The 71,909-nt window shown below is 41.7% G+C and overlaps 6 protein-coding genes across 6 annotated transcripts; 5 read left to right on the top strand and 1 right to left on the bottom strand.

Moving 5' to 3' along the window:
- The first annotated feature begins 1,315 nt into the window (after positions 1–1,315).
- On the top strand, positions 1,316–4,855 carry LOC137268515 (uncharacterized). Its single transcript, XM_067803082.1, has 2 exons — positions 1,316–1,384; positions 2,948–4,855. Exons 1-2 carry the CDS (start codon positions 1,344–1,346, stop codon positions 3,921–3,923), a joined length of 1,017 nt encoding a protein of 338 aa, XP_067659183.1. The 5' UTR covers positions 1,316–1,343; the 3' UTR covers positions 3,924–4,855.
- A 1,122-nt stretch (positions 4,856–5,977) lies between these two features.
- On the top strand, positions 5,978–7,579 carry LOC137267826 (uncharacterized). Its single transcript, XM_067802259.1, has 2 exons — positions 5,978–6,018; positions 6,607–7,579. The coding sequence occupies exons 1-2, from the start codon at positions 5,978–5,980 to the stop codon at positions 7,577–7,579; spliced, it is 1,014 nt and encodes a 337-aa protein (XP_067658360.1).
- A 5,831-nt stretch (positions 7,580–13,410) lies between these two features.
- LOC137267825 (collagen alpha-5(VI) chain-like) lies at positions 13,411–24,049 on the top strand. Its single transcript, XM_067802258.1, has 14 exons — positions 13,411–13,420; positions 14,404–14,463; positions 15,882–15,970; positions 16,537–16,608; positions 17,079–17,259; positions 17,396–17,481; positions 18,411–18,482; positions 18,763–18,865; positions 19,190–19,426; positions 19,702–20,277; positions 20,699–20,764; positions 21,150–21,478; positions 22,151–22,385; positions 23,982–24,049. The coding sequence occupies exons 1-14, from the start codon at positions 13,411–13,413 to the stop codon at positions 24,047–24,049; spliced, it is 2,184 nt and encodes a 727-aa protein (XP_067658359.1).
- A 909-nt stretch (positions 24,050–24,958) lies between these two features.
- LOC137267549 (vitrin-like) lies at positions 24,959–39,808 on the top strand. Its single transcript, XM_067802026.1, has 14 exons — positions 24,959–25,123; positions 26,439–26,492; positions 26,974–27,062; positions 27,505–27,576; positions 28,070–28,250; positions 29,424–29,509; positions 33,207–33,278; positions 33,703–33,796; positions 34,085–34,504; positions 34,897–35,472; positions 35,714–35,779; positions 36,042–36,370; positions 38,806–39,040; positions 39,603–39,808. The coding sequence occupies exons 1-14, from the start codon at positions 25,102–25,104 to the stop codon at positions 39,707–39,709; spliced, it is 2,403 nt and encodes an 800-aa protein (XP_067658127.1). The 5' UTR covers positions 24,959–25,101; the 3' UTR covers positions 39,710–39,808.
- A 3,649-nt stretch (positions 39,809–43,457) lies between these two features.
- LOC137268024 (von Willebrand factor A domain-containing protein 2-like) lies at positions 43,458–63,549 on the top strand. The gene is made up of 19 exons (XM_067802518.1): positions 43,458–43,578; positions 45,137–45,175; positions 46,043–46,125; positions 46,344–46,415; positions 47,449–47,599; positions 48,085–48,170; positions 49,110–49,181; positions 50,387–50,489; positions 51,549–51,770; positions 52,761–53,336; positions 53,645–53,704; positions 54,608–54,936; positions 57,129–57,363; positions 57,860–58,087; positions 58,465–59,040; positions 59,283–59,342; positions 60,862–61,190; positions 61,980–62,214; positions 63,382–63,549. The coding sequence occupies exons 1-19, from the start codon at positions 43,539–43,541 to the stop codon at positions 63,435–63,437; spliced, it is 3,552 nt and encodes a 1,183-aa protein (XP_067658619.1). The 5' UTR covers positions 43,458–43,538; the 3' UTR covers positions 63,438–63,549.
- LOC137268023 (uncharacterized) lies at positions 63,550–65,720 on the bottom strand. The gene is made up of 2 exons (XM_067802517.1): positions 65,642–65,720; positions 63,550–64,858 (listed from the first exon to the last, which is right to left on the bottom strand). The coding sequence occupies exons 1-2, from the start codon at positions 65,674–65,676 to the stop codon at positions 63,892–63,894; spliced, it is 1,002 nt and encodes a 333-aa protein (XP_067658618.1). The 5' UTR covers positions 65,677–65,720; the 3' UTR covers positions 63,550–63,891.
- Positions 65,721–71,909: the final 6,189 nt, after the last annotated feature.

Genomic DNA, 71,909 nt, shown 5'->3' with positions numbered 1-71,909 from the left:
CAAAAAGAAAAGGTAATTCATCCTCTGGGATGTTATCGTTACTCATTTTACATATTGCTGAGGTATAATTATGACATTACAACAAAGGGGTAAGTGATGAAGTCTAAGTAAACATAAATATCGTCTATATTCTTTAAAATATACATTTGAAACAAACATAACACTCTACATCTAATAATGATGTAATGTACTTGCAGTTATCTAAATGCGATAATCCAATAATTCTACTCCATATGCTTTGTCCCTTTACATCAATAAGCTTCTGTGTGGAAATGAAATTGTTATCATCATAATTAAACCACACAAATCCAACCCCGTTGTTGTTTAACAAACGATTTACCCATGATGCGCACGTACGATTTACCCATGATGCGCACGTACGATTTACCCATGATGCGCACGTGCGATTTACCCATGGTGCGCTCGTATATTTACCAGCTGAGTCGAGAGTTTTCATGAAGATACAGCATTGTTTAGGATACCTGTGTCCTGACATAAGAAGTAATTTACTCCAGTAACGCACACATGTAACATAATAACCAGCACTTACACAATACACAACTTACACAATATCTTCCACAACCTGCCAATATAGCATTGCTAGAAACATGCTTACCCACGCCAAGAACATATTTACAGAAATTAGTATGAAATTTGTAAATTATCAAATCTCCGGTGACGACAAGCATGGGCTTCTGGGGACTTTGTCTAACCTAATAACCAGTTTTGATGAAGGACGACTAACGGGGTCGGGTTGCCGTTTCACTAATTTGACTGATACTTGTTTTCTTCTCCAAACAGTAACACTCATGACGTCATTCACTGGATTGTTTGGTCCAAACCTGATTATTTACAGCCTGCCCCCCATGGTTGGCTTATCAGTTGCAGAGTGAGGTGTCAAGGGCTTTTGAAGGGTGCAACCGTCAAATCTCTTCTGTCACTTAGTAGAATGGGGGTGAGGTAGAATAAGGCGCCTCTTATATACAATCCCACATAACGCAACACAAATCAGGTATATGCTTCTTAATAATTTGTGCGACTCATGATCCTCAAGGTGAACTGTAGAGATTATTATGCTGTTCATGCATGACTTCAAGTTCCTGGTCATGAATATAGTCATTATTGAACATGAATCATAAAAAAACCAATCGCTCGAACACAACAAATGGCTATCGTTATCACTATCACTGGTCTTTCCCGAGATGTCCTCCGCTTGTGCAACAACCATCCTCGATAAACAGAGAACAGTCGAGAAGTTTCTCTATATAGTTTCTCTCTATAAAGCTCATTGACTCAGCCAACAGACGACACTTTGGGTTCTCGTGCGAGCAGACGACACACGCATGGCGAAAAGTGAGGTACCTGGAAGTCCGTCTTTTGACAAGTGAGTAAATATTCCAGGATGCCTGTGTTTGTGTATGGGGAGAGGGGTGGGGGGCATTCTGCCACAAAACTTATCATCATCCCCGAAGCAATATAGACGGTGTCTTAATATCAATTTTTATGAAGTCACGCAATACTTACCAAAACATATGCAATTTTATGGGTTCAAGCCAATTTGGGTAGGTAAATGAAATAAGTCCAGAACAGCTAAAAAATCTTATGTAATTTAAAGAAAATCATGAGAGTCGCAATGATATGTGATCTTATTCCTTAACGATTCTTTGGCTACTTCATTAGGTGGTCTCTGTGTACCATTTCGCAATATTGAAATCATATCTGTGTCTATAGTCCAAGGGAGATAACAAGATACAGTAAGATGTAAGCGTGTAGCGGTGGGATTGCCAAGCCAGTCTTTACAGTGTGAGATGGCCTAACTGGAGACCCCGGTTTTCGATTTCCCACACTGATATAAAATCTCCTCTTTTCAGCCGGAATGCTGATAAAATCGGCATAAAATAATACTCGGTCATTCCCTCACTCGCCCCTCCGCAATAATAGACACAAAAGTAAAAGAAAATACCGTAACATTATGTAAGAAGGTATTGAGACATCCAGTGACCAAGGTAATGTGATGGAGAAGGTACATTGATACACAGTAACCTAGGACACGTTATGAACACAGGTCACGTGGTCTTTGCTCATGTTCCCAACTTAGGACATTGAGACGATCCCAGAAAGGACAAGGTGTAGGGTGACAATGAAGCCTATAGCAAGATACTCATCCTACGTAAGTTGGTAGCTGAATAGAACGGGATATAACAATGACCGACTGGACAAGTGAGTGAGTGAGTCAACATCGTTCGACCCCACATGACCAGTTTTGCATCACCTCCAGTGTTTGCAATACAGTGGAAGTTGTCCGGCATCTGTCCAGCACTGTCCGGCAACTTGTCAGCACTGGCTTAAAATCCCTTAGAGTCCCGTCCGTGACTTGTACATTTATCATCAGCGTTACAGTCCGGCACCTTGTCGAAACTGGATTATTTCTTCAGTCCGGATAAATGCCAGTTTAGACAGCTTCCAGTGTACTTTAATTTTGACAGTTGACCATCAGGAAAGGGCTTAAAATACACCCTTGTCTAACCCCTAGTTCACTAATGAAGGGTTCAGATAATTCATGCTTATTTCGTACACACATTTTAACGTTATTTTATATTATACGTACTCTTCAGCATTTTTATTCATTTAAGGGCTTGATGCCTCCTGCAGACTTTAAACTGTACAGGCCCTGTATGGAATCTGCAGGCCTGTTTTGTTAATAATGTAACTGTCGGCGCGTTACAATATCAGCCGGCTCTGGGCCTTCGAGAAGGCGATTATTTCGAACGTCTCGGCACGTCTCGGCACGTCACGGTAAGACAAGCAGGACAAGACTGATCAAGTGAGACAAACTGACCTCGTTTGCTAGAGCACAATTCGTCATTTGTAGATACCTCAATATATACGGCTGATGACCCTTGTATTTGTCTTTTTGAACATAACAATTGTATATTTGTCTTATCAGGGACTATATAATGAAAGACCTTGAAGAGAAAGGGTATGCTGTAATACCGGATGTATGCAGTGCGCAGGACTGTGACGAGTACATATCCCAGTACCGTGATTGGCTGTCCCAGTTTGAGGAAGATGATTGGCCGTCTAACATGCATTCAGTCATTCAGGGATATGACATTGGTCATTTCGAGAACACCTGGAAATGCCGATTTAAAGCCAAGCCAGTGTTTGCTAAAGTTTGGGAGACAGAGAAGCTCCTCACAAGCTTTGACGGAGTTGCCATATCCTTCCCGCCAGAAGATGAAAAGTTCGGAATTTATGACACTGGGAAAGCATGGTTGCACGTTGACCAGCCAGCAGAGAGAGTTGGTCTCCATGGTTACCAAGGCGCCCTGTACTTGGAGGAGGCGACAGAAACTGACTTCTGCCTTCGGGTCTTGTCGGGATCACATAAATATTTCAACGAATTCTTTGATGAATTTGAGACCGCTGCAAGGAAAAGCAACAGGATCGATTATTACAGATTAAATGACGACGACAAATCTTGGTTCAGGAGAAAAGGCTGCGTTACCACAAAGGTACCTGTTCCGAAAGGAGGGATGGTCCTTTGGGATTCTCGGACAGTGCATGATAACTGTAGACCAGAGAAAGGCCGCTCCAATTCCGACAGGTGGCGCTTTGTAGTGTTCGTCTGCATGACTCCTGCCAAGTGGGCTCGGGCTGAAGACATTCCCTCAAAGCTCAGAGCTTACAATCATAGGATGATGACGTCACACTGGCCATCCCAAGGAATCAACATCTTTGACAAGTGTGATCCCTTTAATCATCGCGAAATCAAGTCTCCGATAGGAGAGCGTCTTCCGGAGGTTGCAATGACAAAGGAGGCCAAGCTGTTGTCTGGAGTGGTGGAATACGACTTTGACGACGGCGAGCCCAACGGGCCTTCCTGGGAACCGATATGGAATGAGAATACCAACTACTATTAGTCGCGACCAAGGCATGGTAGGAATATTTGGTTGCAAAGGCTATTGAACAAAACATGACAACCATTGCTGGAAAACTGGTCATGGACTTGCTCACCATTTTCAGAAAGGGACGAAATAGGCCTGGTTTATATCGGTCTGCTGTGTATAGACTTGATGTGATATATTGTATTTGATAAGTCATTTACATGCAGGTGTGCATGATATAGATCTTATGTGTATAGCACACTATCGTGGAGGCCTTTTGTGTATAGGCTGCTGTCAGGGAGACCTTACGTGTATAGGTTGTCATGTCATGTGTTGTGTGTGTATATTGCGCCATATGGACCTGTATTATATAGGCATGTTATGTATAGGAATACCTTATATAGTCCTCATGTGTATTGTGTATATTATATGACCATATGTCTGTGGGCTTTGCTATTTGTGTTTATATGTATATACCGTGTCATATAGGTCTATTGTGTGTGTTCTATTGTGAAATAGGCCAAATGCGTGTAGGAATGTGCAATAAATGCTTTATGTATGTAAGCATGTTATATGGGCCTAATGTGTGTATGACGAGTAATCTGGGCCTCATGCGTATGTGATATATAATACAGGTTTCTTGGCCTGTAGGCCTGTGTTCAAGAGCCTAATACAATGTGTATGGTCCGTGTTTTAGGATTATCGTTTATTCACCATACTCTGCACACATTTCATTGAGATAGTTATCACCTGACCGATAATTGTTGTTATCAAGATTCTGATTGATTGACATGTCTCACTTCAAATTTCAGTGTTCCTGTTACTTGTTCTCCTGTCTTAAAATTTCAAATCCAAAGCTTCAGTTGTGTGTATTCTCCACTTTCTCGTCGAATTCTACTCAATTATCACACAAAATGTTTAACACATTTTGACTGGAACTATTTTTATGATGAAAATACACTGAAAAACATAACAGCAGTTTGTTTTCTGTTCACTAGCTTGGAGTGATACACTCCAACGCCACAAAAACCTCGCTTTGCAGTGATACTGGTAGATTTATGGTTTTGTTTGATTTACGAATAATGTTGGAATAAAAATAACACCCTCATGTTTTTTACATCAAATATATCATAAACATATCAGAGCAGGAAAGCTGAAGAAAGACAATACATGATCTTCATAGTCCTCAGGGTCTTCATGTACATGGTCTTCAGCAACCGTTACTTCTGATAATGGATAGCAGATCAACATCAGATATCAAAAGCATGAACTTCGATACGCAGCTGGGATACGATGGCATGTGTCAACCAAGACCCGATCCCGTTTGTCACCTGTCCACCCTTGAAGATCGGGGTTCGAACTGATCTTCAGCAATCCATGCTTGTCGTTAAGGGTGACTGACATTTTAGGGGACCAGGGCCTATTTGGTCCATATCCCATCTTTTACAGACAGCTAGGATATTGCTGAGTGCGGCGTGAAACTAAACTCACTCATTCACGCTTATCCCCTGTCAGTACATGCATTGGCTGCTGAAGATCTATTTTACCCTAATCTTCACGAGTTCTAGATCTGGTAAGGGGCGACTAATGGGTCGGGTTGCCGTCTTACAAATTTTATTGGTAATTCTTATCTTCTCCACCAAACAGGGTTTTGACAGTTACAATTGTCAAGGCACTTCTATCTCTTCGTGGACTGGGGTGCAGGTGAAATTAGGCGCCCCTTATATTCTTTTCCGCATAACGCACACCAGATATGGTAAATACTCCATAACAATATTCGCAACAAATGATGGTTGTTTAGCTGGACATTTGATACTTAAGGTGTACTGAAGTGAGTGTTTTATTCTCCCAAGTAGTGGACTTGTAGTTCCTGGTCATGAAGTCATTCTTGAGCATGGATAAAAAAAAACAATCGCTCGAACACAACAAATTGGAACAGCCAATGGCTTTCGTTATCTTTATCACTGGTTTTCCCCGAGATGTCTTCCGCTTGTGCAATTATTCTCCAGGGGACAGTCTAGACTGTTGTCTCTTTATAGAGCCGATCAACGGCACTCTGCGTTCTTGTGCGAGCAGACGACACATCCATCATGGCGCAAAATGAGGAACCTAGAAGTCCGTCTTTTGACATGTGAGTGAATATTCCATTACGCCTGCCTTTGTTTGCTTTATTTATAGATGACAGCTAACTAGCTGGGTAGCTAATGTGAGTGTATGTTACAGGCAGTTTGTTAAATGATTGAAATTTGTACTTTGTACTTTTTATTAAATGCCTGATGTGCAGTAATTAAGGCACCCAGTACGGCATGTCACGCGATATAGAATGTGCAATGACACCCAGGACAGCATGTCATGTGATGTAGAAGTTGCAATGACACCCAGGACAGCATGTCATGTGATGTAGAAGTTGCAATGACACCCAGGACAGCATGTCATGTGATGGAGAAGTTGCAATGACACCCAGGACAGCATGTCATGTGATGTAGAAGTTGCAATGACACCCAGGACAGCATGTCATGTGATGTAGAATGACCCTCGGTACACCATCTCACGCGATGCAGAAGGTACAGTTAACCACTGTATCCAAGGTTACGTGATGTGAAGAACAGTGTTATCCAGTCATACGGGGAAAAATGGTCTCATTTGCACATTCCTCATTACATACAGTTGACCGATCTAGTATTTCTTGAGTTGAACGTAACACCTATATTGTTTTCAGGGACTCAATAATGAGAGAACTTGAGGAGAAAGGGTATGCTGTGATACCGGATGTGTGCAGTGCGCAGGACTGTGACGAGTACATATCCCAGTACCGTGATTGGGTGTCCCAGTTTAAGGAAGATGATTGGCCGTCTAACTTGTATTCAGTTATTCAAGGATATGACATTGGTCATTTCGAGAACACCTGGAAATGCCGATTTAAAGCCAAGCCAGTGTTTGCTAAAGTTTGGAAGACAGAGAAGCTCCTCACAAGCTTTGACGGAGTTGCCATATCCACTCCACCAGAAGATGAAAAGTTCGGAATTTATGACACTGGGAAAGCATGGTTGCATGTTGACCAGCCGGCAGAGAGAGTTGGTCTCCATGGTTACCAAGGCGCCCTGTACTTGGAGGAGGCGACAGAAACCGACTTCTGCTTTCGGGTTTTGTCGGGATCGCATAAACATACCCAAAGATTTTTTGATGAATTTGAGGCCGCTGCAAGGAAGAGTAGAATCGGTCACTATGAATTAAATGACGACGACAAATCTTGGTTCAGGAGGAAAGGCTGCGTTACCACAAAAGTACCTGTTCCGAAAGGAGGGATGGTCCTTTGGGATTCTCGGACCGTGCATGATAATTGTAAACCAGAGAAAGGCCGCTCCAATTCCGACAGGTGGCGCTTTGTAGTGTTCGTCTGCATGACTCCTGCTAGGTGGGCTCGGCCCCAAGATATCTCTGACAAGAGGAAAGTTTACAATCATCGACTGATGACTGGGCATTGGCCATCCCAAGGTATCAACATCTTTGACAAGTGTGATCCTTTTTATCATAGCGAAATCAAGTCTCCGATAGGAGAGCGTCTTCCGGAGGTTGCAATGACAAAGGAGGCCAAGCTGTTGTCTGGAGTGGTGGAGTACGACTTTGACGACGGCGAACCCAACGGGCCTTCCTGGGAACCGATATGGAATGAAAATACCAGCTCCTATTAGCCGATACCTCAGAATAAAACATCTCTATTTTAAAGACTGTTGAGCAAAAACATGACAAAAATTACAGGTAAATTGTTCTCGGTGGACACGCTGGAAACGGAAAAGAGAAGAAATAGGATTGTGAAATATAGGTCTTAAGTGTATATGACATGTCATATAGACCCTATATTTTCAGGACGTGTTATATAAACCTAATAAGCACATTGCATGTCTCGGTTGTACGTCGAAATGGCGTGTAAAATGGGGCATCTGTCATGTAGACCTTATGTGGGTATTGCGTGGCATATAGGCCTTAAGTATATAGGGCGTGGCATATAGGCCTTAAGTGTGTAGGACCTGTCAAACAGACCTGGTGTATATAAGCATGCCACATACCCCTAATATGTATATGATATGTAGTATGGGGTTTCTCTGTACATGTATAAGGCGATGGTTATCACATGCATGGCATAATTGTTATCAGGATTATCCTTAAATGAACATAATGAATATATATATTATATATATATATATTACACTACATCTTTGTGGCTGAATGTGTACAGACTGTACAGAAATGCCAAATAAACTCTTGTGAAATCATGCTTTTTAAATTAGCGTATTTCGTCGTGACGCATTGCGTTGTGAGGGCGTATCCTGACGATTTGACGTATTGTGGTGCCTTGTCCCTCGTGACGTGTCATAACGTCAGGATGACGTAACATGTTTTGGGCACTGATCTGCAAAAAGTTCGTAAAATCGTAACGACCTTCGTAAACCAGCGATAACGTTCAGTGTTACAACAGAACGTAACGTTACGAACGATTTGTGGATCGGGACCCAGAAGTATTATGTCCTTGTCACATTGTATGTCATATTGATGTCACATGTCGTTTTGACGTGCGTTGTTGCTTCTTCTGGACTAGACAACATACTATGCAGTAGGTTAACATGGGGAAACTGTTGAGACACATTATACACGCAGCGAATCCATTTTCGATGTCGAGTGTGAGAAGAGGTGAAAAGTACCATATATTGGGTATGTCAGACTGAACTGACGTCACCACACTGGCGGACACTCTACCCATTATATTAATACTGAGAGGAGGTTGTTCAACGCTGCAGTTATATTCTATCTAAATGACGACGGTCTGTAAATAATCGAATCTACGCCAGGCAATCCAGTGATCAAAAACACGAGCAGCGATCTCCCCAACTGGGATACGATGACACGTGCCAACCAAGGCACGTGTCTAACACACAATCCCGTTAGTCGCCTCTTACGACAAGCATGGATTCCTGTAGACCAATTCTAAGCCAGGATCTTCGCAGTAGGGGTTCTCCAACAGGGCCATGTTGTCAAAACGTCGCTCTCGCCGCTCTAACGACACATAATAATGTGCAAATCTGATTGCTCGAGTGAGTGAGTGGGTTTTACGCCGCTTTTAGCAATATTTCAGCAATACCACGGGCGGGGGAAGCCAGAAATGGGCTTCACACATTGTGGCCATGTGGGGACTCGAAGCCGGGTTTTCGGCGTAATGCCTGATTGCTCGAAATCATACCTGAAGCTTGATCAAAGCATTGGGCGATGGAACAGACTTTCCCTCTTGGGGAATATACCCCCGAAAGAGCCCCAGGCACTAGAAGATAAACATTCCATACCGGAACATGAGTCTCATTAACCTGTTGAGACAATGACCTACTGTACAATTTGAATAATATACTCAGTCCATATGAAAACGCACCACTCACGAAATCTGGAATAGCTCCACGGATTGATATGTGAAGTATATACTTATGGTGCATTTGAGATACTGAATGATTTAAGAAGACATGTAAACGTCATTAAATTTCATTCACGATAATGTTAATGCGCGAGAGAGACTTAACTGGTGTAGGGGTGAAACAGGAAAGTCAATAACGGGTGTGACCGCCATTTGCATTGACACATGTGGTGCATCATCGTCGCATGGAGTTGATCAGTCTCTGGATAGTGTTCTGAGGGATAGCATTCCACTCCGGAACAAGGGCAACCTAAATTCTCGGATGTTGTCCACCTGGCGTCGACGTGAAAGACGTCGTCCAATTTCATCCCATAAGTGCTCGATAGGAGAGAGGTCGGGTGACAGAGCTGGCCACTGAAGCACGGGGATGTTCTGCTGTGCAAGGTACTGCATGGACACCCTTGCAGTGTGTGCCCCAGGGTTGTCCTGTTGGAACGTGTGGACATCGTGGTGTTGGTTAAAGAACGGCACGACATGGTTCTGCAGCACCTTGTCCCGGTAGTAGACGGCGTTCACCCTTTCTCTGCAGATATGGAGAGGGGTTCTGTGATGGTAGCTTATCCATCCCACACCATAACGCTTCCACCACCCCAACGGTCCGTCTGAACGACACAATCGGCGTTATAATGTTCACCATGTCCGCCAAACACGTATACGGCCATCTGCGTTCCTTTAGTGAAACCGTGCCATTGTCGTAGTCGCCAATTCTGGTGCCTGTTTGCCCAATGTAGACGCTGGTTTCGGTGACGATCCGTCAATATGGGGCCGAAATAAGGACGTCGTGCACGTAGACCTGCAGCTCGCAGACGGTTCCGTACGGTGTTGGGGTGAATGAATCTACGTCGTCTTTGGACTTGAGCCGCCGTTCTTGTCGCTGGTTGTGTTCCGTCTCGGACATGATCCCGTGCGATCTGACGGTCCTGACGTGCCGTTGTCACACGTTTCATCAGAGCCTCGTTCTGAGACTTCCATGATTTTCAGGTTTCCGTTTGTTAGAGCTCGCTGTGCAACAGAGCACACTGTCCGACGTGTTTGAAAGAATTGGAAGGCGCGTAGTGTTGCAATATACAAGTGCTTAGACGTATCAAATCATACTGATTCTTTTCATGTATCCAGTTAAATGAATTAGTCTAAAAATTCTGGACCGGTTATCGCACTACGTTACGCAATAGGACAGACCCCAGTAAATAGGAAACGAGACTGTGCTGTAATCAATGTTTTGACTTGTATAAGCATCTGCCCCTCCTTGCATAACAGGACATGGTATAGCCGTCCTCGATTTCAGCCCAGACTCACTTGAGAATTATGGTCACGTGATAAGATATGGCACTCTATTTTCAGAACTACTTTGAGTATCCAGGCTCACGAAACACGAGATCAGATAAAATTTTATTGAAAGATTTTGACCTTTCCTGAGAAAACCGCACCTGCAGCCTCGTTTCCATTCACTCATTGGGATGCACAAGAGTGAGTGAGTGAGTTTGGTTATACGCCGCTTTTAGCAATATTCTCGCAATATCACAGCGGGAGACAGAAACGGGCTTCACACATTGTACACATGTCAGTCCTCGACTTTATCCCAAACCCCTTGATGCACAAGAAGGCATAAATGACCTTGACAACTCTGAAGTCAAGCTTGTACAGATAGTATTCATTTACGGTGGCCCCAGTACAGAGTAATAGAGTCTTTCCTGATGAAAAATACCTTTTCAAGGCGGGATATACTAAATGTAAAGAAATAGACTGTGATACCAGCCACTTATTCTGCTATTGTAAACATATGGATGAACAGTGTCGCAGAAACTTGAATATCTTTCAATAAAGAGCATGCTATTTCAGGATCTTCTGCTAAAGACAATGTCCCTTAAATGCTGGTGATAAAAGACCTCATGTTAAATTCATATTTCAAACATAGACAGTAGAGTCTTGAGGTTGTCCAGCAAGGGCTGACAAACTACTATAATATTACTACATCAATGGCATATTCAACTTGTGATTTCAATGAATTTATTAGGTTTTAGTCCAGTTGTCACCGATTATTTGTTGACATCTCTTGTGAATGATGTAATATATTAATTTCCTATGCCAAAATACACTTGTCGTATTCACTGATTAAGTCAAGTGTAGGCTTATCATTGATGTGCAAGGTCTGTGTATGATGTATGATGTGAGATATGCTCTACAGAAAAAGGTGGACTGATAAAGAAAGAAGGTATTTGCTTTAACGTAATGAGTCCGAGTTGCCGAGAGTCTCGTTCCGTGATTTCACGAATTTTAACGAACACTGAGGCAAACATATCCTGCTGATTTTCAAACATTCACAAGTGTTTCCAGTTCAGTGTAAGATAACATATTTGAAGTTACTCTTGTTATTCGCCTGTAAAAGATAAATGAGAGCGTGGATGGTAAGTATTTATTAAAAAGCACCACGGGCATGGAATGTGGGGCAAACATACGATCAAACCCTGGTATACATGCACAGGTCATTCACCTTCTTTACTCAATATCTCAAGTTACATGTTTACATGCTATAAAGGTGAGTGAGCGTGGCTTTACGCCGCTTTAAGCAATATTCCACCATATCGCAGCAGGTGACACCAGAAATAGCTTGACACATTGTACCCATGTAGGGAATCAAACCCCGGGCGTTACGAGCGGACGCTTAACCACTAGGCTACCCCACCACCACACATGCTGTGAAAGCATCAAGTACATTTACATACGTTTTATAATAGCAGTGTATGCATTGTAGTTTTCTTAACTGATTAAAAACACATAAGTTCTCAGAATTAAATTCTCTTGGCGTGGGATGACGTAAACACGCGACGACAGGTTATTGGTCCTGTTGGAATATCGGTGTTAGTTAAACATTCACCACAATAAATGAGTTGGTTTTACCCCGCTTTTAGCAATATTCCAACAATATCACGGCGGGGACATCGATTGTACCCTTATGGGGAATCGAACCCGGGCCTTCGGTGTAACGAATGGACCACCCCACTGACCCCAGTAACCACGTGGACACAGGTGAAGTGAAGGACCACTCGACTTTCTGTATGTCCGTTTGTCATGTACTGAGATAAATGAACGTCTGTCATGTCTATCATATTCGTGCTTATTCTGACAAAACAACCCAGATAATATCTATTCTTGTGTATTTATCAGATAAAAAGACAGCTTCACTTGCAGGTGACTGAAAACGTTTATACTTAGTTTGACGAGGTCTAAATATAATAGATTGTTCTTTGACAAAATATTGATAGCAATATCTACTGAAGCGTTCAAAGAATTTATTGAATTATTCTTTTGATTTTTTAAATGTCAAATGTCAAAAATGAAATTCTGTCCAAAACGGTAGGTTGGCTGGGTGTAAGGAGATGTGCAACTTTCTCATGTACTTAATTATAGTCCGCTCAGTAATAGTAAACCAACAAATGCTGTAGTTCGCAGGAAAGAGAAGTAACAAAACAAAATGAAACTGTTTCATATTTTCATTTTTAAAACAAAATCAGTGTAACAAACACACCCACAAGATAGTGACAAGACTGAAATATTTCCTGTAATGGACATGTCCATTTCACAAATGAGGTACAATCAAACATGCTTTCGAGTCTAAAAAGAGACTTTTTCTCAAATGTGTTTGTTCAAACAAACTTTCAAGATCTTGGTAAAACGTTCCAAAAGTATCCCGGTATACATGGTTGGGGCATTTAATTATACAACGTACCAGTGAGAAAATGATATCTGATGTTATTCTCTGTTTGAACGTACATTTGCATATTCCATGATATTACCTGGCCCTCCCGATTCTAACTTTAAACTCCTAAAGAAGCAAGTATTGACTTTCCAGGTTTAGTATTACTGCCTTTGGAGACATTTCATATTATCATAGGAAGGTTTTATAGCTTATATTTACATACAGTGAGTGAGTTTAGTTTTCCACCGCTTTTAGCAACATTCTAGCAATACCATTTGTGGATTTGAACCCGAGTCTTCGACGAGACGGGCTAACGCTATAACCACTAGGCTACAGACGCGGTGTATAGTTACATTTAACTTTCGATGATGACTCCAGGTAAATTTCCGTCAAATAAATATTTTGTATATTCCGAATTGGAATGAAACATTTAAGATGACATATTCTTCAGAATGTGCAAATCTTCCCTGTTAGCGTTTATAAATCTTCATTCTCACGTTCCTGGTCCAAAATGCCATTCATCTTTATAAGGACGTTTGATTTCTTATCAAACCTAATTTCCAGTCGATCCAAGCACCGTGTAGGTCAGGCCAGCTGTTTAACAGGGCCACATTCTTCTCTCTAAGGTAGCCATTTCAGAGACTGGTTCCCTGCATCACTCTGGAAATATGCTCCTCAAGGTTGTTGTTTGTAAGTATCTGTTTTTGTTGTTGTTATTTTGTTGTTGTTTTGGTGTGTTTAAAAAACAACAACAGAATATTCAATTGTTGTTGATCTTAATATAGAACAGGAGAGTAAGCGGGTGTTATGAGGAAGACAGGTGTTATGCTTGTTATGAGGTGCGTTTTTGCCTGTCTTTCATATGCGTCCCCAGCGACCCGGGTTAGATACCAAGCATGGATGCAAGCCAATTTCTGATGTCCCCCGCCATGAACATTGCTGAAACATTGCAAAAAAAACTATATTTACATACTCATAGAATATGTGTTATATTCCGATCTTTATACTGTGACTGGAAAAGTTATATTTGCAGTGTTGGATTTAGCCGATATTTCTTGAGGACTTAAAAAGGGTTTTGTAGTTTCTATTTCAAACTTTTTGTTAATATGATTTCTCTTGGTTTTATCTCATTTGGGTTTTTTAGTTTCAGATACATGCGTTTTCTCATTTTATAATGTGTTTTTACATAGTGTTGTTAAGAGAAATTCAAATTGGACTACAGTCGTGACATATTAGAAGAAATGTGTTTTTATTAAAATCCCTGTCCACTGAATGGAAATACAGGGCGATTTTACAGATAAAACAATCTTTAATGATACACTAATATATTTCACAGCATTTTAAAACATTAACTTTTGTAGCTCTGGTATGTCTCTCCAGCTGGGTCCAGCATGGCATCGCTGACCTTACCAACACCACAGGTGAGGTCTTTACTCTATTGTTCATCTTCACAGTCATCTTTACAGTCATCTTTGAAAATACTGATTAAGATGGTTATTAGGCGACTAACGGGATCAGGTGGCCAGACACACCGCTGATTTTGGATGACACCTGTTCATCGTATCCCAATTCGCTGAACTATGCTCAGGATGTGAATCAATCAAATCCCTGTTTCAAGCACGATTTTCCAGCACAGTTAGAACATTATAAATAAACGCAACCAAAGAAATATTTAAGGACGTCAAAGCAAAGTTATTGTTATAAGTTTATACTGGCTGTTGTACAATATGTTTTATTCCTCTATGCATGTGAATACATGTTGTCTTTAGAAAATGCTCCAATGTTGCATATGTTCTATTTGGTATCACACTTTCTGAGTAAAGTGCAGATTCTAGTACTGGTTGGTTTAGAGTGTGGGTTCGAATCCTGGAAGGTACTCAACCCTACAAAAGCACCACAATATGTAATCTACTGCTTGACAAGTATTTGGTGAGTCACGACCTGACAAATAACTCCAATTTGCATATACATGTATGTATACGCCCTCCAGAACATTCCATTTGAAACAAGAGGGAAACAGGCTGTCGTCTAAATATTGAAAAGTTCAAATGCCTCGTGCGAAACGTGTCGTGGTGGTGTTTTGTTGAACTAATCGCTCTACGAGAGGCATGATAAACAGTAGCGGTAATGATTTCACTCCACGATCAGCATGTATTGCACGTGCTTAATCGCCAATCTGCCTGTAGCAACCAAGTGTATTCGTCCAGACTACTTGCCCCGCCTACTGTCACAAAGGCGTTCACTGCGCTGGTTCATTTAATACTTCTACTCATCTAATAAGCAGTATGCTATGATAATTTTATGGCTGAGGTATTATCGTCTAGGACAGCCATGTCATCAAGTGCTAAAACTATTATTATGTTTTACAGATTAGAATTGAAATGCAGCAGAGAGGGTTTGGGTGATCCTGGCACAATCAGACTGGTAAAGCTCATCATCAGCTCACAGACCTCGCCCCCTGTGCACGCAGCCCAGACAGTGAATGGGACTTCTCCCAGGAAACACTGCCTAGTCGAATCCACCAAGAACTTTCGGGAGAATATGGAGGTTCCCAAACACTGCAGCCTTCTGCATTACCCAGATTGTCAGAAGGGCTGTGCTCTCGGTGGAGAACCCGGCCACTCTCCTGATCTATTATTATTATTATTATCTCCGAATTTTCTTATGAAAACAGCTAAGGATATGAAAAGAAGTATTCTAATACACAGGTTTTATAATGAAACACGCATGTACATGCCTACAAACAACCTAGAACATAATAACTTGGAAATCTGAACAATTTTTTTTAACTTTGACAAGTTTAAAATTTCATAAATTGTAATTTTTTCACTCCTCACAGTATCACTGCCTCAGGCTCACTGTTTAAAGTGTGAACGTGTTGCAAGTCCTGACGATTGTGTAACAAGTGTGCTGTGTTCGCCGGGCGAGGTAAGAATAACCCAGCTTGATGATGTCAAACTGATGTACAAATACACATCCACAACAGATGACAAAGTCACTGTGACACACCATGTCAGTAACACACCCGCACTGAAGTATAAACTCTTTTTCACACATTCAGACGTACTATCTCCATAACATATTTTGCATGCTGAATTATGACTCTATAATGTACCTGTTTGGGTTTTTTATTTCATTTAAAACTAAATAATGGAGGTGTACTTTCTGATCGACTCATACTCTTCCTACGGTTGTTTTGTCATTCATGTATGGTGCATGGATATCTATCTATCTATCTAGCTAGCTAGCTATCTATCTATCTATCTATCTATCCGTCTGTCTGTCTGTCTGTCTCTTTGTCTTCCTGCCTGCCTGCCTGTCTACCTGTCTGTCAACATCGTTTTGAGCATCAAAAAGTGTTGACAACTTATCTGTTTGTGACAGTGTGACATAATGACAATAACTATGCACCTGTAAAGCCACATAGCCCAGATTTATAATTGTTTAGCTACAGTGTATTCATGTGATGATAGTTAGTCTTGTTTTGTCCCCAGATATGCATGTCCGAGGAGTATGTCACGTCGGACGGTTTTGTGTTCTTCGACCTCGGCTGTAAACTAGCGTCGGTAAATATATATTTAATTTTAAACCATATATTTAAGATAGTTTGGTACCCAACGACAAGACCAAGGTGCCTGGAACAACTCAAGGAGGCAAGTCTGAACAGCGAATTGTGGGTCACTATGAAAGTATAACCAGAAACTTGAAAGCACGAACAATGATGACGCAATCGATTATGTCATAAATTGAATTCACAAGAGAACACCTAGTAGAAAGATTCCTTTGATATTCCTTCCCCAATATGCCATAGGGTTCCTCCAAATTGGAACCATCACATCATCATTCTCGAAGGACTACTGTCTTGTCTTGCGGGATGGTAGGGTAACCTAGTAGTTAAATCGCCCGTTCGTCACGCTGAAACTACGGGTTCGACTCCCCACATGGGTACAATGTATGAAGCCCATTTCTGGTGTCTCCTGTCGTGATATTGCTGGAATATTGATACAATCGGCGTGAAACCTCACTCACTCTTCAGATCTGTTCCATGGCCGGGTTCACGGTTAGTGCTGCGGAGATAGACCAACGACGCACAGGACAGTCACAGACAACTGGTCAGCCCCTAATTGGGAGGAGGAGACGACAGAGCATGGCTGTCCACGCCTGTGAGGAGTGCTGTGAAGACGACTTCTGCAACAACTACCTCTGTGGTGGTCATGGTGAGTAAACCGCGACCTTGCGGTATTGTCGAAGTTAACGCACACCAACAAGCAAACAGTTGCCATGAGACAAAAGACCCTTTTCACACCCCAGACCGATAAACATTACTGATATTTGACACTTTCCTTTTGACAGAAACACAACTACTGAAGTGTGCTGCCTGTGTTGACATGATGAACATGACAAACTGTGACAAAATAGCAGTATGTCAGCCCCACGAGGTAAATTGCTTGATAATGTGTTTAACACAGGTTTACTGAAGTTATCAGCGACTGGGTATTCAAGAATTGTGGTCAAGATTGCACTGTGTATAATGACTCTCGTACCATAAGGTGACATGAAGTCGTCGAAGTCCATGACATCACTTTGAAGAGAAGCGAAGGCTACTGACAACTAGTTTCACCTGGAATCTCCAGATCACAGGCGATCACTACCGACTTACGACATCACTAATTATAACCCTACATCTCATGATTCATGATTTAAACATAGGCTTTGGCCATTTGGGAATCATTAAAGGCAAGGTAAACATATCATCTGCCGTTTTAGTCTCGTTTTAGTTTGCGAATAAAGCGATTTAGAGAGAATGATTCATCAACACCATGGGTTAGTGCGAAATATGTACAGTGTTTATGCCGGGAATAATGTCTGTATTGTCAAAAAGAAACTAACTGGAACTTTCCTTTTGGAAGACACACTCTTACCTTTGGAAGACACTCTCTAATATGAAGTAGCCATATCTGGACCTGTTGTAATCGGCTCATTGTTGCAACAGTCTCCTGCATTCACAGTCTCAGGTATATCTTACTGTTGACCCGTGAAGGGCCGGGGTAGAATAGGCCTTCAGCAACCCATGCTTGCCATAATAGGTGACTATGCTTGTCGTAAGAGGTGACAAACAGGATCAGGTGGTCAGGCTCACTGACTTGGTTGACACGTCATCGGTTCCCAATCGTGCAGCTCGATGCTCATGCTGTAGATCACTGGATTGCCTGGCCCAGACGCGATTATTTACAGACCGCCGTCATATAGCTGCAGTAGTGCGGCGTAAAACTAAACTTACTTACTTACTTACTTACTTACTTACTCACTCACTTACTCACTTACTGCACATGGATGTTTTTCTGTTTCACCTGTGATTACTCTACAGGTGTGCTACATCGAAGAAAAGATCACTGACACATTTGAGCTTCTCTACACTGGCGGTTGTGAAAGACAGAAGGTCTGTTTAATTCTTACTCTGATCATCATGTGCTGTACCTAACGATGGATGCAGGGTGTTGAACGGAATGGAATAGTTGTACTGTTCAGTCAGAATTCCATCTGCATCTATTACGTATGTCGTATGAGCTGGTTAAAGAACTATTGGATTATCGGCTGAGCAGAGCGGAGTTGTCAGTAAAGCACGAGCACCTGTCATTAGACACTAAGAGACTAAGCAATCAATAATTTAGAAGACAGATGGCTGGTTACAAGTAAGTCAGAATGTGCTTCCTCTACAGCAATGTGAGGCCTTCAAGAACAAACAACACACCGACACCACCCTGTTTGACCCTTGCTTCAACTGCTGCAACTCCAGCTTCTGTAATGTCATTTGCCCTTCAGGTAAACATAAACACATCTCCTTTCATTGACCACTGTAAGTCTGAATCAATCCATAGTAACCAGAAATGGGGGAGTTTTTCTTATTCTAGGCATAGCAGAGGGTCCAAGGGTTGTGCTGCCAATGTAAAGACCATCGTGAAGAAGAAATTCTCTGTCGATTTACGTCAACATATGGTAACATCATATCATAGAACAGTTGTGAAAAATTCCAGATCTCCACAAGTCAGCGCGAAATAAACGTATATGTGTGGGCATCTGTAACTGTATAAAAAGAAAATATTTCATAATGATATCTGTACTTTGCCACCTCAATCATACTCACAGATCTTCATGCAACTTTACCTCCCACGACTCTTCCAACCTTTACTTCAACAACCACAACTTCACCTACGACACCGACAACTACTCGGGCCACCACGCCAACAACACCGACTCCAAGCACACACCCTGTTATCACAAGCACAGAGACCTCGATGATCCCGTCAACAGTGTGCCCAACATTCCCTCCTCTATCCAATGTGAAGCCGCCTCAAGTTCTTCACAATGCCCTCATCAATGTTGGTCAGTAGCCACAGCAGACTGACAAATAATGTCAACTGTCAGTGACTTATTCTCCGACCCCGACATCGTTTGTACTGACACATTCCCATGTTCCGCACTGGAGAACCCAATCTGTCTTGGCAGCCCAAGAATCCTTTCTCAAGTCTAATTAAGCATGCTATCATGCCATTTTCTAGATCTGAATGGTTGCAGTTTTCATGGAATGAATGAATGAATGAATATGTGATCTCTATAAATTTGTTGAAGAAAAGTTTACTCATTCTGTTTCATTCCAGGTTGTGGTGGAAAGGATGACATTGTATTCCTAGTGGACGATTCAACACATGTCCTCAGCGCTCAAGAACGTGTCTTTCAGCTCTTCACAAAAGCATTTGCTGACTCTCTACAAGTTGGTCCACAGAAGGCCCGAGTTGGTTATGTAGCTTACAACAGTGTAGTTCAAGAACTGCTCCACCTGGACAAAGGGTCTGATCCTGATACTGTTGACAGGACTCTTCTAAATCAAGCCAATTCAGGAACTGTAACTCAAGACAAAGCACTTTTGGGAGCTGCAATGGATCATGTTCTAGGAGATATGTATTCTGGAAAGTATAGCCGTAGCGGCGCCAAGAAACACCTGGTCATCTTGACCGGAAATGCTATAGATGACCTCAATCAGGCAGTGGCTGCTGCTGACAAAGCTAAACGCCGAGGAATTGAAGTCATTGTGGTTGTTGTAGGAGACACCAAGAACATTCAACAGCAGTTGCAAAAGATTCCTACGAGTGTTTTCAAACAGCATTTCCTGAATGTAAATGATTTCGATGGTCTTCGTCCAGAGATCGAAAGTTTGATCTTGAGCCACTGCAGAGGTGAGACCGAGGGGCTAGTTTTGCACGGAGCCACCGTTACTAACGTTAACCTGCACCCCCGACGTCTGAGGGCCACCTGTTTGTATAAGGTGCTATTTAACTGAGTTACTCCACGTGAGCTTCATTCTTATTGGACAGTTATAGTCTTCTAAGGGTTAGCCGAATGTGACCTCCACCGGTCAGATTGCTGTCAGATATATGATAATTATTCGAATGACTACTTGATTAGTTTACTGGACACTGTCATTGCCTTTGCCATCACCATGTGGCATCTAAGGGTGTCATTTCCTTCGAGACATCATTGCTCGGGACAACAAGCTTACACAGACACCCTCATGGTATATCCTTATAGACAGAAGTTTAGTCATCACACTCGTGACATCGTCTGACATTGTGAATAAGAACATTGATATTTTTGTAGGGAATAAGCCAATGCCAACCATAGCCTCCGATCCCTGTGCTGGACCGAAACTCTTGAACTATTTGGGTAAGTTGGACGGTTACAGGTATTGAAACATGTTCCTAAACAATGTCCATATAGTAATCAGGGAGAAACACAGTAATCTTAAACTAATTCCTACCTGATCTTTCATAATATATAGCGTCAGTCTAACGACACACTCAGCAATATTCCAGCTATATGGTGGCGGTTTGTAAATAAACGAGTCTGGACCAGACAGCCCAGTGATCAACAACATGAGCATCGATCTACGCAATTGGGATGACATGTGTCAACCAAGTCACCGAGCCTGATCATCCGATCCCGTCAGTCGCATCTTACGACAAGCATTGGTATTGAGATTCAAGGCTTAGCAGGATCAATCAAAGTGGTGTGTTAGCATGTAATCAAATAATAAATGGTTCCTTTCCAGGTTGTGGGGCTCGGGAGGACATCACGTTTATCTTGGACAGATCTGGAAGTATCCACCATACCGACTGGGTGAAGATGAATCAATTCGTTCAGAAGCTTGTGGGGAAGTTTGACGTGTCCCCGAATACATCAAGAATTGGCATGATGACATTCAACAATCAGCTGGATGAACTGATTCATTTCAAGGATTTCTCTGACAAGACAAGTCTGCTGAATGAGATCAACTCCAAACTTTCCAGTTTGTATACGACCGATGACACCATGACACATCTGGCTCTAGAAAAGGCTCTCCAGTGGTATCAACATAGCAGCAGATCGGACGCCATCAAGGTTGGAACTGCTGAGATCCCTATGACATTTGTCATTTGTTTGCCTTTAAAGCTTGCCTTAAGATTAGACTTGTTTACGTCTTAATATTCTCAGGACGGTGGGGTCGAGCAATAGTTTAAGCGTAGCCTCGTCATGCCGCGAACCGGGTTCGGTTCCCCAGATGGGTACAATATGTGAAGCCCATTTCTGGTATCCTCAGCAAAACCAGGCTCAGACACTTAGTATCCTAATATATACTTTGGAACCGGTCGGTCAGTTCATTATTGAATCATAGTTACGTCCCTTAGGGGCGCCTGAAACCTATGATTTAGATCGAATTATTGACACTACAACAATTGACAAAGCCTATTTGTTCGTCATTGTATCATATCACACGTCATATAGGTCTGTTCATGCAGTGAAATAGCATCTGAATATTAAAACTAAACGTTTTTAAAAGACGGGCTGCTGTCAAGTCATGTATAACAGTTGTTCCGAATCTCCGATCCGCAGATAGGGTCAACCAGTGCATGCAACTCTGCACAGTGAGTTGCCAACTAAGACCAGTATGTTTGTATAGGGCATATAGGCTTTGTCTAGATGTATTTAAACATCATATGGTTCGGTTTGTGACCTTCTATTGCACTTTCCTCATACATCTTGACTCAAATGACTGTGCTCTACATAACCAAGGTCGTTGTCATCTTCACTGACGGTGGGTCCGACTCAAAGTTCGAGACGTTGGCCTCAGCCTTGGAACTACAGAGGAATAATGTGACCATTTTCGTCGTTGGAATTGGACATGAAGTCGACCTGCAGGAACAGATGATCCTGGCGTCGGACCCAGATGGTGAACACATGTTGAACGTGCAGAACTTTGATGGTCTACTACTCTATATGGAATATCTGGCAGCTGTACGATGTCGTGGTAAGAACTGAAGGATCAGTGGTCTCATTGTCCTCTTGATACACATAAGCTTTGGCTTTGCTTGGAATATTTGTCACCTATACGACATCGTTGTAACAACTAGGGGTTCAATGGTGTCGCTCCTTTCTTATGGACCTTACGCTGTCGTATTTTCTGTGCATTGTACTGAACAATGGTATTATTCCCTTCTTAATAACCTATGACGGCATTTTGTTTTGGAACGTTTGTCACCTATACCAAGTAATGCTAATATTTGAAGCGTGACTGAACGTGAAAATTGGCTGATTCGTTTATATAGCTGACAAATCAGTTCTTTCATGCTTGAACTGATATTCATGTCAACAACTCAAAGTAATGATGTTATTTCTTCGACTTTGTCTAGTCAATTTCATATTGTTTCCAACATGGGTTTTCTGTTTCAATGGCCATATTTGAAGGTAACAAATGCTAAAATAATTTTTTTGTTTGGTCATTTGATTTATCATGACCGACTTCTTAATAGGTGCGTTTCAAGTTCATGTATACTAAGTTCCAAGAGAAATGACCTTTTCAAAGAAGATATGTCTGCACACACAACTTGCCACTGATAACAGACCCGCAAAGTGAACAATGGTGTCACGTGGTTTCCAATTGTCTGGAGACTTGGCATTAGCGATAGGACACGATACAGTTGTCTTTACGGTAATGTCCCTGCGCTCTGCACATTGAGACAGCACATTGCTGTGGGGCGGGGTAGTTGTCTTGCCACTCATATTGTCTTCAAATCATTTTAAATTGTGCACAATGGTCTTTTTGCCTAATCTGGACACGGTGGTGGGGTGGTGCATTTCGTATTTATGGAACTGAGACATGTTTCGTCGTGATGCTGTTCTTGGGTAACCTTCATTAGCCCCCACATCATGAAACCACGTGTATTTCTTCACATAGTCAAACGCTGTGGCTAGTTTCATGGAAGTTGGCGATCACTATCCAATGCTAGAATCGGACAAAAATAAAGCATTGAACGATTCCAGACCTGCTATTCCATGATGTTATGCAAATGAATGAGTTATTTGAAACTTAAGATATAGTGAACAGCCAAGAAACGCAGTTCTGGCTTTTTGTCAAGTTTGTAAATGTTTGAGGCTATTTATTGTGTTTCTCGGGGATACTGGTATCAAGGGCAATCGGATAACCAATTGGTTAAAGAGTGAGGGCGGGAGTTTGGTTTTACGCCGTATTTAGTAATATTCAAGCAATATCACTACCGGAAATGGGCTTCACACATTGTAACCATGTGGGAGATCAAACCAGGATCTTAGATGTGACAAGCGAACGCTTAACCACTAGGCCACCCAGCACCCTAGTGACTAAAGGGTGACACCAAAGTCTGTTCGTTATCCTACATGGGTACAATGTGTGATGACAATGTTTGCTCACCATCCTTTTGTTGGAATAGCAGCACAAAGACGAAATCTATACTCACTTCCCCGCTCATGTGTTATCTTACCTAGTTCCCTGTTTTTCAGACAGCTACGATACAGGCGTGATATTACTTCAGCACAAACAAACACTGTCTCACAGAAATCCTTTCTAAAACATATACTCCTGTTTCAGATCTTGCCAACAATAATACGACAACGACAACACCATCTTCTTCAACTCGCCGTCAAAACACAGGTTGATTCTGCGCTTAGTAGTTACTGAATATATCATTGAAATAAACAGGATTGAGAAAGTTTCCATTTCCGTTTCCGTTTCCATTTCTCATTTGTATATACTGGCACTTCTTCTGAGTCGGAAAGGAAAAAAGCAGCACGTGGAACAAACGTTTCAAATGTGCAACTCACATATAGGAAGGAGAACTTGTGGATGCCGGTTTGGAGGCTGTCACCATAACAGAGAAAGGGTTCTGGTTTTCAATCAGTGGCTCAGATTACATTATTTACAGGCTTTCTCTATCATGACAAATGTATGGACAATCGCATCTTCGCTTGGCCCACGAAATAAATTGAATTATTGGCCATAAGTATTTTCATTATTATACATCCCCGCTTCTTCGGAGAAGTTGTCCGCCGTTATCTCACAACATGTTAAAGCACCGCCATATGTGATGTTAAAACGTATCGTTATCATGTAGGTTATATGAGAAGTGTATCGCAGTTACCTTTCAGTGGATATTGTGCCTCTTCACTGAGGAGCACGACGCAGTCTGGGTTAAGTGCGCAAAGCTGGAATTTAAATCCACGATCATGGCCTCAATGAGCTCCCTATGGTGAAATACAGCTCTTCAGAGCGACCTTGGGGGGCACACTGGGACACGATCTGAATGATGAAGTGTAATGAAGAACAGTATTCATAATATGGCAGAACATGCCTGTTCTTTTAGCAAAAACCCGATTTCATCACCTTTCTGTTATCCATTTCGCCACTACTTTTCGGAGTTTTCTTTTGCCCTACACATTCCGTTTTGGCATATAAATTCGTTTTGTGCAAATATTGGTTCATAGGAATAATCCCTTTTCAAAAAGACAAAACACTGCGATGTTAATCTGAAGTAGGTAGACCAGTTTAAATACCTTGGTTTTGTCCTTAAGTTAAATTTACATTCTTATCAACGGCCCACTTCCAGTCGATGCCAGTTCCAGCGTAGGTCATCATACTAGTTGAAGACGGACTCTTTAACACTGCAAGGTTACCAACCCCAGGACTGTTGACTGTCATATCAGCCTGGAAAATGTTGGTCAAATTAGTTTTCTGTAAGTATACTTTAATCGACTCTCAATTAAAATATTCCCGAACGCTCTGATAATTTTACGAATGCTGTCATGTAACCATATGTTCCATTTGATAATAATCAGAGTCATAACAGTAGCATGTATTATCGAAAATTAGGGTATATTCCATTTTTGGGTGATATTATTAGGGATTTAAGTTTACTATATATGGACTTAGAAAATGATATTCCTTCACAACTTCTTACGAAGTTTCGTGCAGGATTTTTAGATGATGTGCATATGAACGTGGGCAGGGAAAATTTGAAATTTACAGTCCGCAGTGTCGGTGTTTCGCTGTACATGTCAGTGATTGAAACAGACTGAAAGTTCTTACGCAGTTTTATAATCAAGTAAATGTTTTTGAGATAAGATGTCTGTCGCACCAGGAACAGTTACCTGCAAATGTTGGAACGAGACAGAACGGTGTGCCACAAGCTCCGAACATTTTACAACCAGCAATTAGCATATTCCAATCACGAATAACGTTGATAACGTTGATAACAGACCTGGGTATGGTCGACAAAAGGGGGCAATTTGGCCGCAAGGTGTTTCATCAGAAAGAATGGTTGGGATGGGCTTGATGGAGCTACAGGTGTTAGAGTGAGTGAGTGGACAGACGATTCGTAATCGACAATACAGATGGAACATGCATTTTGACTTTCACGTGTTATCCAACGATTGGCGTCATATTACTTCAAACGACGACGTCAGTGGCACCATTGCTGGTCGTTAGGCAAACCTTATGCTCTCAGAAGGATCAAAGTTTACTTCATTGCAAGGCGTAATGGTGTAGCTTAGTGGGAATTAACGTTTTCATGCCATAACGTTAGACAGGATGATCGTGTTGTGGATAACAACACAAGGGCACTCGGCACCGTGGTCAGTCAGTGAACTGTCTGTAGTCATCTGACATTCAAAGGCCCCCCTCCGCGATATTGCTGGAATATCGCTGAAAGCGGCGTAAACCTATACTCACACATTAGTTCTCTCACTGACTGACATTCAATTACAAAAGCTGACCTTAGATGTCCCAGTTACGATGTTAAACTACTTATCTCATCAAAGAGATAAATATTAATAATTCATTAAATATTAATAAATGCACAAGAAACTGTGATATAATTGTTTTATACTCTCTGGGGCTTTAGATGTTATTCTTGCTTAAAAAAACGTTAAAATCAGTTTTTTTTAAGTGTAACGTTTATGAATGTAATGTTCTTTTACACGCTTTATTTACAGGTTAATAACTATTTTAACGTGTGTTCACTGATCTCTTTCTTTCTTCTCTCATCAATAGTTTATCTCTTCAACTGTGTCTATCAGGGGCTCAGCGAAGCTGCAAACACAACAGGTAGGTCAATATATGGTTCATGAGCAGTAGAACTAGGATTAGCATTGGTTACGTCTGTACTGTGTTTAAAAATTTGGTCGATCTGCATGTATGTCAATAAATGCTTCATTACCAGGCAAAAAACCCAATTTTTCTGATCATTCGATTATGGACCGATGTATGGAGTAGTCGGCATATACAAACTTGGTTGGCTAACCTAGAGGTGAAAAACGTCAAGTCGAAGGACCCAGTTTCGATTCCTCACGTGGGTGCAAAATGAAGCCCATTTCTGATGTCCTAAGCCTTTATATTGCTGTGGTATTTCTAAAAGTGATGTAAACCTAAACTCACTCACTCATAATCACATACATGAGGATTAATAACAACAGGCTAGCACAAAAGAACAGGCTTTAATTCATATTGGCACAGTCGGACATATATAAGGCCCTGCTTGCAGCCACGTTACCCACTGTACTAGGATCCTTTCTATATACTCCCACAGTACCCCCAGGACAAGTTCACTGCCTACAGTGCGAGAGGGTGGCGAAGCCAGATGATTGCATCACAAGCGTGACATGTCCTCCAGGCGAGGTAATAATGAACTATTCCTAACAAAACTGAGACTGATACACCAGAATACTATTAACAATTAATTCACTGAATAATGTTTGTTATAAATAATAATGCTGAAGATAAGAGACAGAGCGACGTAAAGTTTCCAGTGAAAGCTTGGACTCAATTAAATGACAGTCAAAATAACTAACACAGGCTCTTACTAGCTACATAATGGTTTGTACAGATGCGTCCATCAGTTCCTCCAGTTTGGGCTCGAACTGTCATTCAGTGCTGCTACCAAGCTCTAAGCGCGGCCGTATAGGTCCGTATATCCGCTTGTCAGGTACCCGTTTTAAACAGCTAGGTGGACTGAGTGCAGTGTGTTACACAGCATGTCTAGAATACCACGCGGTTGAATTCGATTCACTGTCTCACGATAATATTATTTCCAACCCATGGATCGCCGTGTCTCCTTCAGATATGCATGTCCGAGCAGTACATCACAACGAACGGTCTGGTCTTCTATGACTTGGGATGTAAGCTGGCCTCTGTGAGTGTTTAGGCCATGTCAACGTTACACGCTACGCATTATATGGTTAAATGAAATAGATCGCTTCGAAAAGACGTTACACTTGTATAACACCGTCTGAAATTGAACTGCCACTTTAAGAACTGTTCTCTAAAAGGAGTGGTAGTAGTTTATAGAAATGCAAAGTATACTGGACAAAATTGGTTAGGGATATATATGTAAATTTTGAAATTATGAATAATGATTTATTTATTCTTTTACACACTGATGAAATATCAATCATGAAAATACCAACATCATTAATGTATTTTGCCTATATACTTAAACTCCATAAGTGGGACATGGCACGCCCACCTTTTTTATTATAGTGCCATCTCTATCTGATCTAATATGTGGGGAAAAGAACAACGTGTAAGAACGTACGAGATCCGTATCCGTAATCAGTACTGGAAGAGCTCTGATGTATATCTCCTTTGTATGGTGTGGGGACTACTTTCTGGGCTTGCTTCTTAAGGTGTGTTCAGCAGGCGGGTTCACGATTAGTGCTGCGGACATAGAACAACGACGTGCAGGACAGTCACAGACCACTGGTCAAGCCCCAACTGGGAGGAGGAGACGACAAAGTATCGCGGTGCACGTCTGTGAGGAGTGTTGTGAAGACGACTTCTGCAACAACTACCTCTGTGGTGGTCATGGTGAGTAAACGTACATTTGTAGGAACACCATAAACCAAAACTAGAACACTCACCAATATCAGTTTTATGTGATCTCTTCCACGTGGGTTTTGAAAGTGAGACAGCTGTATGTGGTGAACATTGCACCAACGTCATTACACGATTGATTGTGTCGAGCGACAACGTTACGACATTCTGTCTTCATGTACGACGCTCCACCACTTCTGGTCGCAATGGGTATTGTTGACGCCAGCTTCTACATCTCTCACCTTATTTACTATTCTGTTCGCATCTACCACCACTTTACTGCAATGGTTGCAGTACGGTATTGTTGACGCCAGCTAGTCACTGCTACATGATCCAAACTTGAAAAAGGAGGGTTAGTTGATGGAGATTGAACTACTGCCCTTAACCACCATGGAGCTATATTGAAAACTAGTTAAAGTTCAAGATCAGAATTTATTCTATGTGCCAGTTCTTTATCTACTTTATAATGTCCGGTATTACTTCATTCGACTGTTCGGTCTCGTAACAAACAAAAACACCATCAGAAAATGGGTATCCGGTGGGATAAGTTATATGACTATTAACCTTCTATCGCCTGGTGTTACCAGGGGTACTAATGTTGTATGCTGTATAATGTCCATCATGTTGTATGTATATAGAGTATGTCCCTATTGTATGTCGCTTAGGGCATGGAGTTCAACGGTATATACTAGTAAGTGTCCATATTATTATCATTGCCTAAACCATTACATCTTTCACTGCATATCTTTGAAGTTATTCAATGATTTACCTTGGCTGATGTGTGTCTGTGGGTCGTGGGTGTGGGTGTGGGTGTGGGTAGGGGCGTGGGTGTGGGTGTGGGTGTGGGTGTGGGTGTGGGTGTGGGTGTGGGTGTGGGTGGGTCGTGGGTGTGGGTGGGTCGTGGGTGTGTGTGTGGGGGGGAGGGGTTGATGATGTGGGTGTGAGGTCTGGGTGTTGATATGGGGTGTCGGTGTGGGGTTGGTGTTGGGGTGAGTTGGCATCAATGGGACAGGCTATGCTGATATTTTCGCAAGGAAACTCCTGGTGTCATCACGGTTCGAGAGAGCTACATGAACACGTGATAATGCTCACGTCGTAATTGTTCAATGAACTTTTAAAATATTATCATTGCCATAATAGAAGTGATTTTGTCGCTTTATTTGATAGAAAGCCAACTTCTGAAGTGCGCTGGATGTGATGACATGAGGGACATGTCGGAGTGTGCCCAGATACAAATATGTCAGCCCCATGAAGTAAGTAACACGTTTTACAATATTATATTAACGTTAATGTGGTAAAAGCTTTGCTATTCACGTTGAACACATCAGTGTCACCAGTCGAGATTTTGCTTGTAGACTGCTGAGACATACTTACCCATTCTTGACGTCATCGACCAAGTCTTACAGCTGTTATGGAAGTTAATGTCAATAAACACCTTTTGGGTATGAACCCTTGAATATTATAATGATAAAACTCTTCTAAACTCTGCAGGCTTCTAGATAGTTACAATCACAAACTATCACTGACAAAAACTTGAACTATACGAAAAAGTTGTTTTTATGTGTCACCCATTGTCACATAACCTAGAGGTGGGGTGGATTCAGGGGGGTTTAAGATGACTTAAGACCGCACTGAAGATTTTTCTTGCGTTGGCGAAGCGGGAAGAGAGGAGAAAGAGGTCAGGGGGGTCAAACATCCCTTAACCAACTACTCATCAGTTCATTGCAGACACACATGAACTGGGTCAGCTATGTTGTTTAATGCCAATTAGTAATACATCCCAGTGGAACAAATGCAAAATCACCTGCTGACATCGTTATAAATGAAACCCCGTCATTAAAACTGCTCAATTCGATGTTTAATTACCTTAAATCGACCTTTTTGTCAACAGTGCACAATTCTCAGCCGCAAACGAAATTTCAACCAATCAGAGCGACGCGTCTCCGTGACGTAATAGTGGGTATAGAAATGAGGGTCTGTGCATTATTCATCTACATTTCAGGGGTTAAACTATTTCGTTTGCGGGTTTGTACAAACCTGAAATCGCGAAAGCTGTTGAGAAAAATGAAAGCTATATGTTCTCACAATCTACTATCATTTAGTTTTGTCTCCTGCTTTGCCTAATTTTCGAGTTACAACCCTTGTTTTCATAGACGATTCTGTCAAAATCACTTGGTGTCGCTGGGTTGTAATCCGTGTTAGGTGGTATAAACCTACACGTTATTTGTTATCATTCACTTGATGCTCAGTTAATAAATTTATAACAGGTATAATTAGTGGTAACGCCACATAGATTACCCGACAAAGGCCCCCATTTGGCATTTCTTTTGTCTGGATCGATCAAAGGATTAACCGATGACACGCTGATTGATTAATTAGTTTTATGGGGATTTAAATGGGGGATTTGCCAAGAGGTAGTGTTTATGTATGTACATTTACTAATCTGTACTGAATACACTCTGTCGTGTCTGTGTCTATGTGAAATAACACCCTTCTTTCAAAGGATTAACCGCCAATACATTGATTGATTGCTCATTATTGGCTAACTAAATAACTTTTTAAAAAGAATGACGCACATTATGCAATTAGTTGCCAGGTGTGCTATCTTGGGTAACCAATAAAACTATACAGCAATGCGAAAAACCTGAAACGATACATCACATTTTCGTATATTAGACTGTTAAAAGACTCATCACTTGGGAAATCTTCAGATGAATTATATATCACTTGTTTTTGTGGATACTGATGGATACATTCCTCGAACAAGGTAATAGCCTGACATTGCTCCTATAACTTTAATTTTAATATTTGTATTTTTGTTTTTAATAGGTTGTCGTAGCTTTCAACAGAATCATTGTTTGCGTCGTTAAGTGTAATGATGCAGTCGACATACACTAGGGCGTGCGTGCGAATTATGATTCATATAGGAAAACTATGAAATGTCTACATATTACATTCCTGTTATCCATTCGCAGATCACTTCTTTTTATTAAGTTCCAAAAGGCATACAAGCATGATTATAAAGTAATTAGGATTGTGAGACCAAGTATAAAGACGTATATTGACAGGTGTCTACATACTGGTGAGTGAACGTTACAAACCAAGTAAATTTAACCAGTGAAGAAATTTATCTCGCAGCATTTTCACTTCGACCCCAACCTCGCTTAGGTTATGTTACAGGTTGTGTCATGCAGACTCCTTTTGGTAATGATTCAAATACATATTTATGTACTTTTGATTTTCTAACTTACCATACATAATCTCATTAATTCAAATGGATTTGACTTCACGATTTTCAAAAATGGCGGCGCCCTGTCTTGGTTTTCATCGACTTACAAATGGACAATTACTTTCTACTGGTAGTAAAATATGTATTTTATTGATAGACAATAGGATTTTGCATGACATTGCTTATAACATAACAATTGCACTCTTGGAAGTGAGGTGGAGGTCAATATAACATTGCTTGCAATATAAATGTCACTTCGACCCCCACCTTGCTACCTTGGAAGAAGTCCTTATGTTAACAGTTGTGTCATGCAAAATCCTTTGGGCCATGATTCAAATGCATATTTAACTACCAGTAAAAAGTAGTTTTGATTTTCTAACTTGATGAAAACAAATCATAATCTCAATAATTCTAACGGACTTTAGCCCGTGTCTTCACGATTTTCGAAAAATGGCGGCGCCCTGTCTGAGGATGAATGCAATTTAAGTTTGTTTCACCGACTTACAAAATCAAAATTACTTTCTACTGGTAGTAAAATATGTATTCTATTGATGGACATTAGGATTGTACATGATATTACTTATAACATAACAATTTCACTCTTGGAATCGGTCAATATAAGGGGTCAATATAATATTACTTACGATAATATTGTCACTTCGACCACAACCTCGTTTCCGAGGAAGAAAGCGTTATATACATGCTAAATCCTTTTGGTCAGCAATGTGTAGTAAGCAGTCTTAATTTTATAAACTCAATGAAACTTAAACTCTATTTTCTATCCTGGAAGCTTGGTAGGGGGCGAACCATCCGATTTAGTATATACCACATGCTTCCACAAAGCTCTCTTCGCACACACTAACAACCAATTTAAGCACAAACTACGGGGTCCGGTGGAAATCTGTGCATAGTGACACCATCATCCGACCCCAAGGAACAATTGACGGCAACACAACAATTCGGCATGTCTTTGGTGACGTCGAGAAATCAGCAAAATGACGAGCTTCCTACACATTTTCTATACATTTAACTGCTAAACCGTTCCCTCTATGACGTCACTGTCGGGCTCTGGCGACAGAGTTACGTAACCTGTCTGCGGTTTCGTTTGCGGGCGAGAGAAAAGCAGTCGGCTTTTTAGCAACTTTTAAGCGCTTGGTATTAATTAACCACAAGTTTTTTTTTGTTTTTTGTTTTTCCAAAAATGGTGTTTCGTTTATGACTAACCAAAAGTCTTTCATATGCAGTGATAAAAAGAGTACCAAATAATTGAGTTTAGTTGATATCATGAGTGACGATCCACATCTCTGGGGTTCGAGACTCTCAGTCAATAATACCACAGATGTGAGGTGACATGGGTTTTAACGCCATACTTAAGAATATTTAGCTCATATGACAACATGCATGCGTGTGTATGTGTGGCTATTTGTACAAGCCCAGACTTAAGCTGGTGATATAATGCTAGCTCACTGAGATACCATGCCTTGATTAAGCATGAATATTCCACTCAGACACATCATACTGACTTCGAACCGACTAGTCCTTGTTGTACTCATTATTGCCGAGCTCCAGACTGGGACCAACAAGTACCATATCTGACGTCATTTGGTATGACACGGCCTGGGATCGAACCTGCGACCTTCCGCTCTCAGGGCAAGCACTGATCAATAGAAACAGATATTTACTGGATCCGCTGTTTACATGTATTTATACATATATTACAGGTCTGCTACATAGAGGAACGGATCACAGACATGTTTGAGCTACACTACACTGCTGGATGTGCGAGACAGAGGGTGAGATGGATTCTCTTTGAATATCTCCATCACAGCCCAGAGGCCGCAGGTGCCAGTAACAACCGTGCAGAGCTGTGTACACGATCCATTGTTAATCCCATTACTCTCCAGAACAGAGGACGGTCATGTTTGTTTATAATCATTTTTCTTGAATTCAACAAGATGCGGGTTTAAAATTGTTCACCATCTACCCATGCTTGTAGGGGTGACAATAGGCTCGAGTGGTCAGGTTCTCTGGCTTGGCTGATGTATGTCAGTATCCCAGATACCTACAGCGTTACTCATACTGGCAATCACTGCATTGTCTGGTCATGACTCCAGTCATGGCAGACAGTTGGAGATTGCGAGTGAAGCGTTAAGCAACAAATAAATATAACATTGAAGTGAACGCTGTTGATGTTTTAACGATTTCTCTTTCCATCAGCAATGTGACACCTTCAAGGACAACCAGCAGGGCCTGTTTGACCCTTGCTTCAACTGCTGCAACTCCAGCTTCTGCAACGTCAATTGCACTAAAGGTAATATATCAACATGCTTCCATACGGCAAAGCACCATTACCTGGACCCTAGGTCATAGTCATGGTGTTATCCGTTACAAGAGTGAGTAAGGAAGAGTGTGAGTTTTTTCTAACAGTTTTCTAGTCTCAAATCACCACACAATGGTGTTGACAAATACTCGCAGATATTTACGTATGAACTCTACCTCCATAAATCTCCTACATGCCTAATACAGCGTGGTCTACTGCGTTTGATTTTTAGTATGCAAAATACTCCTGCATGTAAAATATATGGTTTCTGAATTTAAGTTATTCATCCGACTTTACCACCAACCACACCAACATCGACAATAACTTCCACCATCACAATGACGAGTACAGTTACGACTACAACGACCACATCTGCATCCACAACGCCAACAACTGCATCTACAACGACCACAACTGCTTCCACAACGCCAACAACCGCATCTACAACGACCACAGCTGATTCCACATCGCCAACAACTCCATCTACAACGACTACAACTCCACCCACAACGCCTACAACTGCACCTACAACGCTAACAACCACTCCATCGACCACGCCAACAACACCGACTCCAAGCACAACCAACGTTATCACAAGCACGCAGACAACGATGATCCCGTCAACAATCTGTCCAACATTTCCTCCTCTATCCAACGTTGGTGCACCTCAAGTTGTTAACAATGCCTTTGTCAACCTGGGTGAGTATCTCAGGGTAAATCTGTTTACTAAATCGCTCAAACTATTATTTTTAAACTGGATTCTAAAGAGCACTCGGGTAGCTAAATATCAGTTGGGGACTGAAGAGAGGGGAGGGGAATGGAGTAGATGTTAGGGTGAGAGCACGGGTATCGGTGATGGGTGATGGGTGTGGGTAGGGTTGTTTTTTTTTCAAGGGCTAGATAATATAATCTTATCATTAGCTGCTGAAATTGCTAGATGTTTTCACCTACCACAACACTCTGATATCCTCTTTCTATCGGTCAACCCTTGGCGTGTTTAGACTGGCATGGAACTCTTCACCTAATAAGAACTAACCATAATTGTTAACCCAATGTTAAAGAATATCTGCGTTGTCTCATTTTATCTTCAGGATGTGGTGGAAAGGATGACATTGTGTTCCTAGTGGACAGTTCGACACATGTCCTTAGCACTCAAGAACGTGTCTTTCAGCTCTTCACAAACGCATTCGTGAGCTCTCTTCAAGTTGGTCCACAGAAGGCCCGAGTTGGTTATGCCTACTACAACAGCAGGGTCAATGAAGTGTTCCATCTGGAAAAAGGATCTGATCCAGACTACGTTGACCGGATGTTTTCATCTCTTGTCCATTATAGGACACTGACCCAGGACAGGTCATATCTTGGGTATGCTATAAACCACGTACTGGGAGATATGTATTCAGGGCGACACAGTCGTAGCGGTGCCAAGAAGCACTTGGTCATCTTGACCGGAAATATAATAGATGATATTAATCTGGCAGTAGCTGCTGCTGACAGGGCCAGGAGCCGAGGAATTGACGTGATGGTTGTTGCTGTGGGAAACGTCAGAAACATTCAAACGCAACTGCACAGGATTTCGTCCAGTCCTTCCAGCCAGTACTTTCTGAATGTAGATCATTTTGGTGATCTTCAGTTAGAGATTGAAAGTTTCATCTTGAGCCACTGCAGAGGTGAGACCTGACAAAGACCCTTGGTTATCTGTAATTCTTATTGTGAATATCGATATGGCATACCTTTGGCCATCATTTTGATCCCAGCTGATTCTCTTTCAGCAGTTCTTCCACATTGATTATTTAACGATAATATTAATAACAGTTACAATCTACATCCAAACCTCTTCACTTAATACTTTCACAACATATGATGGCATTATTTCTTTTGTCAGTAAATGACAGCAATGATATTTTCCAGGAAATAATCCCCTACCAACTATAGCATCAGACCCATGTGCTGGACCGAAACTCTTGAACAATTTAGGTAAGCAATGTTGGAACACTACAGGATGCAGCGTTTCGGTGTAGTTGTTAACATTATCATCAAGAATTAACAGGGATACACACATGAACGACATTTAAGTTTATGAATTAACGAGGTTGATAGCGGTGTTAATATCTACACTGAAACATCACATCTATTGCAATACGTTGTCTGTCCGTAGAAATAATTCATGTTCACCATTCCGCATGCCACTCAAAGAATAGAGAGAATATTAGACAGTTTCATCTCTTTGTGTTTCCAGGTTGTGGGGCTCGGGAGGACATCACACTTATCTTGGACAGATCAGGAAGTATCCATCGGAACGATTGGGTGAAGATGCAACAGTTCATTCAGAAGCTTGTGGGGAAGTTTGACGTGTCCCCTCGTGCATCAAGAATTGGCATGATGACATTCAACAATCATCTGGATGAGCTGATTCACTTCAAGGATTTCTCTAGCAGGACGAGCTTGTTGAATGAAATCAACTACAAACTTTCCCACTTGTATCCAGTGGGAAACACCATGACAAATCTGGCCCTGGAGAGGACTCTTCAGTGGTATAAACAGGGCAGCAGTCCGGACGCCATCAAGGTGAGGACTGCTAATTCTCAGAAGCTTACAGAAGTCAAAATGTAAAATCCATCCTTTGAAGTATGTAAAGGCTTGTCTTTATAGAGTAAGGTGAGGTGGTGGTGGCGGTGGTGGTGGTGTGTATGTGTGCGTTCGTGCGTGCGTGCGTGCGACCGTAAATCCTAACATAGTAGTCTTAGCTCTAACATTGTAGTCTTAGCCCTAACATAGCAGTCTTAGCCCTAACATAGTAGTCTTAGCCCTAACATAGCAGTCTTAGCCATAACATAGCAGTCTTAGCCATAACATAGCAGTCTTAGCCCTAACATAGCAGTCTTAGTCCTAACATTGTAGTCTTAAAATAGCAGTCTTAGCCCTAACATAGCAGTCTTAGCCCTAACATAGCAGTCTTAGCCCTAACATAGCAGTCTTAGCCCTAACATAGCAGTCTTAGCCCTAACATAGTAGTCTTAGCCCTAACATAGCAGTCTTAGCCCTAACATTGTAGTCTTAGCCCTAACATAGCAGTCTTAGCCCTAACATAGCAGTCTTAGCCCTAACATAGCAGTCTTAGTGAGTGAGTTTAGTTTTACGTCGCACTTAGCAATATTCCAGCTATATGGCGACGGTCTGTAAATAATCGAGTCTGGACCAGACAATCCAGTGATCAACAACATGAGCATCGATCTGCGCAATTGGGAACCGATGACATGTGTCAACCAAGTCAGCTAGTCTGACCACCCGATCCCGTTAGTCGCCTCTTACGACAAGCATAGTCACCTTTTATGGCAAGCATGGGTTGCTGAAGGCCTATTCTACCCCGGGACCTTCACGGGTCAGCAGTCTTAGCCCTAACATAGCAGTCTTAGCCCTAACATAGTAGTCTTAGCCCTAACATTGTAGTCTTAGCCCTAACATAGTAGTCTTAGCCCTAACATAGCAGTCTTAGCCCTAACATAGCAGTCTTAGCCCTAACATAGTAGTCTTAGCCCTAACATAGTAGTCTTAGCCCTAACATAGCAGTCTTAGCCCTAACATAGTAGTCTTAGCCCTAACATAGTAGTCTTAGCCCTAACATAGTAGTCTTAGCCCTAACATAGTAGTCTTAGCCCTAACACAGCAGTCTTAGCCCTAACATAGCAGTCTTAGCCCTAACATAGTAGTCTAAGCCCTAACATAGCAGTCTTAACCCTAACATTGTAGTCTTAGCCCTAACATAGCAGTCTTAGCCATAACATAGCAGTCTTAGCCCTAACATAGTAGTCTTAGCCCTAACATAGTAGTCTTAGCCCTAACATAGCAGTCTTAGCCCTAACATAGCAGTCTTAGCCCTAACATAGCAGTCTTAGCCCTAACATAGTAGTCTTAGCCCCAACATAGTAGTCTTAGCCCTAACATAGTAGTCTTAGCCCTAACATAGCAGTCTTAGCCCTAACATTGTAGTCTTAGCCCTAACATAGCAGTCTTAGCCCTAACATAGCAGTCTTAGCCCTAACATAGTAGTCTTAGCCCTAACATAGCAGTCTTAGCCCTAACATAGCAGTCTTAGCCCTAACATAGCAGTCTTAGCCCTAACATTGTAGTCTTAGCCCTAACATAGTAGTCTTAGCCCTAACATAGCAGTCTTAGCCCTAACATAGCAGTCTTAGCCATAACATAGTAGTCTTAGCCCTAACATAGTAGTCTTAGCCCTAACATAGCAGTCTTAGCCCTAACATTGTAGTCTTAGCCCTAACATAGCAGTCTTAGCCCTAACATAGCAGTCTTAGCCCTAACATAGTAGTCTTAGCCCTAACATAGTAGTCTTAGCCCTAACATAGCAGTCTTAGCCCTAACATTGTAGTCTTAGCCCTAACATAGCAGTCTTAGCCCTAACATAGCAGTCTTAGCCCTAACATAGTAGTCTTAGCCCTAACATAGTAGTCTTAGCCCTAACATAGCAGTCTTAGCCCTAACAATGCTTGTATAAAGGCACCCAAGATCACGTTTCACAAAACAATCTTGACGCTAAGACGATCGTAAGTCTATTTATTAAAAGAGTCAGCGCCAAGCGATGTCCTGAGTTGCATCCGCTGTGTGTGCCAAGAATGTTTAAACTTAGGGCCGAATCCCAGTTTGGCATTAATTACGCATTTTACTATTTTAGTTTGTGATGACTCGTATTTATTCATGGAATGTAAGACATATGATAACTGCCTGGTTGCCCTATCAAATGCAATGAATCCTTGCAGTTTATTTACTTATGAATTACCTCTCCCTGTGGTAAAACGACTGTTTTTGCCACATGTTTTAACAAAGGAGAATGTGAGCTACAACTGGCATTATACCAGGGAGCACCGTGAATCATAATCTCGGCATTTGGCCATAGGATCTAAGGTTGTCGCAGCCGAGATATGCAGTCCTGTATTTAAAGACTTACTTGTTAACTTAGCAATCATTTGTGTCGTCTTACCAAGGTTGCCGTCATCTTCACTGATGGTAAATCGAGTTCAAAGTTGGAGACGTTGGCCTCAGCGCTGGAACTGCAGAGGAACAATGTGACCATTTTCGTCGTTGGAATTGGTAGTAACATCGACCTGCAGGAACAGATGATTCTGGCATCGGACCCGGATGGTGAACACATGTTGAACGTGCAGAGCTATGATGGTCTACTGCTCTATATGGAATATCTGGCAGCTGTACGATGTCGTGGTAAGAACTGAAGGATCAGTGGCCTCATTGTCTTCTTTAATAACCTTTGATGGACTTCTGGGTGGAACATTTGGCAGTTATAGGATACCGATATCGTTGTAACAACTGGGGCATCAATGATGTCACTCTTTTTTGTTGGCCTGAAAGTTACGATGTCCTCTTATCTGTGTACTGTACAAAAGTTACTCATCTGTGTTGTTTCTTTTGTATTTCGTCACCGGCATGTCAACCATTACAAGAAATGTGATGCCACATGGCCAGTCTCCCTAAGAAATTATGTTTTGTAATTCCTCAGAAAGGATTTTAATTTTATATACTTAACGCTAGAAGTAACTTTACATGATTCCTCTAAAGTTGAAACAAGTTGTAGTTGTTGTTGTTGTTGTTGTTGTTGTTGTTGCTGCTGCTGCTAAGAAACTGCTAGATGATTTGGTCACATCATCAAAAGCTGCTGCCAATGACTAGGTAGTGAAGTGGAATGTGTCTCTGCCGGTGACTGTGTGACCAGTGTGGCTTTCAGCAACAGACATATACATGAAAATCAGTTCTTCTCGCTCTTCAGATCTCGCTAACAAATCCACAACGACTGCGACACCGTCTTCTGCAACACCTCACATCAACTACATCCTCTATAACAACCACTACCACCACCACCACAACGGGAGGTAAAGGCATGGCGTCGACTCCAGAGCAGCCCTTTAACTGTAAGCTTGTAGTACTGAAATACTCAATGCAGATCAATAAACAGTATCATGAAGGGTCGTTAAATGTGTCCTCCAATTACCATTTGTGCAAGAAAGAGAGCGTATTCATCTGTGGAAAAAAGTCCTTTTCCTGTTTCGAGCCTGACGAGAGTCAGTCGTGTAACTATCAGTCAGTAATCTTTCAATTACCTTCACGAATTCATAAAACTCCGGATGTTTTCTCAAACGAGCGAGTGAGTTTAGTTTCATCCCGCACCCAGGAATGTTCCAGCTATATGGTAGCGGTCTAGAGATAATCGAGCGTGGAAAAGACAATTCAGTGATCAACAGCGTGGAAATCAATCTACGAAAGTGGGATATGATGACATGTGTTAACCAAGTCAGCAAGCCTGATCACCGATCTCGTTAGTCGCCTGATATGACACGCATGGGTTATTGAAGATCAATTCTAACCGGGATCTTCACGAGTTTTCTTTTCATATGACCTCATTTATCAACACAGTGACGTAACAAATTACACTGTAATGCCGAGAATGTCGTACGATAGCCTTGGCACAGTCAGTATCCGGGTCTCCAAGGTGCCCCATCCATGGCCATCCTCGGGATTTGAATACATTTAGAATGAGTGAGTGAGTTGCGCCGCACTCAGCAATATTCCAGCTATATGGCGGTGGACTGCAAATAATCGAGTCTGGATCAGACAATCCAGTGATCAACAACATGAGCATCGATCTGCGCAGTTTGGAACCGATGACGTGCCAACCTGATCCCTTTAGTCGCCTCCTACGACACTCATAGTCAGAATACATTTATAAGCAGGACAGATGTAACATATTGTACATCTTAGATATCCGTTTTCCTGCTGGTGCGAGTGAGGGTGTGTGTGTGTGTGGAGAACCATGGAGAACTTATCACCGTCTAGAATGTCAATCCAATGCGTATCTGAAATAGCAGAAAATATTTTTTTCATTCTTAGTCTAGATGAAAATCAGGTAATATAGTCTTCAGTGTTAATGCTCCGTTAACAGTAATGAAAACACCATCCCAATGGACATTTTCAAAAGTTAAAAAGTAAAACCAGGCCGATAACTGACAATCGTTGAAAACATTTTCTCTACAATAAATCTGTTCAACAAACCTGCCATCGATCGATCACTCACACGTCGGTGCCAGCATCACCTTGTTGTCCACTTCCGGAGATAGCTTATCAATACTTCGCTTTCTGTGAATATTTAATGCTTGAAACGTGAAATACTAGGATGGCATTAAAACATGAAAGCACGGAATATGAGGAAAAGGTTTTACAATTGTTTTTTTATCCATTTTATACACACACAAAAACTGGAGATATCACTCAGTTGGTATGTTATAACACTAGTATTTGATAATTGTGATAATACATGGGGAGGAAGCAGTTGCAACAAACACATTGGACGTCTTCTTAGTTCATCTTAGTTTACGGGTATCGGATGAATTAGGGTAGACTTTAGGTGGAAACACAGTACTTGCCCTAAAAATCTGCAAACCTTGCAGACCCCGAACCACAGAAAATTGCGGATCCTGATCACAAGATGTATAACCCTATATTTTAGATACCATACAAGTAATCCCTAATTAACAAGGCTACAAGGATGCAGAAAACAGAAGATGTGGGTCCGAGAGGTTTTCAGTCGGCTCCAGGCCTCTGAACCGACTTTAATTTCGAACGCTATGGGAACCCACATGTTAGTTTAAGTGATCGATCCCCTGTCCTACGAAAACCACAAGTCGCATGAGATACTTGAATGAACTACCAAAAACATTGAAGATTCGGATTAGAACTGGTCTAACTCATGGGGCACTCGGCGGCTTCGGACGTCAGACTCGCTGACTTTGTCATTCTCCGGTTGATGCTTGTGCACATCGATGTTCATGATGTCAGCCTCTGGGTTGTCTGGAACCAGCTCCATTGTTTACAGAGCTTGAATATTGCTGGGATTTGGCATTAAACAAAACAGAAAGCAGAACAGAAGAGAACTTTGTGCTTTTCAGGCCGTAAGATAACTGCATATCAAGATCACAAAATATGATCATATACTTTTTGGTGACATACAAATAACAAATATTATTACATAGTACAAGCATACAAGTACACGAGCAAGCGAACACATAAACCGTTATACACACACCTGACACTAGTGTTTCCAACAGCAGAACGTGGACCTCCTCACATGCGAGATAAAATATCACAAAAATATGCTCTTTCCATGATGCAACGTGTTTATTCCGTGAAAGAACTTCTTGGGAAACCAACCATACAACCAGGAAATGTGATCAAAATTTATATAAGTTTAATTTAGACCACAACAAATGATGTGTAGTTGTCTGACAAATGATGTGTAGCTGTACCATCTTTATGTACAGCAAGGTGTTGTCTTTCCTTTCTATCCACTAAACCTCCTAAGCACCTGTCTGAGGTAAACCTGGTGTTGCCTAGCGACGCTTCCGGTATAAACCATTGTGACGTAAGGAGATCACTGTAGTGTTTCATGGTGGGGTCATCCATCTCTTGGTCGTAGATCTTTGTCATGGGGTCTTAAAGTCTCTTCATCTACTTTGAATATGCGGAGGCCGAGTGGGTTAGATCTCTTATCTCGTGGCCTGGCGACTATGTGCATGCTTCTGAGGGTGTTGGTTCGAATCTGGACGGGACTTAACAAAATGAAAATACTAGATTTTGTACTGTACTGAGAAAGTGTAAATCCAAATACATGTTAAAAATTACTACTCTTTATATGGCATTTAGTATTCAGACCTCCATGTCGATGATTAAAACCGCGGTACCATTGTCCCGTGGGTGGGGCGATGATGTAGTCTATGAGTTAGAGCGTTCGCTCGGCACGCCGAAGACCCGAGTTCGATTCCCCACATGGGTACAATGTGTGAAGCCCATTTTTGGTGTCCCCAACCATGATATTGATGAAATATTGCTAATAGCTTTGTAAAACCAAAGTCCCTATCCCGTGGTCAGACACATCTAGAAGAAGATCCTCTGGTGTGAACCACTTTCAGTTACTCTTAATAATAGTATCTACCAGTGGTAAACACCTTTAGCACCTTTACACTATGTTGTATCTGAAGCCATCATGAAAGACTTGATGACCACCTCTCTGTAAGTGGACATGCTCGACTCTTCGAATAACTGTGATTGATGTAGGTATGGTAATCATTATCAATGCAGTTAACTTCGGTTGTAACGAACTCTGAGGGGCCACTACTTTCAGCTCGTAATAGCAGTAGTTTGCCGGACATGTTGGTTCTATGCGACACAAGGTAACGGATACAAATGACATATTTAAGTAATAAGCTGCGGTCATAATGAAGTCAATGAAATCTCATATTACAGTTCAGAATAATCGCTGTTCGGTTAGCGCATTTCGACTATAATAAAAACTGACCTGATATTCCTCAGTTCGTAATAAGCGTTTTCATAATAACCATATTTTACTTAGAAACAGTCGTGTTGGTGTCGTCAGTAAAGCAGTCAAAGCAGATCCACGGCCATTGAAGCCATTGAAGAGTACCATCTTGATTGCTGGCGCGGAAATATACATTTATACATAGACACAAGAAAAATGTTTACCCGAACCGTTTACGATACTAACCTGTACCAAATATTACAACAATTTCCAGATAATTTTAACAAGAAAGGATTGGCTGACCTCTTGTGTGATAGTTTATCTTCGGGTCTACATAATTTAATGTAAAGTGCAGAACAAAGTCTCTCCTTCCAAGCTTTGGTCTACATGTAGGTTATGCTAAGGTGGTGGAAAATGGACAGAAGTTTGATATTTTGTAAGTATTTTAACACACTTTCTGATCTGGCACAAACATGACAGAAAACCGTTGCTTAGTCAGCTATATTCTCCTTTATCAGTCACAATGAAAATGCTTCCACAGCTTAATGGTTTCCATGTCAACTTAATACAGGTTATGGCAGAAGTGATAGTCACTATGTAACATACAGGCGGACACTGTTGCCTCCAGCGTTCATGTGCTATGGTTGTCTCAAAGTGGAATGGTATCCTTATGTTGTTTGTTCTTTCTATCGAACCTCGGATAACTCGAGGTACCGTATATCCTTTATATAGACTATAATTCAGCAAACTCTCAGATTCGGTTCTTAATATGGGCCGGCTCTTACGGTACTTACTGGAGGCCCAGCACTTAAGTTTCAGCGGAAATATATATAGATTGTTCAGTGGAATATTACTGTAAACATGTGGCTCAACCGGCATCTATTAGACCCGGGTGATATTAACACCAGGAATCCTCAGCGTGCATTCCAATATTTCACATGTATATTGTGTTTATGCAACAACAAGCCTGTATCATCATTTAAATTTAAATGTCGAACATCACACGTATATCTATATTCGTAAAGACACTTCCATGCCTGACGTTAGGTGACGTAATACACAATGACGTGACGTAATACACAGTTAATATGGGACCCGTGAAGATCTCTGTTAGAATTGATCTTCATTAACCGATGCTTGTCGTAAAAGGTGACCAACGGGATCGGGTGGTCAGGCTTGCTGACTTGGTTGACACATGCCACTTTATCCCAATTGCGTGGATCGATTTTCGTGATGTTGATCACTGGATTTGTTGGTCAAGACACGATTATTTACAGACCGCTGCCATTTATTGCTGAGTGCGGCATTGAACAACAACCAAACCAGCCAGAGCCTTAATTCATTCAAAAGAATTACCAGATTGTCCAGATTGTCATTTTATTGTCTAGTTTTAAGATAATCTAAACACATGCGGCAATGTTGGTGATGGAGAATGATTTTCACATGGTGTCCAGGTTGCACTACATACAGCTGTACACCATAGAAATGAAAGGCGACTTTATAAATCGCGCAAGGCTCGTTGCGTATATTCATTGCTGGTGGAGCCAGTCGTTGCTCATAATATCGTTCACCTGAATGCCTGGTATATCCTAAAACAACCTACACTTCATGCTATAATCATATTACGTCATGACACTGTTCAAATAATTACGCAGTCTTTAACTAATATGAACTGAAGTACCAAAGAAAGTACACACCAAGTGATTTAGGAAATAAAATAAGCATGAATATTTTGAAAAGTGGCAACACGTACTTAATATCTGTGACATGTTAGCCACAATAAACACATTTTTAAAAACAAGTTATTTGAAATTCCTAAAAAACAAGTGCGGACCTTCTTCCGCATGTCAGGTTATAGTTTATCAACTACAGTGTATAAACCTAGATATGATAGTTGAAGGGCCGTTTTATTCTTAAACATAAATGCCCAAGGTTCATAATATTCGACTAGATAACCAGAGACATGTGTAAGTCGACAAGACTTTCTGTTTCAGCTGTTTTGGTGTTTGTCGGATTAGCTCACCTTGCTGAAGGTAAGGTCTCTCCCTCTCTCTCACACTCACTCACTCACTCACTCTCTCCCCCTCCCTCTCTCCCTCCCTCTCTCTCCCTCTCTCTCCCTCTCTCTCCCCCCCTCTCTCTCTCCCTCTCTCTCTCACACACATGCACACAAACACACAGTTTCAAAAACATCAGTCTCTGTGAGCGACAAACAGCAAACAACAAATAAACGGGATGTGATCAACAACTGTATTCTAACATACATCATGTTCACAAATCATTACAATTCAATACTAAGATATCGCAATGATATTACATATGTAAAAGCAATATAACACAAGAACACTGATAACAACACCTCATAGATTATCCAGAAGGCAAAACTGGCTGGCCGTCTAGTAACTTTGCCTGTGAGATGACAGGCCGTGTAGTAACTTGACATGTGAGATGATAAACCGTGTAGTAACTTGGCATGTGAGAACACAGGCCGTCTAGTAACTTGGCATGTGAGATGAGAGACAAGAGATACCTATCCCTAAATATGCTAGAATAGTCTCCAAATCCAGCACAGAATAAGCCATGGTATGGTAGTACTCTGTAGTAGCTTCCAGAACTCTGTCTAAATATAGCACACCACTGCGTAACTGAATAATGCACAATGTATTACACTTGGGCCATTGTGACGTAATGCATATCACTGCCACGTAGATGTAGAAACAACTGAAAACCTGTACTTACAATGCAGGATATCAATATGAAGTTTCAGATCTGTGGTGTCGGAGACAAACCATATAAAATAATGAAACAGACTCTGATTCCTTAACTCCCTCAAATGTTAAATCACATAAACTGATTGATCTATTTCTTTATGTGTTTTGACGAGGACTTCATGTTGCTAGGTGACCGCGTGCGCTGCTTGGAGTGCAATAGACTGAGCAAACCACAAGACTGCACAAAATTTGTAATCTGCGACGAGAATGAGGTGAGAGGTACAAGAGTTATTTAAGCAAAGCAATTTATGCAAACCTGATTTATCTTCATAGGACAAAGACAATTTTCAGTCTCGAACTGTTCAGCCTTATTATAAATATAAGTTACACTGGAAGACCCGTCTTCACCAACTCCGCTGTCACCTTCTGAATTTCTGGACTGGGAAATAAAAGTAAAGCATTGAAAAGCATCTGCCAAATAATGTTTCAGATCTGTGTTACTGAAAAATACATCACAGATCTCGGGCACACCCTGTACGACATCGGCTGTAGGCTGACTTCTGTGAGTATTGTTGTAGCTGTAGGGAACACCATCATTGCCCGTCACGATGACATCAGTCAATGTATAACGGCCCAGTCATCACTGTTTAAGGGCTCATCTGTAGGGGACAGTTGTCACTGTATAAGGGCTGATCAGTAGGGGACAGTCGTCACTGTATAAGAGCTCATCAGTAGGGGACAGTCGTCACTGTGTAAGGACTCATCCGTAGGGGACAGTCATCACCGTTTAAGAGCTCATCTGTAGGGGACAGTCATCACTGTATAAAAGCTCATCAGTAGGGGACTGGAACTCTGGAACTCTGATAGCTTCATATGTATCTGAACGGGGATCTCTGATCAGCTCATGTACATTTAACTGTGAAAGTCTGAATGTCTAAACAGGACTCTGACTGCCTCATGTGTGTTGAATTGGAGCTCTGATCACTTCATGCTTGTCTGAAATGGGCGTTCTCATCACTTCACGTACGTATGCAGCGGAATCTCTGATCAGCTGAATGTTTGAACTGTATGTCACTACACTGTCTCATCACAATGCCACTGTCTCCCCACACTGTCTCACCACATTCACAGTGTGTCACCACAACCCCACTATCTACCCACGTCCCACTGTCTCAACGCCTTTCCACTGCCTCACCACCACCCTCTGTCTCACCATCACCCCGCTGTCTCACCATAACCCTCTCTCTCCATAACCCTCTGTCTCACCATAACCCATCTGTCTCACCATAACCCTTCTGTCTCACCATAACCCCTTTGTCTCACCATCACCCCACTGTCTCACCATAACCCTCTCTCTCTCCATAACCCTCTGTCTCACCATAACCCATCTGTCTCACCATAACCCCTCTGTCTCGCCGTAACCCTTCTCTCTCACCATAACCCCTCTATCTCACCACAACCCCTCTGTCTCACCACTACCACCCGACTGTCTCACCATGACCCCACTGTCTCACTGCCACTACACTGTCTCACCAAAACCCCACTGTCTCACCACCACTCCACTGTGTCACCATAACCTTTCTGATAACCCCCAGTCGTGTGCTGCCACTGGCTACAAGGCACGTCACAGACCTCTCCAGTCAAACCAGGTGCTCATTGGTCGGAAGCGTCAGAACATCGCCGCTCACCTGTGTATACAGTGTTGTGATACAGACCTCTGCAACAAACACCTGTGTGGGGGAATAGGTAACACATATTTAATCAGTGAACCTGCCAACAGTATATAGACTAGTGAACGGTGACTCACCACTTGCGGTGAAGTTTGAGAAGATATGAAGTAAACAGAAACATGTAAAATAAGTGAAAGTAATCTTTTCATTTTTTTTAAACAAGTATTGTGAAGGAAACGATTCTGTGTAACGAAAACTTCTAGAAATAAGAGTAGTCACGTGACCTGGCACCCTGTCGTATATGACGACTGCATAGATATTAAAGCCAGACCCGGTGACTGAATAATATCAATCACTGGATCGTATGATCGAAATCTGATAATTTACTGACTGACGTACTAAAGCTGGGATGCTCCTTCATGCAGCATAAACTTAAAATCATCGAGTGATAGCTATAATTGCAAATTTTGAAAATATTATATTTTTATTGGACATGTTTATTTGAAAAGTAAATAGTTACTAAAGTATTAGAAAATAATACTTTTTTCTAATTTGTGCCAGAAAACGGGAAACTGGAATGTGTCCACTGTTCTGGTCTGCTGAACATGACCTACTGTACACATCTAGAAACCTGTGAATCTAACGAGGTACACGGCCATTGGCTACTAACACTAAAACACGTAACTCTTCTTAGTTCATATCCAAAATTGTGCAGGAAATTCACAGAGACGCTTTACCCGTGAAGATCCTCGTTAGAATCTTCAGTAAGCCATGCTCGTCTTGTGAGGCGACTGAGGAGAGATGGGGTGATCAGGATCGCTGATTGCTTGATGCGTGGTATCGTATCCCAAATGCGTATAGCGAAGTTAAATCACTAGATTGTCTGATCCAGACTTGAGTTGTGAAACCGCTGCCACAGCTGGTGGAATAATACTGAATATGAGGTTGAGCAACAAACAAACAAAGGAAGAAATTATATGTTCTTAATAAAGGTTTCCCAAACCGGACGAGGTGAGATGAAACTAAAATTCATAAAATGATTTCACATTAGTTAGAATTATTTCTTTATCATATTACAACCTTGATTCAACCTAACTTGACTCCACTGTCCTCACCTGACTTCAATCTACCGGTGAAGATCTTGTTGTAAAATGCGACGGACGGAATCGGTTGGTCTGACTTGGTTGACGCACGTCATCTGTTCCCAGTTGCGCAGATGTTGATCACTGGATTGACAAGATTATTCACAGACAGTCGCCATATAGGTGGAAGTTTGCTGGATGCGGCATAAAACTAAACTCACTCACTCATTCTACGTCCAATCTCTTCAATGTATCATTAGGTAATCTGAGACTACTGTACCGCCAGGTGTCGCTTTCCTGCAGTGAGTAAACTTCATAATATGACACACTCTTCTGTTATAATCCTAACAAGCATATGATATTGACTCCCAGACATTTGTATTGTGGTATATACCTTCCCCTTCAAACACGCCAAATATACAATAGATGTTTAATGTTATTTATATTTACTATTTCTATGGGAGCAGATTGATCACATTATTTGCATTGATGTTGCTGTCCCAGGTGTGCTACATTGAGAAGAAGATTACAGACACCTTTGGGCAACAGTATGCTGCAGGCTGCGTTAAGAGATCGGTACGATCATTTTGTCAGGAACTCATTTCTGACTGTTTTCAATTCTTTTTTTTTTTTGCTATACCAGATTATATGATCATTTAACAGTCAAGCTTGAAATAGCTACATGCTAGTTGTTAGAAATATTTCGTGTCACAATAATTTTGCATTTCCTAAACCAAGGTTCAAACTGGTATTCGAGCAAGGTCTTATTAAGGTTTTTGACGCTTTTTTCAAGGTTTTTGTTTGACGCCTTTTTCAAGGTATTTAGTTGGACTGTCAACCTTAGTCGTCACCTTCATATTAAATCCAGTATACCATCAGATCTAAACGCAATATGAACATAAGCACGTGTTTCTACACGTGCCAGCACTGTGACTGTACAGGCAAGTGAAAATCAAGGCTGACCAGAACATTCAAGGCATTTCCCAGCCTGTATGAACATTGAAGATACATTTATTAATGGAAGGGGTAACTGGGATGCTCTGGTTTCGGTGTAAATCGTTTCGACTTACACGTAAATACTTAATGGACTGCATACAGTTCTTCACTCCATCAGCATATTGCCACTGTACGTGAAGTGGTATCGTTTACCAGTTGACTACATCAGTGCTCATGCTGTCAGTCACTGGATCAGGCTGGAGTAATTACAGACCGCCGTCATATGATTGATACATTTGTGTGTGCGGCGTTAAAGAACACAAAGAAATACCGGAACGCACTCATCAAACAACCTGTTTCAGCTGAGACTACGGGCGATGAGTAGCTTCATCGTGAAGGTGTTCGCTCTAAACGCCGAAGGCCCATGAGTACAATGTGAAGGATGTGAATCCTGTTTCTGGTGTTCCCCAGCGTGACATTGCAATATTTGACATTGGAATATTGCTAAAAGCGACGTGTAGTTAAAACTCACTCACTCTAATTGAAACGTACTCCTTTGGCTTCCCTGACAAGTAAGGCTCCATGACATTGGATAAAAGACAATGTTTCTTCTCTATCCGTGTCACCTGTGAATGCGGCTCTACACACTGCAGCAGTGTCAGGCAATGGTAGTTATCGCTGAAGGTTCATCCAATCAGTAATAGCTTATTTTACCGTGTTCTGTTTACGGTCATATTTGACCTACACGTCTACGCTTCATCACCGGCGGCCGATAAATTTGACAGGTGCCCGTGAGGTTATGGTGAAGCTTTATCATGGCATAATTTAAGCAAAATATTCTTCAGCAATGTGATGCAAAATACGTCTCCAAGCGGCAGACTGACAACGTGGTGGACCTTTGCTACAACTGCTGCAACACATCGGTCTGCAACATCGAGTGTCATAAAGGTAAGGCTTCCTATTCCATAGATAAAACACTATAATGAGAAAGTATGGGAACACACTAACATATTTACACATAAACGTGATGATTTCATTTTTACTCAGCTTTTTATGTGCTTAATGTGCGCTTTAAACGACATGTTGGAACTTGCAGTGAAGCAACTGATTCAATATTCACTGAGTTTGACTGAAATTAAACATTGCCCAAAACACCGAAAAACACGGTTGGTGAAACACAGCAGTATCATGCCCAAAGACAAGAGTCATCTATGTTAAAGTTTTGGAATTACCGCTAGGATCTCTTTGTACAACGGCTTCCAGAGTTGTGTTGAAGTTGTGAGTCACCAATCAGCAAACATACAATGTCCTGGATATATGGATGCATTGAGATTTGAAAGTATGAATTACTTGTCAGAAAAAACCCCAGGCTTTCCACCATGACACTCACCGCTATTCCACCCATTTACGTTCACGTCAGATTGGCAATGTGGAGTGCCACGTCAGATTGGCAATGTGGAGTGCCGCGTCAGATTGGCAATGTGGAGTGCCACGTCAGATTGGCAATGTGGAGTGCCGCGTCAGATTGGCAATGTGGAGTGCCACGTCAGATTGGCAATGTGGAGTGCCGCATCAGATTGGCAATGTGGAGTGCCACGTCAGATTGGCAATGTGGAGTGCCACACGTGTTACTCAGAATGCTGTCAGATGAGACAGTTCATGTCACGTTGAACACCGTGTTGTAGGACAGAATACAGACTTATCATCGAACAATGTCAATTATGCAGGCAAATTGGAAATCTCTAAACTGAAAAAAAGTTTCAAGTTCTCTTGTCTGAAATGTGTACAGCGCACTCTTTAAGTAGATTGCCGTCGTGTTTACTGATCAAAAAGTATTATCATGCACAATGTCCATTGTAAGCAGCTCACTGTGGTTACAGCATTTGTTATCATCATTAAGTAAGGAAGATAACTCTTTATTCCAGTGAATATATGTTTTGTTATGATTTTTTTAACTTCTGAATGACCAGTACGAACACAGCAGATTATCAGTGTTCACCATTGCAGATGCAACACCAGCGGTGACAACAACAACGACGACAACTGCCCAAACTACTACAACTATTACAACTACTACAGCGTCTGCTACAACCACTCCCACAAAGTCTGCCCATACGTCTACGTCTACTGTTAAAGCATCGCCTATGCCGTCAACCATCTGCCCGACTTTCCCCCCACCAGCATCAATACAACCTCCCAAGATCCTGAACAACGCCCTTGCTTCCCTTGGTAAGAAGACCTTCAGAGATTATCCTAAGAACATGTGCCCTGCGCAAGTATTCAGATCACGTACTAATACCAGGACTCACCTGCACAACATGTAAGTGCTTACACTAAAGGCGTTCACTAAGAGATCATACTAACCGCACCAACTAACAAGAGGCGTATAAAAGTTAGCCCCAGCTAGAAAATGCTACAAATTTGCTGTTTCATTTTACTACACACCACCTGTCAGTAAATTGGTTCCAGCCTCCCGGTCCCCACATACCTGTTCAGACAATGAACTACCTTCCAGCTGATCCAAATTTTCTCATGTCGAAGTGAAAATAGACATCACAAACAACTCACACTGAATTCCAGTTCCTTGTTTCATAAGTAAATAGTGTAATTCTGTAACGCACAATGAGACATAATATCAATTCCCTAACAGACCGTCAAACTTTCCTTTCGGCTGAGCCTCGTTTTCACGATTTCCAGGTTTCCTTTTGACAGGGGTCGCTGTACAACAGATCATGCTTTACGACGTGTTTGCAAGGGTTAGAAGGAGTATAAGGAGAGAGAGAGAGAGAGAGGGGGGGGGGAGGGAGGGAGAGAGAGAGAGAGAGGGAGGGAGAGAGAGAGAGAGAGCATCTTTGAATGCAGCTAATGACGAGAAATCATTTAGAGCTATGCTGAACATATTTTATATGATATCGTCTGAGTGCATAGCATTTTCAAAGATCAGCAGTTTTGAAGAAATATTATGATCTCATGTGTTGTGATGACAAAGATCTCGTTTATGACTAAGCCGACACGTGGCTTTGCTAATGATTCCTTCAAAATACATTGGAAGCTTTTCAACACTGTGTATGTAGTTAAATCGTCTACTTTTTGACCGCCCCTCGTGCTAGCCGTACAAATTTACAAATACTTCAACCATTCTTTTGAGTACACATACTCTGCGTAAATCCTGTACTCACTCACTCACTCACTCACTCACTCACTCTAATCTCTTCAAAGGATGCAGTGGACAGAATGATGTCGTACTCCTGGTGGACAACTCACACTCCGTCAATGACAAAGACGCGCACCACTTCGAAATGTTTGCCAGCGTGTTGGCAGCCACCTTTGATATTGCCCCGGATAAAACCAGGATGGGCTACACGTATTTTGGTCAAAATATCTCTGACCTTATCCACTTGAAATTTGGTGGTAAACGGGACTATCTCTATTCTCGTCTTGCTCACGCAGAAACGAGATATGGTACATCAGGTGGGAAAGCATCTCTTGGAGAAGGACTCCGACATGTCGACAGAGCTGTGTTTTCGTCAAGACAGGAAAGACAGGGCGCAAAGAAGTTCCTTGTGATACTAACAAAAGATAACTTAGATGACATGCAGACTGCTGTGTCAGAAGCTACTGCACTGAAGAACAGAGGAGTGGAGATAGTGTTCATTGGAATTGGGAATTTTAAAGGTTTGACTGGAGACCTGGAAAAGATCGTGACAAGTCCAAACACGACTCATATGATCATAGAAGATTCTGTTGACGATCTTCATTATTCACTAGAGCATATTTTCGTGAGTCGTTGCCAGGGTGAGTGAGAGTGTAAATGATAAGACGCCATAACCTTACCCTTAATATCACCTATAAGTTACATGTATATAGTTAGGAATTCTCTCTAAGTATTATAAAGTTTGTGCTATTATACGAAAGACTGGCAATATATTGAACTGTATAAGTATCTTGGCTTGTATAAACTGAAGTAAACACACTTTATGCGGCTGTCTTTGGAAGAAACTATTTTTGTATAAAACATTCAATACAGAATATCAGAGGGCCGTGCAGTGACGTTAACATTCTACGATGATGTCGCCACATGACGCTGTGTATCCTGATTTCAGGGCAAACACCAACGGTGGCTCCAGATCCATGTGCCGGGCCCAAACTTCTCAACTACCTTGGTAAAGAGTCAGTAGTGTTCGGGTAAAGGTTACCTGAAACATGGAACAACCTTCTTTTGACACCAGCTAAGACACGGCACTACTCACAAGAAGCTAGGGGCGGTGGGGCAGCCAAGTGGTTAAAGCGTTCGCTCATCACGCGAGGATCCGGGTTCGATTCCCCTCACGAGTACAATGTGTAAAGCCCATTTCTGGTGACCCCCACCCATGATATTGCTGGAATATTGCTCAAAGCAGGTCTGAGACAAATCTGTCCAATGCGTATCCAGTGTGTGGCAAGTGCACATTACTGCACACTGTTTCAGGAATTGAAGAAAGTCTCTGGGCTCCTTTCTATTGTATTTCATTTATTTTAACTTTTTTATGTAGTATATGTTCATTTCAGGGTCTAGCTGTTAGTCTCGCTACTTCACGTGTATGCAAACAAAACAGACATTGTGTTGATACATGACAAGAAAACGTCACAGTTTCTATGTCTATTGAACAACAGGAACTTATCACGAATTTTCATAGCAGAAAATATAGATAAATGCACAATGTCAATCAGAAAGTGGTCACTTGTAACAAATGTCATATTTGGAATTGCATTTCCTCAGTTAAGTTCAGATTCTATTATTTTGATGGGTTGAATCCCATACTGATGTTGAAGCAAACCTTCAGAACCAGGCGCCTAATCGACAGCACTCAGAGTCAGCGGCCTAGTTAACTTTAGTGGAAGCTGAAATGGCAGAGTTGGTTTGGTGGCTGACTATAAACTCGACTCAACGAAAGTACTAGAGTGTATATTTTATTGTGAAAGAGTAATCCCAAAAATAACATTTATAAAACATACGGATATGGACTTCAGCCAAAGTAGTGTCGGTGTTTGTCCTTAGTGCTTCATGTCAGTGTCTTTGTTCAAAGGTTGCGGTGCCAAAGAGGACATTGTACTGATCCTGGACCATTCCAGCAGCATCAGTGATTCTGACTGGAAGAAAATGTTAGAGTTTACTCATAAGTTGGTGGACAACTTCAACGTCTCCCACGACGCGTCAGACATCGGCTTGATGACATTCAACGACAAACTAACGGACATCGTCCACCTTCACGCCTTCAAGGACAAAGCCAGTCTGTTGCATGCTATCGATACAAGGTTAAATAAGATTCACGTAAATGGGGGCACTTTCACCCATCTGGCTTTGAACCAAACTCTCCACTGGTTCCGTTGGGATAAGAGACATGACGCTGTAAAGGTAACTTGAATTCAAGGGTAAATTTACAAACCTATCATTGAACCAGAACTACACCCAGTCCTTAAAGGCACACCACACGTCTCTGATGATAAATAATGTAATTCTCTCAATGATACTAACCATTATCCATAAGTTTAGCTAGCGTATAATTTATACCTAGAAATTTACGTATTTAGATTACAGTTTCAAATTAAGTAGATAGACACTGCATTAAATGAACTCTCGCGCCATCTACCGGCCAAACATTATTTCGTACCCTGTGTGTTATGTCCCCTGTGGATATCCTTTAGAGACAGAGCCAGACAGAGACAGGCCTATTGTCTGATACAAAAGAACATACATGCAACTTTTCATTAGAAACCATTGTTCGATGTCTTTTATAGGAACCGTAAAATCTGTAGGGTACCACTGAGTTTCAGCAAACGACAAAATAGTTGATTTTGTCTACCAAACCAATTTCACCCACAGCTGACAAATACCAAATTGTTCTCGCTGACTGCCTGGACACAAAAGACAGACACCACCGATGCACCACCTTCTGCTCTATCAAACCAGTCAACTCAACTTGCGCTGCAAGAAATGAGTTCTCTGTTAAAACAAAGAAATAACCGATACACCCCTAAAGCGACTCCCAACAGTTTGCTCTAACAAAATACAAATGAAAGAACGGAGAATTGCTGTTACTCAGAGAAACCATTCCACTTTATGGCTGCAAGATGCAAGAAATGATTCGAAACGCTGGCGGAATAGAACGTCTACATATGTTCGGCTTCTACGAGAGTGTGAATGGGTGTACCGTATTTCCTCTAATAAGCGGCCTGGCACCTATACTTTTACTGGGCTTTCAGATCCCTTTACGGGAACTGCGGTAGACAATTCTCAAACTTGGACTTCTCGACGACGATGAACATATGTTCCTGTTGCTATTTCTAAGGGGTTCGAACTACATATCTTACAGCGACTGAGTTTATTTTTACGTCGCACGCAGCAATATTCTAACTATATGTATATGTGTGTAAATAATAGAGTCTGGACCAGACAATCCCGAGATCATCAGCATGAGCATCAATCTGGGCAATTGGGAACCGATGACATGTGTCAACCAAGTCAGCGAGCCCGACCACCCGATCCCGTTAATAGCCTTTTGTGGCGGGCATGGGCTGCTTCACGGGTCACTTCTATTACAAGCCAGGATTACCTTGAAACAGTTATAACACTGAGGTAATATACAAAATAACTATTGTCGCTGGTGCCCTAGACGAGTGCATGATGCAGTCCTTCAGGCCAAATACAATAGTGAGACAAATATGCGCTGGTACATAGTCGTCGGGGAATTAAATCTTAATAAATTCGAAGTGTACGTTGACAAAGACAAATGGATAGTTGAGTTCAAACTTCTTTAGCTGGTTACACAAGACATGGCAAAGAAGTATACATGAATGAGGTGAGCGGAGGTCAGCTCAACAACCAGGGCGTTTCCAACGCGCAGCATGATCCTGTTTGCGGTCGTCCCTACACAGACAACCGGAATACCGGACTCCACTTCTACAATACAGATGTGAGCATATGTATACAGTTTTTGACAACAATACACAGGCCAAGACTCAACGATGAACAGATAGAGAAACAATAGCACTTCCTTATACAGTTGATGTGATCACAGACACAGTCAAGCTGGATGACCAACAAATGCCGTGAATGTCATACACAGTAATTAATGGAAGTGACTAAGAGGAACAGGGTAGCTGACAAGACAATGTACACTGTGGTAGAGATAAAGATATAGAATGCAGGTTAAATAATAATAATAATAATAATAATACGTCTCTTGACGATGTCTGTCTTGAATTTGACACTGCAACAATGTTCTACTTTTGAAAGACATTTTATTTTCCATTTAAATTTGTATGACACATTGTAATTATTATAATTCGTGAGGTATTGCATCAGGACCTCATTCCACAAGCGATCATAGTGTGAAAGTGATCGCAAGTTTATCAGAGACGTACGACTGTCGTAGCACATTACTCGCTTCGTGGCACGAAGCTCAGTGTATGCATTTATATAAAAAAAAAACGCCCCAAAACATTGTTGCACCTTCATTTCGTGACCCACTCGTGTTGCACCGGGACAATTTACGGAAACGGACGAGTGATGACGAATGCTCTGAAATATGCATGTTTGTTTTTCAGGTTGCAATTATCTTCACTGACGGCGGTTCTGACACGAAATTTGAGACGTTCTCCACGGCCGTAGATCTCCACCGTGACAACGTCACCGTTTTTGTTGTGGGAATAGGCGGGGAGATTGACCTTTACGAGCAAATGATATTGGCCTCTGACCCGGATGCAGAACATATGTTGAACGTCGGGGGTTACCAAAACCTGATTATGTACCTAGACTACCTGCTTGCCGTCAGATGTAGAGGTGAGTGAGTGAGTGAGTGAGTGAGTGATTGAGTGAGTGAAAGATCATCACATTTGATTTGTCTTTCCAGTAAAATCAAAGCATGTCACCTTGATTGGGGTAAACCCGATCTGAGTCTGGCTGACTAGCAATATAACGATGTGGAACACAAGAAATGGAAATTACTGGGTCATCGATCACACGGTTTGATTATTTGGCTACCCCCACCACCATAGTGACAGATGAAAAGCTTTCTGTAACTCAGCAAAGAAGTACTCATAATGCATCCAAAGTCATCCACCTAACCCGGTCAGCCATCGCGGCCGATTTTGTGAGCTGGCGATTAGGTGCCTGACTCTGGTGGCATGAGTTCGAATCCTGGTTGGGATCCAACCCAACAAAGTACTAGAATCTGTACATCACTGTAGAACGTGTAGCCCCAAATATAACATATGTTAGATCTCAATGTAGATGTCGGAGTTTTGGTGCAGGTTTCTCTAAATAGTCACCATTGCAGATGCAACACCAGCGGTGACAACTACGTCGACGCCTGCTACTTCTACCAAAACTACTACTACTACGCCAACTACTACAGCGTCTGCTACAACCACTCCCACAAAGTCTGCCCATACGTCTACGTCTACTGTTAAAGCATCGCCTATGCCGTCAACCATCTGCCCGACGTTCCCCCCACCAGCATCAATACAACCTCCCAAGATCCTGAACAACGCCCTTGCTTCCCTTGGTAAGAAGACCTTTAGTGATTATCCTTAGAACATCTGCCCTGCGCAGGTATTCAGATCATTTACTCACCTTTTGCACCTCTTGGCCCTTCTCCATCTTTCAAACACAAGCATAAAATCATCTGAATGTAAGAACGTTAACGCTTTGTGCAGGTGCGCTCGTATATTCAGATCACGTACAAATAGCAGACACTATGAATACTTACTTACAGCATCAACGAAGTGCAAATATTTACAACGAACATTAGCGCATACACTCAAGGCGTACATTAAGAGATCTTACTATCCTCACCAACTAACAAATACTTCAACCATTCTTTTGAGTACACATACTCTGGGTAAATCCTGTACTAACTCACTCACTCTAATCTCTTCAAAGGATGCAGTGGACAGAATGATGTCGTACTCTTGGTGGACAACTCACACTCCGTCAAGGACGATGACGCGCACCACTTCGAAATGTTTGCCAGCGTGTTGGCAGCCACCTTTGATATTGCCGAGAATAAGACCAGGATGGGCTACACGTATTTTGGTCAAAATATCTCTGACCTTATCCACTTAAAATTTGGTGGTAAACGGGACTATCTCTATTTTCGTCTTGCTCGTGCAGAAAGGAGACATGGTACATCAGGTGGGAAAGCATCTCTTGGAGAAGGACTCCGACATGTCGACAGAGCTGTGTTTTCGTCAAGACAGGAAAGACAGGGCGCAAAGAAGTTCCTTGTGATACTAACAAAAGATAACTTAGATGACATGCAGACTGCTGTGTCAGAAGCTACCGCACTGAAGAACAGAGGAGTGGAGATAGTGTTCATTGGAATTGGGAATTTTAAAGGTTTGACTGGAGACCTGGAAAAGATCGTGACAAGTCCAAACACGACTCATATGATCATAGAAGATTCTGTTGACGACCTTCATTATTCACTGGAGCATATTTTCGTGAGTCGTTGCCAGGGTGAGTGAGAGTGTAAATGATAACTTAACACCAGGCTCATATGTATATGATTAAATATTCTCTCTGAATAAGTATCTTGGCTTGTATAAACTGAAGTAAACACACTTTATGCGGCTGTCTTTGGAAGAAACTAGTTTTTTTATAAAACATTCAATACAGAATATCAGAGGGCCGTGCAGTGACGTTAACATTCATCTTACTACAATGATGTCGCCACATGACGCTGTGTATCCTGATTTCAGGGCAAACACCAACGGTGGCTCCAGATCCATGTGCCGGGCCCAAACTTCTCAACTACCTTGGTAAAGAGTCAGTAGTGTTCGGGTAAAAGTTACCTGAAACATGGAACAACCTTTTGACACCAGCTTACACACGGCACAACCCACAAGGAGCTAAAGAACACCCTCTTTTTATGTTTTCTTCTATTCATGCTGCATATTTCAGTGGAAATATGTACAACCATCCACGATCATAAAGACCTAAAAGTTGTAGTTGCTGTAGGTTTGTAGTAGCATAGTTTACTGATATAGTCTTAAAAAAAGTAGATCTTCATTTTTAGTTAATGTTGGAGCTAGTCAATGATGAAATGATAATAATGAATGTTTTGAGAGCGCTTCACCAATTCCCTATGACCACACTTGTCTGTACAGTAATTGCTCGTCAAACATGATTGGTGTATGACGTAAAATTTGCATGTGTACAATATTTATTTTCAAACAAAAAAATCCCGGTTAGAAACAAGCACTAACAACTAATGAAAAAGTCATGTGACTACAACCTTCTAGCGTCAAACAGGCACGCTGGGTCAATAATGAGTTAAGCTACTGATTAATTGTTAGCGACATTAGCACACCTAGTGTTGAGTTTGGTGCTGTATAATTGGACACATTATTATTATTATTATTTTATTATTAACCGTGTGATGCAAGATGATTGTCAAAATCAAGAAAGGCACTCCACGGGACTACTGCTTTCGCACGTGCATCATATGCGTTGTGTTAAGAAATGGTATGCGTCCAAAGGAGAGTTCCCGTTCCCGTGCTGTTTGTGAAGTATATTTATAGTTGGTACTTCACGCGCGTCTATGTAAACAAAATATATTTTGTATTCAAACGTGACAAGAAAACGTGACAACATTCTGTGTCTGTGTAACGACTGGAACGTCTTCCAGAAATTTATTTATTTTCAAAAGTAAAAAACGCAGATGTCTGCAAAATTTAGAAAGCGAAGTGACCAAATTTCTCAGTAAAGACAGATTCTAGTGTTCTTTTTGTATTGAGTTTCATCCGGAATTCGACCCGTGAAGGTCCCGGGGTAGAATACCCCTTCAGCAACCCATGCTTGCCATAGAAGGCGACTATGCTTGTCGTAAGAGGCGACTAACGGGATCGGGTGGTCAGACTCGTTGACTTGGTTGACATATGTCATCGGTTCCCAATTGCTCAGATCGATGCTCATGTTGTTGATCACTGGATTGTCTGGTCCAGACGCGATTATTTACAGACCGCCGCCATATAGCTGGAATATTGCTGAGCGCGGCGTAAACCTAAACTCACTCACTCACTCATGCAGGAATTCGAACCTACACCCTCAGAGTGAGGCACCTAATGGCCAGCACACCAAGTCAGCCGCCTCGCATGCTCAGGTAGAAGCTACAGGTTTTGGACTCAGCACAACGGAAGTACTAGAATCTGTATTTTAATGTGAACCTGATATCTCAAATGAAATTAACATATATTAAATATACACACATTGCAAACTTCAGCCACGGTAGTGTCAGTGTTTGTCCTCGGTGGTTCATGTCAGTGTCTTTGTTCAAAGGTTGCGGTGCCAAAGAGGACATCGTACTAATCCTGGACCATTCTGGCAGCATCAATGAGTCTGACTGGAAGAAAATGTTAGAGTTTACCCATAGGTTGGTGGACAGCTTCAACGTCTCCCACGACGCGTCAGACATCGGCTTGATGACATTCAACGACAAACTAACGGATATCGTCCACCTTCACGCCTTCAAGGACAAAGCCAGTCTGTTGCATGCTATCGATACAGGGTTAAATAAGATTCACGTAAAAGGAGACACTTTCACCCATTTGGCTTTGAACCAAACTCTCCACTGGTTTCAAGGTGACCGGAGACATGGCGCCGTAAAGGTAATTTATAGTCAAGGGTCATTCATATGATTTTCGAGCACAATAATCGTGACTGGTGCGCGAATGTGAGGTAAAGAGTTGTCTGAGATGCTACCTATAGAGGTGCCTCATAACCTCCGTGTATATGAGCGGCTATGTACCTTAACTAGGAATGCTAGACATGACAAAGACGTTTGATATGAAATGTCATATGCTTGAGATGAGAGTACCGCATTTTCAATGCGAGCACCGATCTCTAATAGAAGCAGCTTTCTAACAGACGGAGGGATGGAGTTGTGATCATTGCGATGCTCTTGAAATCAGCTTCAGCTACATGTCCTTCTATCAAATTTATCTGTGCTATCGTAATGTATAATTTAATATACAGAGACTAAGCGTCATTTTTACATGAAAGCCAATGAAAAGTAGAAAATGAAACACATCTTCAATGGTTTTATAAATAAAATAATTCACACACTGGTAGTCGAGGCCAAATATACGTTCCTGTTGCTCCTATTACCTGCAAGGAACTGGCTTGAGCTACATCTACACAATGCACTGGAACCCCCTTCAACAAACGATTGTAGCGTAAAGGTGAACGTATAGTTTTACCGTAAACTTACGAGTGCGCTACGTTCACTTTGGATCATTGGATCGAGGCTCAGTGCGTTTCTGCATATCAATTTTTAAAAGAAATCTACCTCAAACATTATTGCACCTAAATCTTCCGTGGCCCACTCGTGTTTTCTGGGACAAGTTACGGAAACGGACGAGTGATGACGAATGCTCTGAAATATGCATTTCTTACAGGTTGCAATTATCTTCACTGACGGCGGTTCTGACACGAAGTTTGAAACGTTCTCCACAGCCGTAGATCTCCATCGTAACAACGTCACCGTTTTTGTTGTGGGAATAGGCGGGGAGATTGACCTTTACGAGCAAATGATATTGGCCTCTGACCCGGATGCAGAACATATGCTGAACGTCGGGGGTTACCAAAACCTGATTATGTACCTAGACTACCTGCTTGCCGTCAGATGTAGAGGTGAGTGAGTGAGTGAGTGAATTTCCCAGTTAAACCAAAGCGTGTCTGGCTGATAGGGAAACAACCGAACTGACTGACTCAATAAGGCTTTACGTCGTTCGTCGTATATTTCCTGCAATACGATGTTGTGGAACTTCAACCATTTGCCCACCCAGCCACCCAGACGTGACCAAGGCTACCCCACCACCCAGACGAGACCAAGGGTACCCAGTCACCCAGACGTGACCAAGGCTACACCACCACGCAGACGTGACCAGGGCTACCCCACCACCCAGACGAGACCAAGGCTACCCCACCACCCAGACGTGACCAAGGCTACCCCGCCATCCAGACGTGGCCAAGGCTACCCAGACACCCAGACGTGACCAAGGCTACCCCATCACCCAGACGTGACCAAACCTATACCTACACCCAGACGTGACCAAACCTACCCCTACACCCAGACGTGATCAAGGCTACCCCACCACCCAGACGTGACCAAGGCTACCCCAGCACCCAGACGTGACCATTAAAGAATGCTTATAACCATACTCCCAATGAATGAATGAATGAATGAATGAATGAATGAGGATGTAGACACATGTTAAAATTTAGAAATACTCAAATGATATGGGAACACGATATTTGATAGACAGAGTTGCCTCCCTTAGGAGTGCCGGAAACAGACGGTCGTGGTGCCTGATTGCGCTGCTTCGTTTGTCGGCACCACAGTGATGCTCTTGTGCGTCACCAAGTGTTTTCATCAATTCCCCACATAGGTACAATATATGAACCCATTTCTGGTGTCCCTCTTGATATTGCTGGAATATTGCTAAAAGCGGCGTAAAACCAAACTCACTCACTCACTTCAGCCATGCCCTACTGTCCAGAATGCCCGTGTGACTAGTACAACTAATTGGCCTTGACAAGCACGTATTACTCAACATCAGGCTATTCAGATAGAATCAACCCCAAGAAGGCGACTACATGTGACTGTCTAATCACCGGTTTCTCTGGTCCCGATCATTGAAGCCTTCGTGGCGTTATGACCTATTGTATCTGTATACTTTATCGTGGAGCTAGGAATGGTGTAGTGTTTCGAGCTCATATTTATGTGGCGTTGACATATCTATGAAAAGGAAGCAAACAAACACCTTATTTGCATGTCATGACTGAATTTCTTGTCAGATATGGCCATGTCTTCAACAACTGTCAGTCCTTCCACAACTATCAAGCGACACTGACGAATATCAAGATGGCGTTGAAGACCGGTGACCTACTGTGAAATGGCATGACTAAGTTGAATAAAAAACATTCTTTGGAATCAAACATAAATAAGTTAAGAAACAAGACAAATGATTTATAAGACGATTTTATTGAGAATATCACGTAAGTTAGAATGTGGAGCATAACCAACCAAAAGTCACGTTTCATGTGCTTTCCATCCAGGATCTACCTCCTACTTACACCCTTGCGAAACAGGCGAGATATATCTGTATTGTTTCTAAGTTGGCATCAAATTTCCAAGGAGGTTTTCTGGGATTCTGAACATTATGTTTGCATTGTATGTTTTGCAAAATAACAGATTTTCCAGTTTGAATAAGTTTGAAGAGAATTGTCACTTATATCCTGTCAGATCAATATTGTTTCCTATTACCATTGATATTGAATCCTATTTTTAACACAGAACATTACTACCTAATCTCGGGGCGGGTTCCAGACAGGTGTCAACTTGGGGCCATTTGATCGGCCATTTTCAAAATCATAGTCCAACACTCCAGCCAATCGCTTCGCTTCCTCTGATTGGGCTACTTCCGGCATGTTATCGATGCAGTACATGGGTTTTCCGCTGTGTGACGGTTCTCTTAAACTTTGCACAATTTCGAGAGATTGTGATGGCCAATGGTTGGTCATCAACAGTTCCTTGTACGCCCTCTGCTTCATCGCTATGTCCCGCGGTGCTGCCCAGATTGCTGGTGTCATGCATACGAAAACAACGAAGCGCCACCTATCTTCATTTGGCCTGTTGGACACAGGTGGGACGTTGTCATGGACGAGTCTAGAGTCCCACAACACCATGCCTCCCTTTGGAACTGACACTTTAACTTCTTTGCATTTCTTTTTTCTGAACCAACTGACCTGGTTCGTTGTTAATTTGTAGAATTCGCTCTTCAGGCTTTTTGCTCGAGCTGGCTTGTAATGATCGAAGAAAGAACTGTGGTATTTGTGCGAATCCTTCAAAACACGGAAACAAAAGTCATTTTCTGTAGATTCTTCTAAATATAGCGCCCCTTGGTAACAGTGGAGGCCCTCGCGTGACACCTTCTGGTCTATGTGGAACCAGTTTTGACCATTATCAAACACCTTGTCAGTTTCTTCTGGAGGACGCGAGATAGCCACGCTATCAAAGCTGGTCAACAACTTGTCCGTTTTCCACAAAGAAGAAAATACTGGTTTCACCTTTAACCTAGCAGACCACGTGGCACCAAAATGACCAATCCGATACTGATATATAAGAGAGCGTCTATGGTTTGGCCAGTCGTGGTCCTCAAATGTGCCCAGCCAACTTTTGTATTGGCTGATAAGTTCATCACAGTCTGTGTGACTGACGACGTCATTGATGACGCAATAACCATTGTTTTCAAGTTCGCTTCTGGATACTTGACTGAAATGGGAGAGAACAACAGAAATAAATTAAACGAATGAGTACATTAGTTTAGTTTTACGCAATTTCCAACAATAACACAAGGGGACACATCATAAATAGGTTTCACAGATTATACTAATTTAGGGAATCGAACGTGGGTCTTCGGCGCCACCGACAATTTTTGACGAAAAGCGGTTGGCTTCAAAGCATGAGACTACCTCAATAACAAAGTCGCACTTTCCCTTACTCAGAAACACGATTACAGAAACTGCTACTATATAGCAGATTGAGACGAAACATCTTTTTGAAAATGAAGATTGGATTCCCTGACAGATTTCGGTGATTCAATCAACATTATTTTACGAGGTATGAAATAAACATCGCCAACTTGTAAATAATGATTAAGCTACCCCTGTTTAGTAATAATAGGCTGCATGTATTCAGCCTGGGATTGTGAAACCTTCTCGTCGAACCAGCCTTTATCGATTAAAGCTAAAGTAGTATAAAAAATATACGAAATACAAAATCGAACCTGGAGTAAATCGAGCACATTACTGTACACGTATTATTCAGCCCCTGTATATATACACATGATCACTCGAACCAATGATACAAGATTCAATTCAACAGTTTGATTTGAAAGTGTAGATTTTTCCCCTTCTGCCACAACATCGGTTCGGTATGACATGAGGCGTCAGCATGTAACAAACATGTGGAGGGTGTACAAATGTTCTTGTAGATCCTACCAAGTTTTAAGGTTTAAGTATGTTAACATAAGCTTGTCCTTTCAGAATAGTTTACCTTATAGCCCCCGAAGGGGCAGCTGCCATTGCCATGTCTGGGTGAGATAATGCTGTTATGACTGTTATTCACCGTCAATGTTTAGTGATATCGTCTATGGGTCTTATATGCTTCCCCATTCCAACCAGTTCCGATTGCACAAACGTTTGAAATTATCACTCCTGTTTGCTTAATATATACAGGTTTAGGACCACGTAGACTCTCCGATGACGTCTGAACATGATTGAATAGAACAGTTATGGACACATAAGCTTACTGTGGGTCTTTTTAGCTCGTTTTGTTATGCATGCTTATTCTTTCCATTAAAGCGCCGTGCCCCAACTCAGCATACACAAACCGTTGGGAATTGCAACACAGGCTGAAACGTACTTGTGCCGCGAAGATCTATTTATAGGTAAAGGGTAATCAATCAATAGTCGATGTGTCGTAAGCTACCTTGTGTATGTATTTATTGTTCGAGGAGTGAGTTATAAAGTGAACGTCGTCACAAAACACCTGAACAGTGCGGTGAAAACCAACACGACAGAGATGTAAATCATCTTCTCTCACAATCCCCGTTCGTCTGACTTCCCGGTTTTCTAACAGGTAACATGGAGTTGTCTCCCTTTGTACATCGGTAACGGGCCTCGGAGTTGGGTAGCTGGTAAAACGAAATTATAATATCTCTTTATATTTGCCGATTTTCCATTATTTTGAAGAGTTAGAAAAACACATATGAACCTATGAAGATGGTGTATTGACTAACCGAGTAATTTTACCCTTCTTTCTGACATTTTATAAATAGATTATTTTAACTTTACCAGAGTATTTATTTTACAGTAGCGTGTAATTCACAAGTCTTACTGAATGTAAGTGCAATCTGGGATTCTAAATTTGTAGCTGTATAAGACGTTGTGAAAAATGTATCTTTCGTTATTTCGTTGTATCATTTCTGTAAATCAAACTCAAGGGTGTGTCATAGTCTTTCGGTTTATGTAACGTTTTGATGGCGTCTTGTAACGTTTTGATGACGTTTGTAACCTTTTTGATAACTCCTTGTAACGTTTTGATGACGTTTGTGACCTTTTTGATAACTCCTTGTAATGTTTTGATGATGTAATTTTCAACCCCGATTTCAAGTGCATACTTTCATTTTACGAGTAGTATATTTTATAAAAAACCCGAATAATTCACCTAGCTGTACACTGCCAAGCTTTTGCGTCGTAAGCTGCTCAACTGCATATGGGTACACTTTAGCGTACAGAATGGTCTAGTTCCGAAGTGACCACAAACGGATAGCTTGTCCTGTGAGGCAAAGTGTGTGCGTGCGTGTGTGCGCGCCTGAAATTGTTCTCGATATACGTGAAAGTGTGTGCGCGGTGTATGTGATATGTATACGTCGAAGACTCCACGCGCGCGCGCGCGCGCGTGTGTGTGTGTGTGTGTGTGTTTGTGAGAGTGTGAGAGAGACAGAGAGAAAGAAAGAGCGATATGTGTAGTTGAAAGTGTGTGTGTGTGTGAGACAGAGCGATGTGTGCTTGAAAGTGAGTGTGTGCGCGCGTGTGTTCCCCCTATTTGTATGCATCAATACTCCTTAACATTAATGCATAATACACACCCAAATGATTCCACTGGGTTAAATGAATCTAGAGAAATATAAAGCCCTGAATGTGGTATACTCCAAAGACTGTAACTCTTGTTCTGTGCAAGAGTATGTTTGTCTGTGTTGTGTGTGAGAGGTATATGTGTATGTCTGTGTTGTGTGTGAGAGATATGTGTGTATGTGTGTGTTGTGTGTGAGAGGTATATGTGTATGTCTGTGTTGTGTGTGAGAGGTATATGTGTATGTGTGTGTTGTGTGTGAGAGGTATATGTGTATGTGTGTGTTGTGTGTGAGAGATATGTGTGTATGTGTGTGTTGTGTGTGAGAGGTATATGTGTATGTGTGTGTTGTGTGTGAGAGATATGTGTGTATGTGTGTGTTGTGTGTGAGAGGTATATGTGTATGTCTGTGTTGTGTGTGAGAGATATGTGTGTATGTGTGTGTTGTGTGTGAGAGATATGTGTGTATGTGTGTGTTGTGTGTGAGAGGTATATGTGTATGTCTGTGTTGTGTGTGAGAGGTATATGTGTATGTCTGTGTTGTGTGTGAGAGATATGTGTGTATGTCTGTGTTGTGTGTGAGAGATATGTGTGTATGTGTGTGTTGTGTGTGAGAGATATGTGTGTATGTGTGTGTTGTGTGTGAGAGGTATATGTGTATGTGTGTGTTGTGTGTGAGAGGTATATGTGTATGTCTGTGTTGTGTGTGAGAGATATGTGTGTATGTGTGTGTTGTGTGTGAGAGATATGTGTGTATGTGTGTGTTGTGTGTGAGAGGTATATGTGTATGTCTGTGTTGTGTGTGAGAGATATGTGTGTATGTGTGTGTTGTGTGTGAGAGATATGTGTGTATGTGTGTGTTGTGTGTGAGAGGTATATGTGTATGTCTGTGTTGTGTGTGAGAGGTATATGTGTATGTCTGTGTTGTGTGTGAGAGATATGTGTGTATGTCTGTGTTGTGTGTGAGAGATATGTGTGTATGTGTGTGTTGTGTGTTTTATTTGTGTTGTGTGTGAGAGATATATGTGTATGTGTGTGTTGTGTGTTTTATTTGTGTTGTGTGTGAGAGATATGTGTGTATGTGTGTGTTGTGTGTTTTATTTGTGTTGTGTGTGAGAGGTATATGTGTATGTCTGTGTTGTGTGTGAGAGGTATGTGTGTATGTCTGTGTTGTGTGTGAGAGGTATATGTGTATGTCTGTGTTGTGTGTGAGAGATATGTGTGTATGTCTGTGTTGTGTGTGAGAGATATGTGTGTATGTGTGTGTTGTGTGTTTTATTTGTGTTGTGTGTGAGAGGTGTACATGTGTATGTTTGCGTTGTGTCTGAGAGGTATATATGTGTTGTGTTTACGTAAGTGTAATAGTTGTGTGTATACGTGCCCGCATGGTGTGTGCATTCGTTGTGTGGGGAGTGGAGTGTGGACTGTGGGGTGTTGGGTGTGGGGTGTAGGAAGCGAGCTGTGTTCAGGGAAGCGAATCCCCATGATGCAAACGTATGATAGCGAATTTAAGTTGTCAAAGTGACGAACACAGTATGGCGTGAATTGTTCTTGTTCAACATGAGTAATAAAAGCGTGGATGGTACACCCAAAGCATGAGAGATTTGGCTGGTAATGTTCAGCGACGAGTTGGCCGTCTATCAAAATGTGTTGTATTCGTTTAAATTGTGTCGCTCATGAAGCGACCGTAAAATATTTTGTTTCTCGTGTGATCGTCATCTCAGAAAGACTGGCCCCTGTCCGTACGCGTGTCAGTAACTGGGCCCATTTACACATTGAGAATACACAAGCTTACTTTACGTCCCGAGACAAACATATCTCCGTACCTAGCAGTGAATCTGCCACAGACACTAATACTTGTCATTCATTAAAATACCTCAAGTGAACTACACAAGACCAGGCAAAGAGAGCAGTTTCATGCATCAAAGACTCTTCAACATCATGAAAATATGAAAAGCGACAAACTCTCAGTAAAATACAGCACTGGACACTTTAAATAGTTGCCCCTGAATAATGAGTTTTACAATAAATTAATTTACATAGCGCTCATAAAGTGTTGCTATGTTTGACAACTAAATTCTCGGTTGAACGTATGTTGAGCTTGGAATGCAGAAGCGTGAACTAGTAATAGATCTGTGCTACAAATGATATGATATGATATGATATGATATGATATGATATGATATGATATGGCATGACTTCAGACGAGAGAGCGTGTTCACAACTTACCAGCTCCAAAGCAGCACATACACTCTTCCTTGTCGCGAGTTCTTAAGGTGACATAGAACTTTATCTATCTTTTTTCAGGGTTTTATTTTTATTCTCCTCGAAATTAGCCCCGATAGAAGAGGTCGTTAAAACCTAGATACAGACTGACAAAAAAAATTCGACGGTAGACGGTAGATAATACCTACATCAGACAATAAGAGTGCATCTACCTGGAAACTGCCAAATTCAAAACGTTGTTGCCAATAAAGTTGTATGTTTCTATGGTTTATACCCAACTTCTCGAATACCAGTCAAACAATATGTTTTTTCCTGATTATATTTATTATACACCAGACACGAAACATTACTTCTTTCGCTAAAGTATATGTAGGTTTATCCAAATGAAGGTGTTCTTGGTGGTGATGATTTGGTAAACAGGTTTGCGTCAGACGATCTGAGCCTGGCGCTTAGTCGCTGAATATATGTAATTCTGAAAGAATCAAACAATTTCTTTTAAACTGAAAATGAGCCCCGGTGAGAAGGAAGATTCAAACACGTAGAAAATCTAGACTTGCTTCATTTTGTGGAAAAGATAATGCGATTCGGAGCCTGTGAGACAGACTAGAACCATCTCAGTTATACTAAATCTGTAATAAAAGATTCGCTGACGAAACGACAACAATTAATCGTCCTAAATCACACACAACCTCTCCAACCCCTCACGAGCGTAGAGATACAGCCTACTTGTGCATGCGAAACGTATCAGTGTCATTCCGCGCTAATTAGTTCTGGGCACTTATTAATGGCATGCACGTGCGTGTACGCGCCAGGGGGTCAAACTGTTGCGGTAGGGTGGCAGTGCCGGGGAGATGGGACCGATAGCGCTCACTTCAACACGTGGAAAGGCATCACGAATGATGCTTAACAATTTGAGCCAAACCTCATTAATCCGAACACTGGTATAACAACATAGCGTGCCTGGATTATTGAATCAAGGAGACAAAGTTTGGTTATATTTTATACATGTATGTGTCATCGAGAGTGAGCGAGTGAGTATGATTTTATCTCGCACTTAGCAATATTCCAGCAACATCACGGAGACACCAGAATTGGGCTTCACACATTGTGCGGAATATAACCCGGGTCTTCAACGACACGAGACAACCCTTTAACCTATAGGCAGGCTACCTCCCCGCCCGCCATCGTCAGTAATCACCCGTAAGGCAGGCGTCCAGATTAAAGAGGGCAGCTCCAACGGGCTTGGTTGTGTGTAGCTTCATATTCCAGGAATCCACGCGTTAAAGTGCTGCTTTGTTCTGTTTAACCCGCATATATAGTAGTTATATGACTGCGTTCTGTAGAAAATGTCTGGACAAAACAATCCAGTGATTGACAGCTTAAACATTCATTTGGGGTACGAATGGCAGACATGAACAGTCAGTAAACCTGATCTAGACAAACCCGCTGCTTCTGAATATATATCCATATAATTTGGTTTGAAACAAACAAGTTAAAAGGGGCCCAGTTAAATGGAAATGTAGACTTGCCTCTTTTAAGACTTAACCGTTGCACAGGGGGCTTGTACGGGAAAACGGTGCACAGACCAAATCGCCACAGGACCGAAGCCCCAAAGACTAAGCCTGCCCACTAGTCTCTGAAATGATCACATTTTACATGTTTAAGAAAAACACCCAAATCTTCGACAAAACGGTTTTTGATTGCATATTCTGTATGAGTGAGTGAGTGAGTTTGGTTACCCTACCGCCCCTATGTACATGCTTTGAAAACGAAACCTACTGGTTTATGTAGTTTATGTCTATTGGACAGTAATTAAGAAAAGGGTTACGAGTAAATTTAAGTTGAATAGCAGGACAAGACATGACAAGATTTAATTAGGAAAAAACCCAAAATAGTACATGTTATTCACAATATATTGATCTTCAGCACATAGTACGATTATACACTCAATATAAATTTGTTATTAATATGCAAAGATTATGACACTGTGGCGTAAAAATGTTGACAATTCCAATTTGCCACAGCTCGATGGTCGCGATACATTTGACTGACTTGTTTTGTTCGTAAAATCACAGAACCATATGATTTGAGTTTGATGTTGGCATTTTTAAGGGGCGAAACTAGATGTCTTTCATTTACGTTACCATATTGAAGACACAAATGGACTTCTTAAATTGCTGCACTTTGTTATTTCGAGAATAATGAAACCCAAGAGATTTGAAAATGTGGTCAATCTCGATCATTAAAGGCAATTAACTCGTCACACGTGACCAGCAATATCTTTCATCGCCATGCTCGCGTGACGTTACAGCCGGGTCTTAAATGAGCCGTCACGTGATTGATAGCGCGCCCTTGTTTATCCAAGTGGGTGTCAACCCAATTAAAACGGCTGATTTTGTGTAGTAAAGCCTACTCCAGTATGCGCGCGCATAACGTTACGTGAAGGCAGTGTTCTCTGTTT

Source organism: Haliotis asinina, chromosome 16, assembly GCF_037392515.1.
Source record: "Haliotis asinina isolate JCU_RB_2024 chromosome 16, JCU_Hal_asi_v2, whole genome shotgun sequence".
Lineage (NCBI taxonomy): Eukaryota > Metazoa > Mollusca > Gastropoda > Lepetellida > Haliotidae > Haliotis > Haliotis asinina.
This window is presented reverse-complemented; position numbering and strand designations above follow the sequence as displayed.

What these genes read in the sequence shown, in the direction of transcription:
- LOC137268515 (XM_067803082.1), top strand. Translation starts at nt 1,344, where the DNA reads ATGGCGAAAAGTGAGGTACCTGGAAGTCCGTCTTTTGACAA. An exon ending in GGAAGTCCGTCTTTTGACAA is followed by an intron (nt 1,385 to 2,947) that starts GTGAGTAAATAT and finishes TTGTCTTATCAG; the next exon opens with GGACTATATAATGAAAGACC.
- LOC137267826 (XM_067802259.1), top strand. Translation starts at nt 5,978, where the DNA reads ATGGCGCAAAATGAGGAACCTAGAAGTCCGTCTTTTGACAT. An exon ending in AGAAGTCCGTCTTTTGACAT is followed by an intron (nt 6,019 to 6,606) that starts GTGAGTGAATAT and finishes TATTGTTTTCAG; the next exon opens with GGACTCAATAATGAGAGAAC.
- LOC137267825 (XM_067802258.1), top strand. An exon ending in TGACCTTACCAACACCACAG is followed by an intron (nt 14,464 to 15,881) that starts GTGAGGTCTTTA and finishes CACTCCTCACAG; the next exon opens with TATCACTGCCTCAGGCTCAC. An exon ending in GCGGTTGTGAAAGACAGAAG is followed by an intron (nt 18,483 to 18,762) that starts GTCTGTTTAATT and finishes CTTCCTCTACAG; the next exon opens with CAATGTGAGGCCTTCAAGAA.
- LOC137267549 (XM_067802026.1), top strand. Translation starts at nt 25,102, where the DNA reads ATGTTGGTCAAATTAGTTTTCT. An exon ending in CTGGATGTGCGAGACAGAGG is followed by an intron (nt 33,279 to 33,702) that starts GTGAGATGGATT and finishes TCTTTCCATCAG; the next exon opens with CAATGTGACACCTTCAAGGA. An exon ending in CAACGTCAATTGCACTAAAG is followed by an intron (nt 33,797 to 34,084) that starts GTAATATATCAA and finishes TCTGAATTTAAG; the next exon opens with TTATTCATCCGACTTTACCA.
- LOC137268024 (XM_067802518.1), top strand. Translation starts at nt 43,539, where the DNA reads ATGCTAAGGTGGTGGAAAATGGACAGAAGTTTGATATTTT. An exon ending in GGACAGAAGTTTGATATTTT is followed by an intron (nt 43,579 to 45,136) that starts GTAAGTATTTTA and finishes TTTCTGTTTCAG; the next exon opens with CTGTTTTGGTGTTTGTCGGA. An exon ending in TTTCGTGAGTCGTTGCCAGG is followed by an intron (nt 59,041 to 59,282) that starts GTGAGTGAGAGT and finishes TCCTGATTTCAG; the next exon opens with GGCAAACACCAACGGTGGCT.
- LOC137268023 (XM_067802517.1), bottom strand. Translation starts at nt 65,676, where the DNA reads ATGGCAATGGCAGCTGCCCCTTCGGGGGCTATAAG. An exon ending in GCCCCTTCGGGGGCTATAAG is followed by an intron (nt 64,859 to 65,641) that starts GTAAACTATTCT and finishes CTCCCATTTCAG; the next exon opens with TCAAGTATCCAGAAGCGAAC.